Consider the following 72,089-nt stretch of genomic DNA (forward strand, 5'->3'; position numbering starts at 1 on the left):
CATGGCCACGCCCATGCCAGACACCCTGAGATCCAGGACGCACGCATGGAAGCCCTAGCAAACCCTGGGGAGAATACTCAGTCACCACTCACCTCCACTCCCAGCGACTGAACACCTAAGCCCAAGGACGCCGGCGCAGAGGTGAGTAGCAGCCGATCCCAGGCCACATCCTGACACCCTAGAGTTTTGACTATACAAATTATAAGAAAAAATGTAAAGAAAATATTATAAATATCTTTTATTTATTTATTATTCTGATCATTTTTATAGTCAAAAGTCTGGAGTAAAAAGACACTAAATTTCCAGCAATATATACTGCTGCACCTTTGTATAATGCCCACATGAACCCTCGGGTTCATATATGTATCTGTATATCTGGCTCTGATACTAGCTAGTGCCTCCCCAGCCATTTACCTCACTACATGTCACTGCTTTCACTGGCTACCTACATTTCCCCTCCAGGGACTCCGGAAGGATAGAAGATAGGGAAGGCTATATAATGGTTCACCTTCAATGGTTTCCATCAATGCCACCATTGGTACTTTCAAAGAATGGCAGGAAACCACAGACAGAAATCCAATGTTTGTTGGAACCATCAATGGGCATCACTAATGGGTATAAGTGACAGTGGAGGGCCAATCAGAAGCTAAGTACCAAGCAATAGGAGGGAAGAGCTCTGTCCCTTGTGATGAAAAAAAATAATCCATGATCATATCACTTTTGGAACTCTGCCATCGATGGTGGGGAAGAAAAAAAATTGGACCACTGCCATTGATAGCAAAACCATTAGTAGCAAGCCATCGATAGTTCCTAACCATTGACGGTCTATGGCTATCCCTAAAACCAAAGTAGATAAGTATGATGCGGACAAATCAGATTGTTACATGATAACTTACAATTTGATCTTTGGCCATTAAGTTCTTCCTGCATTCTATGAAAGTCGGCCTTTTGTAGTGCACTCAGGCTACTGTTGTCCAGTTAGGTGTATATGTATATCTATGTTATATTTTTACAAAGAACAATGTGGCAATGTTGCACCTGGTATGCATGTGACATAGGCTAATGCAGGGGGGTTTCCGTCTGTCTGGAAACCCCTTCCTCAGCACACACCACGACTACAATAGAAATAGTAATATAATACAATGTTACTAGTGCTGCATGTTCTTCTCAGTATCACAAATTAAATGATTAGCACCACCTGTGTATCTTTTAAATGTGTCAGCCAGTAATAAATATACCTGTTCACCAACTAGGAGATGTGGAAAACATGCACTGTTAGGGGTGCACTGCTATAGACCATAAATAAGGTTAATTATTAATACTGTATAATAATACACTATCCAGTACATAAGGAGACCAATACGTACATATATGTCCAGGGCAGCGCTAGGTTCTTCTGCTCCTACCCCAGACTCCCGGACTTGCTCCAATGCTCTGGAATTGTGCCCACATCTGAAAAAAAACATTCTGCTCAGACAGGATGGACCTACCGCTGTATCTAATAGAATACTGTGATCGCTGGTCCTGTATATGCTGGAATTATGCAGCACAATATACTTTGTATGGTGCATATTAAAGCTGGATAAGTGCTAATTATGCCCTCTTCATGGACAGGCCACACTTGCTCTAAAATCAAGCATTAGGAAACCCCCCTCTAGAAATTCTGCGTTTGCCACTGTGTGATTTAGCATTTCTGGAATAAAGTTACATGATCGTGTGGAGAATATAACAATAATTCAAAAGTCGCCCCAGAGACAAGAAACCCATATGTTCCTAATTTCCCTTTCATTTTTTTACATTTATAAAATGCCAGACTATTCTGATGAGCTGTGCAATTAATACTAGGCTATATTAAAGGAAAATTATACTGAAAACATGCACTACATTAATACTAAAATATTGTACTAAAGAAAAAACAGAATCCTGCATAAAAAAAAATTAATCTTTAATTTAAAAAACACAGAATTCCACCTAACTTAGTTTTATTTACAATTAAAATAGAATATATAAAAGACATTGCTTATCTTCATTAAGCCCGGAATATTTGCCAGTCACCAGAAAATTGACCTACTTTTTCGCTTTAAGATTTTGATCTGTAAACGGCTGTATTTCTTGAGACTTTTTATTTAAAAAAAGTGCTATATGAATAACGCTTAACAAATAAATTAATAGGCAATGAAACGGGTTAGCAATCCCTTAGAGCCACAAGTCTCACAGGAAAATTGAATGTTTGAAAGCTGTCCGTCTTGATAAAAGAGCTGCCAATCTATCAGGGTAAGCTGTAAGATTACTAGAGAAAGCCGCCAAACTCACACTGTCAATTCCAGAGGAGAATCTGTCATTGTCAAAGAATAGTCTGCCAGAAATACAATGCAAGCTGCTCGAGGTTCATGGTCCAGCCTTGAGGCCCGTGGAGAGTCCAGATCCAGTCCAGAAGACCATTAAGAGTATGGAATTGGTCAAGTTATTTGCAGAGTATCTTGTTCCATTTATCAGTTGCCTGCTGCAACTGTTGCTGTTAATCCAACTACATTTCTATCTCTAGAGAACAACTATGTAGATACATTGGGCCTGATTCTCAGTTGCACGCTATGTTGATGTTGGACACAGTTGAGCAAAATTTTAGCTGCAACTAAAAAAAACCCTAACCATAACCAACTTTGGTGGTGCCTTACATTAAATATTCAGTGATGACAAGACAGGTTTTGTAGATTTGTCTGTAGCAAATAATTAAGAATACACAAAGACACTAATATACTCAGACAGAGTGAATTTGGAAACAATTGTTAGGCATTTAAGCTATCGTTAGCCATTGTAGGCTTGATATCTGATGTGGTTAAGCTAAATAAACCATTGTATTTAAGTCTGAAGCTTAAACAAATTAGCCTTACCTTTGTGATCTCATCAAGCATCTTTTGATCAAATGTGTAAACACATTGCCTGTCATTGTTGTAGTCAAGACAAGAAATACCAAAATATGTCAAGTAAAGCATAGAGAAATATATATATATATATATATATATATATATATTAATTCATGATAAATACATGCATGCACATAGACAATCGCATGTGTATTCACAATGTGTGCAAATATACACACAATTACATTAAAAAGTTCCACAGTATTTTAGCTTAATATTCAGGGTTTTATTTATATCAGCAATGTTGTGAAGTGCATGTTATATGATATCTATGGTTTAGTACATGATAAGCAGACCATGTTTGGAGCCATTCTGATCCGCTGTTTATTTGCAGATCTCCGGTTCTATTGGTGGGGAGATCGCTACATGCATCTGCGAATTCTGAAATATAGAGAGATAGACATTGAAATGCTGTAATGAAATAGCTAGATTAGATTTGTTTACAGGACACAAAGAGCCGTTGGCAGGCTGAATTACTCAAGTACAAACAGAACAATGAACTATCGTAACAGAAGATTCAAGAAGAAGAACCAATGAAATTATGCCAGTTTATGTCCATTGTATTGCTTATCTCTTTTCGGGTATACAGTCAGGCTCTCTGAAACCAGCTAGGCAGTCATCTTCTTTTCTTGACGGAGGTTTCATCTTTGATGCCGGGATCTGGATCCATAGCGCCTGCGTAGGTATCGACTGTACCTATATTGAATGTAACCTTTGCACGTATTGTCTGGTACCTTTTTCTTTTATGCTGATTAATAACTTTTTGTGTGTTGGAACCACGACCAAAGTCTGAAAGTGTTTATTGCTACGTGCGACTATTCATAACGCTATTTAGCGTCATCTAAGGTTTCGAGGTTATAGGCAGGATTCTATAGAGGTTTAAATAGGATTCCATAGTTGGGGGCTCAGAGTGAAATCATGCTACCACTTACACGGTAACACACGGTTAGCTGATGAGTTATCTCTCATCAAAAGGGTGGAAAGGCACCATAAGCGGGAAAGAATGCTTTGCCTTCGAAAACCTGCTATCACTTGGTTGCTGAGAGAGCGCTACCGTCATCGTGTAAGATCAAGAAGCGCTGATTAGAACCAGGGACGAAGAAGGAAAAGTGTGTTTTCCTTTGGTGTTAAAACAGTGTGTTAGGGGGTAAGTCGCACATTAGCGTCTGCATGTTTTCTGTATTGCTGCCGCAAGTTCAAAAAGGTCATTGTGTTTTGTAGTGTGAATACCTGTTCAAACCTCTGAATTGTACTGCTATATTTTGGGAAAAGGTTTTATTTTTCTGCGCAGAATTATGGTATGTGATTGAAGTGTGTATGTGTGTGGGGGCTACTGTCTAGTTAAGCCCGAAAAGCTAAGGCTACTGTCTAGTTAAGCCTAGTGGAGGTTACTGTCTGGTCAAACCTCAAAGTGTAAACTCAGTAGGTGCCTGACGAGGCCGAGCAAACTACTGGGCCAGTGGTTTTGGGAAACAAGGTTTTCCCGGTCTGAACACCCATTAATCGCAAAGTCCATTGATAGGTTAGCTTCCTTGGGCAGAGTGATCGAACCGCATAGTTTGTGTAAACTGTGGTTGTGAAGTGAGTGTCGTGGGAGTGAAACTGTTGGCAAGGTTAAGGGTTATTGGAATTTCTAAATGCTACCAGCGGGAGTAAACTCGAAGTAGGAAGCGGTGTGGTAAAGCTTGAGGTGATTTACCACGAGGAAAAATAAATAACTCACAAAGCAAGTTGTTTTCTTTCGTCACGTTTTGGCTATACAAACGATCCCTAAAGGGGGGGAAACCGATGTATAAGCTTGCAGAAGTGAGTGGTTGAAGCTTGGTAATACAGCTGCAAGTAGGGTAAGTACAATAAGTGTTTATTCTGCTCCTCGTTGTGCAAAGCCGACTGTGAACTTTAGAAGGGTTGGCTGTGCATAACGGGAGGGAGTGCGTAGCTCTTTGAAAATCGTTCACAGGTCGACGTTTTCTGGAAATTGCATAGCATTGTTCTTAATATGGGTGCTAAGCAATCTCTAGTAACGGTCGATGAAGTGCTGCGGATAGAAGGGCCGCAAGGGTCGGCAAGGTATGTAATGTTTACAAAGTATGGTGCTTATGCTACGGCCTATTGTAACTTATTGGTCAAAATGACCAAGAAATGTAGAAAGCCTTTACCCAAGATAGGTAGCTTTGATGTGGAAGTCTTGAACAATGTTAGAGACAGTATTTGCTTGGTGAGGTCTCTAAACAAAAGTGTAAAGTTCAATGAATGTTTGAAGTTGTGGCAGCGTGAAGGGAATATGTGGCAAAGCGGAGTGCATGCGACACAAATCAGCACCGCGTGCATGGCGCAAGGGAGTGCTAGCACAATGCAAAACAGCATTGAGCAAGTGACGCCAGGGAACGAGCACGCACTGCAAAGTAGCATTGCCAAAGGTACTGTTAACGCACATGCGCCACCGCCGCCCTATGCGGATAGTGGTGTAGGGTCAGTCGATCACAAAAATCATTAAAATGTAACAAGCAATTTGTACCCTCTTCTTAGTAACTATAAGGAACATGTTTATGATGCAGATAACGAACCTATTGTAATGTCCGCTCTTTCCCATGTTGTAACTCCCGCAGCTACAGAAACTGCTAATCCCATATGTAGTAGTCAGAGGCTGAACCCTACACAAGGTAATAAAATCACAGGCAGTGGTGTATTAGGCATTCACCCCGTCCAGACAATAACTGTTCCCAATGGGAATCCGGACACACAGGGTGTAGTGGTCACAAGGGATGTAGCAATGCATTGTCCATGGACGAGGGTGAGGTACATTCCATAATGGTAGAATTCCCAGACCCTAGGAAGGATTTAACAAGTTGCCAAAAATTTGTAAAGGATTTGGGTAATACTCACGAGCCAACCAACAAGGATTGACGAGTAGTATTACGGGCATATCTTCCACACAATACCGACGTGAAAAAGTTTATCACAGCCTGTGTATTGGATGGAGATGTTCCCATAACTGTTGAAGGCAACCAAAATAATATAACTCATATTGTAGATCAACTGGCCATATTTTTCCCTGTAGTAGTTAATTGGAGTAAAAGTTTTACAATTAAACAGAAGGAGAGTGAGTCTGCAGGAGACTATTTTAACCGAGCCCTGCAGACTATTACCCAATATACAGGCATAAAAAATATTAAAGATAACACCCATTACAGGGAAATGACAGTCACAGTACTTATGGACGGTCTTAAAGACGTCCTTAAGAGCATGGTTCAGACCTCACTTTCTGGGTGGAGGGGAATTACTGTGGATAGTCTCAGGGGAGCTGCAATTAAACATTACAAAAACATCCTTAAGAAGAGAGAAATGCAGAGCGAGAAACTAATGGCCATTAGTATTCAAGCTCTAGAAGAAATACAACAACCGCCGCAACGCTTCTACCACACGGCCAAAATATACACACCCCACACAACCTCCAAACTCATATCCTCATACCCAACCTCAATCTTTTCAACCTCAATCTTTTCAACTTCAATCTTTTCATACTTCTTCCCCCAAACAACAACCTTTCAACACACGTCACATAGATGTTTTAGATGTAACAGGGAGGGTCACATAAGTAGGTTTTGTAAAGTAGGTCAGGGAATCCCTAGGTACCAACAGGAGGGACACCCACAACAGTCACCTGCTAACACCATGACCATGAATGCTGTCTTAGAAGAAGTCAGCTCTAGGGGTTAGGTCACACCTGTAGTCTACAGCCAGCCAGGTAAATTGGGGATACTAGGGAAGAACCAGTAATGGTAATTGATGTAACTGATACCCAATCTCTGTTCTGCTTTCTTCCCTGTTCCCTAACACCCTGACTGTCAGTACCTCTTTGTTTCACATAGGGGGAGGTGTACACTACACATGAACACGAGTGCCCCATGGTTTCATAGACAATCACAGTATCTTTTCCCAGGCCTTATACAACTGTTCACAATCTTTTTAACCTGCCAATATATCTGTTCTGATACAATATGTGGATGATTTATTGTTGTGCCCTGATTCATTTATGCCATGTTTAAATGATACTAAACTGTTGTGCTTCATCTCTCACACACAGGACACAAGGTTGCTAAGGACAAATTGCAGCCATGCCAAGCTAAGGTCAAGTACTTGGGATACTGTCCAAACCCAGGGGCTAAGACACTACCTAGAGGAGTAGCTATTAATAACAAGGTTTAATTGTAGAGGTTGTAATCAGATACGGTATCCCTAGAGTATAGGGATACTCATTTCACAGGTGATGTCTTTTAAAAAAAAACATGTGTAAGTTGGTGGGTATTAATAATATCAAGATCACCCCAGACCGTCTTTTTATCTGTCCCCCTTTGAGATACTGTTTGACAGGCAGCCTCATGTGAAAATATGATAATGAGGTTACTGTGCAGTGTCTCACAAAGATGAGTAAGAACAACAGAAATTGAAAGTGTTATCTAACATGTCTGATGCAAACTGTTATGATGTCAAACCTGGAGAATTTGTTATGATCAGGATTTTTTTACGCTCAGGTTGTCTGATTGATTGGTGGGAAGGTCCGTATCAGGTGTTGTTGATGAGTACCACATCCTCGAAGGTGGCCGAGAGAGATACCTGGGTCTCACTGCAGGAAGGTTAACCAACCAGTGGAGATACAGGGCGGAGTCGAGGCAGATAACGAGGACCTGTCAATCGTGAACCTGTTCCGGGAGGATTAAAAGGTGGCAGTGAGATATCTGAGCTAAAGAAATTTGTAGATCCTTGTTACAGTAATGGACTGGTCTGCTGTGTTCATTCTTGTATTCTCTTCCAGAGTTTCCATCATCCTGGTTTGTTCGGGGATTTCCAGTTTCTGTGATGGAGGACAGATAAAGGAGATGGGAGCTAATGTTGATGTTAATGGAGTGAAGTCGAGAGGAGGAGTGCTATGCCAATCAGGGGAGTGTCTGACCAATCTTAGGACAGAGACCAATCTTGTTAAGAGATTTGTGATACCTGAAACTCGGGGACAGTGTGAAGGTTTATCGTCTGAAGATTTCTGTATCAGTGAACTTTGTGGGTCCCTAGTTGATGAAAAATGTATCCAACGGTGCCAGCCTAAATATAACCTGTATTGGGGTGGGTATCCTTTAGAGGATTATCATAACATGGTAGGCAAAGTTTTAAATCAAACTGATTGTTGGGTGTGCTCACACTTGCTTCAGGGACAGCATAATGTAGGGTTGGTGCCATTTCCATTGAATGTTTCAGAAATTTTAGAATTGCAAAAAGGGAAAACACTATATGGAAAATTCCTGTCATCCAAGCCGCCTCATTTTAAACTCCATCAATTCCAAGTAGATAGATCACTTTTATGTTTGAACATAACCAACCCCAATAAACCAGGGAGTTAGGAAGTGACGGGGAATAACCAGACGATGACCTTCTCACTAAGAGCTGATAATGAGCCAATGGATTATGAACTGTTATGCACAATTAGATCAAAAAGGGAGACACTTTAGGTACTGTCATACACTTAGTGATACTAAAGAAATGGTTGGTAGGGTACCAGAAGGGTATTGTGCCAAGATTATACAACCAGAGACATGTCTTGACCAGATGGGAGAACCTGAAGTAGGGTTATATGCAAGAGAAATGTGTTTAATGACTATGATGTTTTCAATCCCTTATGTTCTCCCCGACCATGTATATTTTATATGTGGAAGAAAAGCGTATAAGTGGCTCTCCCCGAGTTCAGAAGGTTTATGTTATTTGGGAAGAATACTTCCAGAAATTATGACCCTTACACATGGTGAAATGCTTGGTATCCATAAAAACACCCCATCTCCATATCTTCATACACATTATGAACATCGTGACAATACAAACATGATACCTGGTGACATACATGCAGCTACACAGATGATTAGTGAGACAACTGGCTTCCAAGTGTTGGTAGCGCTAGATCCCACCAGGATCTCTCAGGGTACTTTAAATTTTAGATATATCCAAGATCTTGCAAAATTAATAGATAATATCACCAAGATGTATGATGACACATTTAGGTATACAGGTAAAGAGTTACAAGCCTATAAGAAAGAACTTGTGCAACATAGACTAGTGTTAAATTGCTTAACAGCTGTCACTGGAGGGTACTGTGTGACATTGGCCACTCAGTTTGGTTTAAAGTGTTGCACGTACATTACAAATAACACCAGTGATCTCAAGGAGGTGATAGACCGGAAGATGGACGAAATTCTGCAGTTAAAGTGGGAATTCCGAAAGAACCATAATGCTTCATTGACTGAAGTTGAGGAACAGGTAGAGTAGTGGTTCACGTGGTTGAACCCTGTGAAATGGTTTTCCGGTCTAGGAGAGTGGGTCCAGAAATAATCAGTGTCATCTTAGTAATTGGCTTATGTGTCAGATGTGTTCCTAATGTGTTGAAGTGCAGGAAACATACTAGGGCAAACCAAGAAATCGAGATGGTGGTGGTAAGTGATGGAGATATGGATTACACGGTTAAGGAAGAGCTGTATTACAACCCTGAATTAGAATATACCCTATGAGACTGTGATCCAGATTTTGCATGGTTGTGCATGAATATATATCGATAATGTTATTTTAAAACATTCTAGGTAATACTGTCCCAATTCCCCCTCAAAACTTCCTTTATAGGTTAGATGAATTCCCACATCCTGCCAATGATCCCATAAGGATCCACAGATGGCATATAAGGGTTGTTTTACCCTCCTTGAGACGCATTATCTAATGGTTCAAATGACCAATCTGTGTCATACCATAATAACATTAAACGGTATATTCTCATGCCTGGCTAAACAGATTCAAAATAGGTTGTCATAGCATTTGAATGGCTATCAAAGGGTGGACTGTCAAAGCCGGATGATTGGCTAAGACAGAATCTGTTAAAATCAAGATCTGCAAGATGCCATTTTGCGACTGGTCGCAAAACGCCATTTTAGCTACAACTAAAAAATACCCTTACATTAAATATTCAGTGATGACAAGACAGGTTTTGTAGATTTGTCTGTAACAAATAATTAAGAATACACAAAGACACTAATATACTCAGACAGAGTGAATTTGGAAACAATTGTTAGGCATTTAAGCTATTGTTAGCCATTGTAGGCCTGATATCTGATGTGGTTAAGCTAAATAAACCATTGTATTTAAGTCTGAGGCTTAAACAAATTAGCCTTACCTGTGTGATCTCATCAAGCATCTTTTGATCACATGTGTAAACACATTGCCTGTCATTGTTGTAGTCCAGACAAGTAATATCAAAATATGTCAAGTAAAGCTTAGAGAAATATATATATATATATATATATATATATATTAATTCATGATAAATACATGCATGCACATGGACAATCGCATGTGTATTCACAATGCGTGCAAAAGTAGAGGGACCGGCAGGTCCCTCTGACATAGGTAGCTGTGGGAAGATTAGCTTCCCGAAGGCGCCTAGTGGGCATGTCTGACTGGATGCATCAGATGCGACCATGTCAGGGAAAGCCCAGTCTGATGAGGTTGCATCTGATGCGACCATGCCAGGCAAATGGTTGACAATATATACTGGATGAGCATTCTCTTAACAGACATAGGGCTTGATTCAGAGATGTATGCTATTCCGATAGTTACGTGTTTGAGCGATTATCGGTCGACTGCGAACATGTCACAGTCACATGGTGCAGCCGCTAAGGTACCTTAGTAATGCAGTTCGCAGTGAGTATTTCTTTGCAAATTGACTGACAGTCAGGAACCATTTTCTGGAGATAACAGGAAGTGGCAACAAAAACTGCAGGTGTTTCCCAGCCATTTTCGGGGTGTGTCGTAGCCTGCGTCTACATTCCCATATGCAGATAAAGTGGTTGAGACATCTCAGTTCAGAAGGCCATGCCACATGATCATAGGGCTACTACGGTAGATGGCCGATAATCGAATGACCCGGACAGCGGCTGTGTATTTGTACACACTTACTTAGATCTGAAAAGCTGCCAGTGGGAGACTCAATACATTTTCAGGTAGTCAGTGTTTGGGGGAGCTAGGGGGGCAGTAGTTAGAAAAAGGCAGGCATGTCAGGACCCTTTTCTGGGCGTGCCCTAGTGAGCCTCTGCAAATTCATTCACAGCTGGAGAGGCCCCAGGATCATAGGAGAGCCGCTGTGTCAGAGACAGCATAGGCTTACTCAGAAGTTCGATGTGCAATTGATTTTTCCACTTTTGTAAGTAAGCAGCAGATGTGAGATGCAGGAAGTGGGTCTCTTAGCGCACAAGACATCAGCTAAGTCCCTAGCATAGTTTTAAAAGTCCGCTATGTCTGGGTTCGCAGTCACAGTGAGATTTGAGGCAGTCTCTGATTTAGACCCATAGTTAATTAACTTAGAGTGAATATAAGTTCTCCAGTCGCACAGGATATATACGTCTCCCAGGTTTTGGGGACAGTGATTACCCCTTTAAATAATGATGAAATCAAAGGGGTGCTACCATGGACATAATAATGGAACTACAGCAAAAAAGGAGAAGGAAATGAAATGTCTTAGGATGGTGCACTGAACTAGTATGTTAAAACATAACTTTTATTAGGTAAATAATAGGATTCTGATATCTTCAGATTATAACGAGAAACAGCAAAAATAAATGTAAAATACAGATAGTGTGAAAAGGTATAAGAATGTGATTTAAGATTTGCGTTCTAAGAAGAACATACAAAGCAGCGCTCCTACATAATCATACAGTTTGTTGTTGTTGTTGTTCTTGACAACAGTGGGGTGTATATATTATATTATATACATATATAGTGTTCTCACACTTTAATACACCAACACACAAATCAGAATAAAAATCCCTGCTATTGATGTTGATTTACTATATATTGCCCTGGTTAGGGGTACACCTCACGTACTTGAAAGAATTCTGTCCATCTGACAATGTCCCATATACCCTTTCATAGGGTTATTATAGAAACATTATATCGTGTCTATGACAGTTATCATCAATCAAGTCTGTTGTTATATACCTAGATATTATGCAGTACCCCTACAGTACAGTGGTTCTATGGAAGTACTTATATTATTAATAAAGTCATTTATATATTGACGAGTTCGTAGTATTCTTCCTAGGTGATTATTATAACAGGTATAAACAAGTATTACATAATTACATATAGTATATTTTCTCTAATGTTCACTCATGTGAGTTTTGCCAGAATGTTCCTGAGAGGAAAATGCTAATCAGTCAGTTATTTAATGTTACATACGATTTGCATCCTCATCGGATGTTTTATTCTGTTTTATTCTCATGTATTGTATGGCTCTCCATTCGGAGTAAAACTGGCTTATACTAATATGAGTAAAATCTCTAGGTATCAAATCTATTGTTGTACACCTGGATATTATTCAGTGTCTCTGCAGTGATTCTTTGGAAATGCTTATATTATTAAAGTCACTGAAATGTTGGTGGATTAATGGCACCTTTATTGTCCCTAGATAATCCTTGTATCATGATGGATATAACCAAATAATATAATATATTTATTTCAGTAGCCCTCTGTTACTGTGTATACTCATATGGGTTTATCCTGGTGTTTCTGGGAAAAATATGCAAATCAATCAACTGTTCAGTGTCACATGCAAACTGCACCCCCATCAGATGTTACAGCGTTTTCAACTGTTATATTATCATGTATAGTATAACCCTCCGCTTGGAGTAGAGCTGGCACACACTAGCATGAGGGTTCTGTCCAGGTTCAAAGTATAGGTAGTACAATTAGCAGGAATAGAATACATAACAACTCATTATCATAATTATTAATGGTAGGCAGTGCCGCGTGACCGACGCTGCGTTTCGCTAAGAAGCTTTATCAAGGTAAGCTGAGCTGACTTGCAGACCTCCCTATAATACCCACAAACATATTGTGTCACCAATCGGGTGTCTGATGCATCTGTGTACACCAATCATTGCGACCCACACTCTATAGTTCCGCCTCCCTCCCTAGACTGGCAATGTGCCCACGTGTCCTGGGGCTTATGACATCATGATAAGGGATCCTAATGGATCTTAGATACAGAAATATAGCCTAAGTCTGGAGTAATCAAACTTCGATTTACATTCGCTTTATAGTACTGTTAATTGATAGAGCTTTACAATGTATGACAATGTTTAAAGGGTTATAATCTGTTATATTATGGTTGTTATAAAAATACTTTTGAATAAATATTCACAAGAAATCTCTCTGCTGAGTACTAAATTGAAGAATTTTGAAAACCTGGACAGGTTTCAAAAAACATATGATAAATACAGATTGGAAGTGGAAAAAAATTGAACAAGAAATTTTTAATAGAAAGAAATCTAAATTACAGAGAGATAAAAATGACTTTCTGTCTAATACGGTCTACAGATGGAGTCCTATAAGGGAAAGGACACCAGAGAGTAGATCCAATTATACCACCTCAGACAGATTCCTCTGAGAATGAATCCACCAGTGAACGATTTACCCTACATAGACAACAGAGGTATTTTTTAGGGGTTACTCCCAGAGAAACCAGGGACAATATAGAATCAATTTCAAGAAAACCAGAAGGGGAAAGAAAAAGACGGTTTCGAGAATGGGGGGAAGAACCCCGGGACCATTGCCGATACAGGAAAAAGAAGGAGACACTTTAAGGATTATAAATCTAACAAGTAGAAACCTTACATCATCACACATCGATATCCTTAATAAAGGATTATCCTTTTCATCTACAACATCCTTTAATAGGTCTGAATTTGAAAAAGATGTAAATCTTTTTGCTAGAAAATAGTTGTTCATGACTAAAGGGAAACATATGGCACCTGACATCGAAGCCTTCTCACAAGAAGATCTGCAAACAATCTCCATTCTGGAAGAATTGGAAGAGGAATCTTTACAACAACCTACTAATCTGGATCCTACTCCAATTATACAAGAATCCTTGGATATTCCATCAAAGTCCCCTAAAGAAAAAGTTCACTTTCATGCCAGATGCCTCCATCTGTCCACCGGTGAAGGTTTTCATTGAGCAAAGATCTAGATCACTTGTATAATAAAAGAACAAAAATTAAAGATTATTATGATAATTTAAATAGAGAAGAGAGACAAGCTTTAAAATAGATGTTGGAATGGAGCGATACAATCATCAAGCCTTCAGATAAAGGGGGAAACATCGTCCTATGGCCTCGGGATAAATATTTAAAAGAACTGAACCGACAATTGGAGGACAAATCCTGCTATAAAAAGAATGGTTTTTAATCCTACTAGAGACTTTCTGGAATTATATAAAATCACTATCGAAGGAGCGAAAGGCAGTAGAGTCATAACCAAAAAGGATTATGACTTCCTTAAAAAAGAGAATCCTAAAACTCCTACTCTGTATCTATTGCCTAAGATCCATAAAGATGAGACTGACCCACCTGGTAGACTTATTGTCTCTGGGATGGGCAGCTTAACTGAGAATGCAAGTAAATTTCTGGATCATCATCTCAGAAAACATGTCCTACAATTACCATCTTATATAAGGGACACTCCTGACGTACTAAGCAAGATTCAGTATATATTCCTGAATACTGACACCTGGCTCATTACCTGTGATGTAGAAAGTCTCTACACGTGCATTAACCATGAGTATGGAATTAAGGCAGTGGAATACTCTTTAAGTATGGACTGCAATAATGAATTCAACTACTTCCTCATCTCACTTTTACGTTTTGTTCTCACTAAAAACTACTTTGTTTGTAATAACAGCTTTTATCTCCTGGTACAGGGGATTGCAATCGGCACTACATGTGCCCCAACATATGATAACCTGTACCTAGGGTGGTGAGAGAGGGAATATGTCTTTAACGATCAGAATGATTTCTACACTGACCATATTCTATTAAGGCTGAGATATATTGATGATCTCCTCATAATTTGGGAAGGTGATATACGACTCTTTGAAAAATTCCTGTCTCAAATCAACTCTAACAATCTCAATCTGAAACTTACCTTTGAAGCAAGTAAAGAGCGAATTCATTTTCTTGATGTTTCACTTACAATTGAAAAGGATGGGCACATCTCTTCAGATCTATTTCGTAAAAAAAAAAACCTCTACAATAGTATTCTACATAATAAGAGCTCATACTTCCCACCTGTATTGAGAGGACTACCGAAAGGAGAATTTTTATGCATGAAACAGAATTGTTCTGAAGAACACACTATTCAAGCACGATCACAACAATTAAGTACCAGGCTGAAAGCTTGAGGATATAGTGGGAGAATGATCAGAAAAGCATATAAGGACACCAGGATGTACACCAGAGAACAACTTCTAACTACAAAGAAGAAAGAGAAAGAAGAGGACTGTGCAAGATTCATTGGGAGTTTTTGTCACGAATGGAGAAGCATTCAAGAAATACTACATAAACATCTATATGTACTACACACTGATCAGGATCTAGCAAAGGTAATTGGGGACAAAATTCAGATGAGTTGGAGACGATCTAGAAACCTTAGAGACATCTTAGTCCGAAGCCATCTAGAACCCCCAAAAAAACAATTATTCTTGAAAAAAGGGACCAGAAAATGTGGAATCTGTAAAGCCTGCTCAATTATGGTCACCACTAATAGTTTCAGAGACAGATACAACAAAACCTGGCACATTAAGGAGCTTATCAACTGTAATTCAACAGGAATTATTTAGAACTTACAATGCCCATGTGGTAAAAACTACATAGGGAAGACCAAGAGACCCCTTTAGTAAAGACTCCTAGAACACATATTGAGCATAAGAAATGTGGAACGGGACAGATGGATATACAAATCCCTGACACCAGTGGCTAGGCATTTTTTTAAATACCATGGAAGTAACCCAATGGGCCTAACAGCCTTTGGGATGAAGAGAATCAACTTGAACATCAGAGGTGGCAATGTGGATCGTGAACTCCTGAAACAGGAGACTAAATCCATCTTTCTTATGGACACCCTGACACCAAAAGGTCTAAATGAAGAGAAGAATTATGTGTCCTTTTTGGGTTAATTACAAATGTATCTTTCTCCCCAAGGAACATTTATAGGGCAATCTACATCATCAGATTTCCTATATATAAAAACAGCTTTATTATATTTTCTTAATAACATAATTTTGTGGAACAATTTAGCCGCACCATTCATAAATAATGAATCATTTATATCTGAATTCAAATATGGTTTATATATTACTATTAGATAATGGATACACTATTATTATTATTTATTACACGTATCTATTTTATTATATTTCCAATATTTCCATGGCTCAATATTACACATATAACATACCAACACAGTCACATTTTAATGTAAACCTTATCATATTTTTTGTGTTTACACTTTTTTATTTGATTTTTTAATTTGGTATTGTCTTGCACAATTTACACGTTTTTTTATTATCTAAGAAGATTATTCACTTTACTATATATTTCAATATTTTTATTATATTATAATATATTATAATACCTTTAATATGTTTTGTTTTGTAATAATATATTTTTTCCTCATATACACACACATTAGTGTTTTTTTCACTAATTCTTGAGTATTTTAATTTAATTTTCGCTATTGAATGTACACACATATGGTATTTCACATTTGGTTTATCCCTATTTGTCCTCTAATTCACCTTATAGTGGATGAGAAAAATGAATAAATAATATTTGTATCCACTTATTATAATTTATACCAATATAACTTCAACCAATATTTAATGTGCTATACCACAATATTACTGTAGAATACTGGAATTATATAGAAATAATTTAACATATGGATTCTATTTAGTGAACTATACCACAATATTATTGTAAAACATTGAAATTACATTGCAATAATTTAACACATAGATTACTACTCATTATTGTATTTTTATCTATATATGAATTAGAATCAACCTATCACTATAATTCAATCTCTTGCCTAATGGGAAATCGATTATTATTATCATCCAGCCTAGATTCCATCGTTTTATCTGCTATCCATTATAGATCCTAAAAAGACTCTAATATCATAGCGATGATCACATGACCTATGAGATCTATACTAACTAATCTATCTTTTTGTGTACTAAGGAAGGAGGTTCTGGGTCACATCCATGTATGTTATAACCCTTTAAACATTGTCATACATTGTAAAGCTCTATCAATTAACAGTACTATAAAGCGAATGTAAATCGGAGTTTGATTACTCCAAACTTAGGCTATATCTCTGTATCTAAGATCCATTAGGATCCCTTATCATGACGTCATAAGCCCCAGGACACGTGGGCACATAGTCAGTCTAGGGAGGGAGGCGGAACTATAGAGCATGGGTCGCAATGATTGGTGTACACAGATGCATCAGACACCCGATTGGTGACACAATATGTTTGTGGGTATTATAGGGAGGTCTGCAAGTCAGCTCAGCTTACCTTGATAAAGTTTCTTAGCGAAACACTGCATCGATCACACGGCGCTGCCTACCATTAATAATTATGATAATGTGTTGTTATGAATTCTATTCCTGCTAATTGTACTACCTATACTTTGAACCTGGACAGAACCCTCATGCTAGTGTGTGCCAGCTCTACTCCAAGCGGAGGGCTATACTATACATGATAATATAACAGTTGAAAATGCTGTAACATCTGATGGGGGTGCAGTTTGCATGTGACACTGAACAGTTGATTGATTTGCATATTTTTCCCAGAAACACTCGGATAAACCCATATGAGTATACACAGTAACAGAGGGCTACTGAAATAAATATATTATATTATTTGGTTATATCCATCATGATACAAGGATTATCTAGGGACAATAAAGGTGCCATTAATCCACCAACATTTCAGTGACTTTAATAATATAAGCATTTCCAAAGAATCACTGCGGAGACACTGAATAATATCCAGGTGTACAACAATAGATTTGATACCTAGAGATTTTACTCATATTAGTATAAGCCAGTTTTACTCCGAATGGAGAGCCATACAATACATGAGAATAAAACAGATTAAAACATCTGATGAGGATGCAAATCGTATGTAACATTAAATAACTGACTGATTAGCATTTTCCTCTCAGGAACATTCTGGCAATACTCACATGAGTGAATAATAGAGAAAATATACTATATGTAATACTTGGTTATACCTGTTATAATAATCACCTAGGAAGAATACAATGACTCGTCAATATATAAATGACTTTATTAATAATATAAGTACTTCCATAGAACCACTGTACTGTAGGGTACTGCATAATATCTAGGTATATAACAACAGACTTGATTGATGATAACTGTCATAGACACAATATAATGTTTCTATAATAACCCTATGAAAGGGTATATGGGACATTGTCAGATGGACAGAATTCTTTCAAGTACGTGAGGTGTACCCCTAACCAGGGCAATATATAGTAAATCAACATCAATAGCAGGGATTTTTATTCTGATTTGTGTGGTGGTGTATTAAAGTGTGAGAACACTATATATGTATATAATATAATATATACACCCCACTATTGTCAAGAACAACAACAACAACAAGAAACTGTATGATTATGTAGGAGCGCTGCTTTGTATGTTCTTTTTAGAACACAAATCTTAACTCACATTCTTATACCTTTTCGCACTATCTATCTGTATTTTAAATTTATTTTCGCTGTTTCTCTTGTTATAATCTGAAGATATCAGAATCTTATTATTTACCTAATAAAAGTTATGTTTTAATCTAGAGTGAGTAAGAAACTTGTTATTCCACTAAATTCAACCTTACAATGAAAACCAACAAAAAAATGAACATATATTGTTGGAATTAGAAAACATATTATCTCAGGGCTTAAGATTCTGGCTACTAAATCATTTGTATAGATAATATCCATAAGTGACTCCCTCTCCAGTGTCAGAGTAAACAGATCTCTTCTGCATTCCATCCATAAGTTTCACTCTCCTTGGCTTAGTTTTGATCCTCATTGGTGACAGCCAGTACACAACCTATAATACGACAGAAAAGTATAAGGCTCACAACCTGGCTAGGTTTCACCCCTGAGGCTTAACATGACCTCCCAGTGTTCTGACCTTGGCTTAGTTGCTGACTATTATCCCTGTAGCTTATCCATGACCGTCAATGTTCCAGACCCCAGTTTTCTGACTTTGCTCATAGTTAACTACTATAAACCTATCAAGAGAACAAGGGACCATGACCTGCATACTGGGTGCAGTGATGCTGAATCTTTCTTGAGGGGGTCCCCAATGAATACCATTGGTGCATTACACTCCACACCTTTGATACTGGAAGCGCAAATACTTGCTGATAGTCTAGAGTCCAGAATTTTTCTCAGAAATGTTACAAAAACTTTTCCAGCCAATCAGTACATTAGAAGTTTTCCAGAACAAGGAGAACCTGTTGTCATTCTGAGTATTGGCCAAACAAAACTTTAAATTGGCATATAGTTGGCAACACGATACACGCTTTCATATAAAATTGCAATTTTATACCCAGCTTGTTTAATTTCTTTTTGTTGACAGCTACAATATAGCAGTCAGTGTGTGACATTCATGAATCTTAGCTGATGAAATTGGTAGCTGCTAATAGTGATTATGGTTACAAAAAGAACAAGGTTCTTAGACTCCTGTTCATTGATATGAAGCCAATATGTGGGTCAGTAGTTTAAAAAACAAAGCATAGTATCCAAGGGTTTTCCACATCCATTGTCCCTCTGAAGTGTACTGATTAGGGCATGCATTTTGTCAGAATTAAAGTAGAGATGAGCGGTTCGGTTTTGGCTCAGACCGACCCACGTCATCTGTCATGGACGTCTTGGCACAGATATCAGTGAAAGAAGATGTTTTTCCTCGTTTGAGATGCAAACTTGGCCAGAAGATCTGAGCCAAAGCGAACAGCTCACCTCTAGTTTAAAGTATACATTAGAACATATAGCATAGGAAGATGGATTTGGCATCTGTATTGTTTGAGCTCTGTTACATCTGACTGATGTGTACTAAATGCCAGAACAAGCTACAGTCAGGTGCATAAATATTGGGATGTGGAGGTGAATAGAGGCCAAAATATGAAAATTCTATCAATGTCCCAATATTTATGCACCTGACTGTATGATGTAGTAGCTCCAATAATTAATGAGATAGCAAGAGATCAAGTACATAGCCCAAGAGAATATGCTTTTTAAATACATTAGTCTAAGAGTTCATCTTGAGGTTGCTTCACATTTGAAACAAGTGATAACTAACACTGCGTTCTTCACTAATTAGTGTAATAAAAAGACAAGACCTCGCAGTTAACTTACACAGTAATATCAGCCATGTTGTGTGGGTTAAGGGCCTGATTCTAGATGTGAGCTATGTCAATGTCGGATGCAGTGGAGCATTTCTTTACTACTACACATATGCTAAAGCCGTGCTGTGCTCATACAATGATTGGTTACTGATGGTGGTCACAAAAAGGATTTATTTGCAAAGTGAGTGACAGGGAATTAGCACAGTGGCGCATCTAGGGTTGTTGATATCCAGTGTGCTGTATTCACCTTGTCACCCAAGCTATGGTCCTCTGTGCACGCCAAAAGCATGCAGGCTTTTGCGAAAGGGATGTGGCTATGTGCCAATTAAGCCACTCCCCCTGATGCGTGACATTTTGGGGATGTTGCCAAGTGTCACGCCCCGGTCTCGTCATGTTGGGGGATTGCCCAGTGCTCCGGGAGCTTCTGAGCAGTCCTGTACCTCACTCCCGACACAGTGGATGACACGTGACGTTCATCACCGCTGTTTGCTGCTTTGTGACACCATCTAAGGGGGTAACACTGTGGTACCCCAGATCTGGGTGTATTCACTCATGTAGGAACCTATATAAAATGTACATATGCACTAGGGGTGAGCAGGTTCGGATTTCTGAAAGCCGAACTCCCCCGAGCCCCCCCGATCCGAGGCCGATCCGAGTCAGGCTCGACTTTTCCCGCCTGACTCGGATCTGAAATTGAGTCAAAATGTCATCATCCCGCCTTCCGGGTCTCGCGGGTTTTGGATCATATATAAGGTACCCGCGTCGGCGCCATTTTCTCACTCGGCTGTGGACAGTGAAGAGGGAGGGCGGGAGTTAGGGCTGGCTGAGCTGTGTAGTGTAGTGTAGTGTAGTGCAGCGTAGTGTTGTGCTGTGCTGCGCTGTGCTGCTGTTGTCCATAGGAGCTGTGTCCACTCCTCCAAAGTCCATAGGGGCTGGCTGTGTTGTGCTGTGCTGCTGTTGTCCAAAGGGACTGTGTCCACTCCTCCTAAGTCCATAGGGGCTGGCTGTGTTGTGCTGTTCTGCTGTTGTCCATAGGGGCTGTGTCCACTCCTCCAAAGTCCATAGGGCTGGCTGGACTGTGTTGTGCAGTCAGTTGTCCATAGGGGCTGTGTTCACTCCAAAGTCCTGTGCAGTGTCCCAGTCATAAAGGGGTGCTGTAGTGTTGTCCAGGGGGTGCTCTGTCCATCAGGGGTGCTCCCCCCAAGTGCAAAAAAAAATAATATTTTTTCTGTGTTTGTGAATTGTGTGCGCAGTAGCCGCACGTGCATCAACAAAGTAGTGCCAAACGTGCGCCTGTGTCATAAGTAAAGGGCCGGTTGGCTTGACCGTTAAAGGATGCTGTAACCCCCAAAGTGCACTCCAAACAAAATAAAAAAATATTTTCTGTGTTTGTGAATTGTGTGCACTGTGGCTGCACGTGCATCAACAAAGGAGCAGCGCCAAGCATGCGCCTGTGCCCCATAAGTAAAGGGCCGGCTGGCTTGTCCATTAAAGGGTGCTGTAAACCCCAAAGGGCACTCCAAACAAAATAAAAAAATATTTTCTGTGTTTGTGAATTGTGTGCACTGTGGCTGCACGTGCATCAACAAAGGAGCAGCGCCAAGCGTGCGCCTGTGTCATAGGTAAAGGGCCGGCTGGCTTGACCGTTAAAGGGTGCTGTAACCCCCAAAGTGCACTCCAAAAAAAATAAAATAAAATATTTTTTTGTGTTTGTGAATTGTGTGCGCAGTAGCAGCACGTGCATCAACAAAGTAGCGCCAAGCGTGCGCCTATGTCATAGGTAAGGGGCCGGCTGGCTTGACTGTTAATGGGTGCTGTAACCCCAAAGTGCACTCCAAACAAAATAAAAAAATATTTTCTGTGTTTGTGAATTTTGTGCACTGTGGCTGCACGTGCATCAACAAAGGAGCAGCGTCAAGCGTGCGCCTGTACCCCATAAGTAAAGGGCCGGCTGGCTTGTCCATTATATGGTGCTGTAACCCCCAAAGGACACTCAAAACAAATAAAAAAATGTTTCTGTGTTTGTGAATTGTGTCCACTGTGGCTGCAAGTGCATCAACAAAGGAGCAACACCAAGCGTGCGCCTGTGTCCCATAAGTAAAGGGCTGGCTGGCTCATTTCTTAAAGGGTGGTGTAACCCACAAAGTGCACTAGTCTCCAACAAAAATAAAAAATTATTTTCAGTGTTTGTGTGCGCCTTAGCCGCACGTATATATCAATATAACATAAATGGAGGACCAAACTTTCTCCGATAAAAATAAAATAGGGAAAGATCAAGAACCACTTCCTCCTAGTGCTGTTGCTGCTGCTGGGAGTTGTTCATCATCCCAGAGAGGAAGTAGGAACACCACTACTTTTACTAAACAATTGACCCTCCAACAGTCCTTAGCGAGGAGGATGAAGTACGACAGTAGTCATCCTGAAGCAAAACGTATAACTGAGGCCTTGACTGCTATGTTGGTGTCAGACGTGCGTCCGGTATCCGCCATTAGTGCAGTGGGATTTAGACAATTGATGGAGGTAGTGTGTCCCCGGTTCCAAATCCCGTCTAGATTCCACCTGCATCCTCAAAGCAGCAGCGACAAGCGTGCGTCTGTCTGTTAAAGGGTGGTATAACCCTCAAAGTGCGCTCCACAAACAATAAAAAAATTCTTCTTTTTTTTCCTGTCTTTGTGAATTGTGTGGGCTGTAGCCGCACCTGCATCCTCAAAGCAGCAGTGCCAAGCGTGCATCTGTCTGTTAAAGGGTGGTGTAACCCTCAAAGTGCGCTCCACAAACAATAAAAAAATTCTTCTTTTTTTTCTGTCTTTGTGAATTGTGTGGGCTGTAGCCGCACCTGCATCCTCAAAGCAGCAGCGCCAAGCGTGCGTCTGTCTGTTAAAGGGTGGTGTAACCCATAAAGTGCGCTCCACAAACAATAAAAAAATTCTTTTTTTTTCTGTATTTGTGAATTGTGTGGGATGTAGCCGCACCTGCATCCTCAAAGCAGCAGTGACAAGCGTGCGTCTGTCTGTTAAAGGGTGGTGTAACCCTCAAAGTGCGCTCCACAAAAAATAAAAAATATTTTTTTTTCTGTCTTTGTGAATTGTGTGGGCTGTAGCTGCACGTGCATCAACAAAGGAGCAGCGCCAAGCGTGCGCCTGTGTCCCATAAGTCTGTTAAAGGGTGGTGTAACTCCCAAAGTGCTCCAAAAAATAAAAAACAATTTTTTTTCTGTGTTTGTGACTTGTGTGCGATGTAGCCGCACCTGCATCAACACAGTAGCAGTGCCAAGCGTGCGCCTGTGTCATAAGTCAAGGGCCGGTTTGAACATCTGGTCTGGACTGAAGGACATGCCAACAATTTCTTACAGGTCTACTGTCACTGCATATGATACTGTCCTCAAAGCAGCAGTGACAAGCGTGCGTCTGTATGTTAAAGGGTGGTGTTACCCCCAAAGTGCGCTCCAACAAAATAAAATAATCTTCTTTTTTTCTGTGTTTGTGTGTGAAATGTATGCGCAGTAGCCGCACCTGCATCCGCAAAGCAGCAGTGACAAGCGTGTGTCTGTCTGTTAAAGGGTGGTGGAACCCCCAAAGTGCGCTCCAACCAAAATAAAATAATCTTCTTTTTTTCTGTGTTTGTGTGTGAAATGTATGCGCAGTAGCCACACCTGCATCTGCAAAGCAGCAGCGCCAAGCGTGTGTCTGTCTGTTAAAGGGTGGTGTAACCCCCAAAGTGCGCTCCAACCAAAATAAAATAATCTTCTTTTTTCTGTGTTTGTGTGTGAAATGTATGCGCAGTAGCCGCACCTGCATACTCAAAGCAGCAGCGACAAGCGTGCATCTGTCTGTTAAAGGGTGGTGTAACCCTCAAAGTGCGCTGCACAAAAAATAAAAAATTCTTTTTTTTCTCTTTGTGAATTGTGTGCGCTGTAGCCGCACCTGCATCCTCAAAGCAGCAGCGACAAGCATGCATCTGTCTGTTAAAGGATTACATCGGTGACAGCATCCAAGTAGGCATGTCAGACAGTCTGTACCTTTACTGGCAGGAAACAGAGGCAATTTGGAGGCCCCTGTACAAACTGTCTCTATTTTACCTGAGTTGCCCCCCCTCCAGTGTGTACTCCAAAAGAGTGTTTAGTGCAGCCGGGAACCTTGTCAGCGAAAGGCGTAGGAGGTTGCTTCCACAAAATGTGGAGAAGATGATGTTCATAAAAATGAATTCTCAACTCTTCCAGTGAGACCAGCCTCCAGAACCTACAGAGGGACCTGTGGTTGTGGATTCCAGCGGGGACGAATTAATACTCTGTGAGGATGAGGATGTACACAACACTGAAGAGGGTGAGGAATCGGTGGATGAGGAGGATGAGGACGACATCTTGCCTCTGTAGAGCCAGTTTGTGCAGGGACAGATTAATTGCCAGCTTGTTTTGTGGGGGCCCAAACGAACCAATCATTTCAGCCACAGTCGTGTGGCAGACCCTGGCGCTGAAATGATTGGTTTGTTAAAGTGTGCATGTCCTGTTTATACAACATAAGGGTGGACGGTAGGGCCCAAGGACAATTCCATCTTGCACCTCTTTTTTTTCTTTGCATTATGTACTGTTTGAGGCCTAGTTTTTCAAACTGCCATCCTGTCTGCCACTACAGTGTCACTCCTAGAAGGACCACGTGTTTGTGCCGCCCATTCGTGTCGCTTAGCATAGTCATCCAGCTACCTCGGTGTAACCTTTTGGACATAAAAACACTATTGTGAGGTGTGAGGTGTTCAGAATAGACTGGAAATGAGTAGAAATTAAGGTTATTTAGGTTGATAATAGCATAGGAGCAGAAAAACACACGAATTATGTGATTTTAGCTGTTTTTATGCTTTTTTAAAAAAAAATACAGATCCAAAACACAAAACCCAGAACCCAAAACACGGAAAGGTGGTTTTGGCAAATCCAATCCAGATCCAAAACACGAAGAAAGATCCAGATTCAAAACCAAAACACAAAACACGAAAAGTGACCGATGCACACCCCTAATATGTACTGGTGTAGGTAATATGTGATGAGGCAGCAGCTGGTCACATGACTCAGAACCTGCAGGAACCAGCTGAAGGTGGCTGAGTTAGACAGGTAAGTCAGTTAGAGCCAGCCCTGAGGTGATGGTGAGGAAGGCAGGATCTGTTCAGAAACACTCACCGGAGTCTCTGCGAGACCGGAGTAACTGCTGGGAATTGGTGGCGCTGCCGGTTAAAATTGGCTCCTGAAGCTGCTGACGTTATCCAGCGTTGACTGACAGCATTTGAGGCAGGAGGTGGAGAATGGTAAGTGCATCCCTTCTATCTGGAGGCTGACTATGAGGCAGACTCTCCCTCCTACAAGGCAGGCAGTGAGGTGAGCTGGGAGCCAGGTGTCTGAGCGTATTTGAAGGAAAGTGGTGATCTCCCCATCGGCAGGCTCCCACTCCAGGAAATGGGATTGAGCTTCTGGAGAGGTCTGTAATCACACAGAGCATAGCCCTGCATGTACATCTTATGTCCTAGCTGTCAGGCTATAAACAGTGACAAGTATCTTCCCCAGCATTGAGTACTGCATACCCTCCCAGCATAGAGTCACCTTGTATACAGCCTAGCTACACGCATTCATCTTACCCTCCCAGCATAGAGTCACCATGTATACAGCCTAGCTACACACCTTCATCCTACCCTCCCAGCATAGAGTCACCTTGTATACAGCTTAGCTACACACCTTCATCCTAGCCTCCCAGCACAGAGTCACCTTGTATACAGCCTAGCTACACATCTTCATCCTACCCTCCCAGCATAGAGTCACCTTGTATACAGCCTGGCTACACACCTTCATCCTACCCTCCCAGCATAGAGTCACCTTGTACACAGCCTAGCTACACACCTTCATCCTACCCTCCCAGCATAGAGTCACCATGTATACAGCCTAGCTACACATCTTCATCCTACCCTCCCAGCACAGAGTCACCTTGTATACAGCCTAGCTACACATCTTCATCCAACCCTCCCAGCACAGAGTCACCTTGTATACAGCCTGGCTACACACCTTCATCCTACCCTCCCAGCACAGAGTCACTTTGTATACAGCCTAGCTACACACATTCATCCTAGCCTCCCAGCACAGAATCACCTTGTATAAAGCCTAGCTACACATCTTCATCCAACCCTCCCAGCACAGAGTCACCTTGTATACAGCCTGGCTACACACCTTCATCCTACCCTCCCAGCACAGAGTCACTTTGTATACAGCCTAGCTACACACATTCATCCTAGCCTCCCAGCACAGAATCACCTTGTATAAAACCTAGCTACACATCTTCATCCTACCCTCCCAGCATAGTCACCTTGTATACAACCTGGCTACACACCTTCATCCTACCCTCCCAGCACAGAGTCACCTTGTATACAGCCTAGCTACACACCTTCATCCTACCCTCCCAGCATAGAGTCACCTTGTATACAGCCTAGCTACACACCTTCATCTTACCCTCCCAGCATAGAGTCACCTTGTATACAGCCTAGCTACACATCTTCATCCTACCCTCGCAGCATAGAGTCACCTTGTATACAGCCTGGCTACACACCTTCATCCTACCTTCCCAACACAGAGTCACCTTGTATACAGCCTAGCTACACACCTTCATCCTAGCCTCCCAGCACAGAGTCACCTTGTATACAGCCTGGCTACACACTTTCATCCTACCCTCCCAGCATAGAGTCACCTTGTATACAGCCTAGCTACACACCTTCATCCTACCCTCCCAGCATAGAGTCACCTTGTATACAGCCTAGCTACACACCTTCATCCTACCCTCCCAGCATTGAGTCACCTTGTATATAGCATAGCTACACACCTTCATCCTACCCTCCCAGCATTGAGTCACCTTGTATACAGACTAGCTACACATCTTTATCCTACCCTCCCAGCACAGAGACACCTTGTATACAGCCTTGCTACACACCTTCATCCTACCCTCCCAGCATAGAGTCACCTTGTATACAGCCTAGCTACACATCTTCATCCTACCCTCCCAGCATAGAGTCACCTTGTATACAGCCTGGCTACACACCTTCATCCTACATTCCCAGCACAGAGTCACCTTGTATACAGCCTAGCTACACACCTTCATCCTAGCCTCCCAGCATAGAGTCACCTTGTATACAGCCTGGCTACACACCTTCATCCTACCCTCCCAGCATAGAGTCACCTTGTATACAGCCTAGCTACACACCTTCATCCTACCCTCCCAGCATAGAGTCACCATGTATATAGCCTAGCTACACACCTTCATCCTACCCTCCCAGCATTGAGTCACCTTGTATACAGACTAGCTACACATCTTTATCCTACCCTCCCAGCACAGAGACACATTGTATACAGCCTAGCTACACATCTTCATCCTACCCTCCCAGCATAGAATCACCTTGTATACTGCCTGGCTACACACCATCATCCTACCCTCCCCGCATAGAGTCACCTTGTATACAGCATGACTACATACCTTCATCCTACCCTCCCAGCATAGAGTCACCTAGTATACAGCCTGGCTACACATCTTCATCCTACCCTGCCAGTATAGAGTCACCTTGTATACAGCCTAGCTACACACCTTCATCCTACCATCCCAGCATAGAGTCACCATGTATACAGCCTAGCTACACACCTTCATCCTACCGTCCCAGCGTAGAGTCACCTTGTATACAGCCTGGCTACACACCTTCATCCTACCCTCCCAGCGTAGAGTCACCTTCTATACAGCCTGGCTACACACCTTCATCCTACCCTCCCAGCTTAGAGTCACCTTGTATACTGCCTAGCTAAACACCTTCATCCTACCCTCCCAGCAAAGAGTGACCTTGTATACAGCCTAGCTACACACCTTCATCCTACCCTCCCAGTGTAGAGTCACCTTGTATACAGCCTAACTACACACCTTCATCCTACCCTCCCAGCATAGAGTCACCTTGTATACAGCCTAGCTACACATCTTCATCCTACCCTCCCAGCATAGAGTCACCTTCTATACAGCCTAGCTTCACATCTTTATCCTACCCTCCCAACACAGAGTCACCTTGTATACAGCCTAGCTACACATCTTCATCCTACCCTCCCAGCATAGAGTCACCTTGTATACAGCCTGGCTACACACCTTCATCCTACGCTCCCAGCATAGAGTCACCTTGTATACAGCCTAGCTACACTTCTTCATCCTACCCTCCCAGCATAGAGTCACCTTGTATACAGCCTAGCTACACATCTTCTTCCTACCCTCCCAACATAGTCACACTGTATACAGTCTATAGCTACACACCTTCATCATACCCTCCCAGCACAGAATCACCTTGTATACAGCCTGGCTACACACCTTCATCATACCCTCCCGGCATAGAGTCACTTTGTATACAGCCTTGCTACACTCCTTCATCCTACCCTCCCAGCACAGAGTCACCTTGTATACAGCCTAGCTACACACCTTCATCCTACCCTCCCAGCGTAGTCACCTTGTATACAGCCTAGCTACACACCTTCATCCTACCCTCCCAGCATAGTGTCACCTTGTATACAGCCTAGCTACACACATTCATCCTTCCCTCCCAGCATAGAGTCAACTTGTATACAGCCTAGCTACACACCTTCATCCTACCCTCCCAGCATAGAGTCACCTTGTATACAGCCTAGCTACACACCTTCATCCTACCCTCCCTGCATAGAGTCACCTTGTACACAGCCTTGCTACACACCCCCAACCTACCCTCCCAGCATAGAGTTACCTTGTATACAGCCTTGCTACACACCTTCATCCTACCCTCCCAGCATACAGTTACCTTGTATACAGCCTTGCTACACACCTTCTTCATACCCTCCCAGCATAGATTCACCTTGTATACAGCCTTGCTACACACCTTCATCATACCCTCCCAGCATAGAGTCACCTTGTATACAGCCTTGCTACAAACCTTCATCCTACCCTCCCAGCATAGAGTCACATTGTATACAGTCTAGCTACACATCTTCATCGTACCCTCCCAGCATAGTTACCTTGTATACAGCCTAGCTACACACCTTCATCATACCCTCCAAGCATAGAGTTACCTTGTATACAGCCTAGCTACACACCTTCATCATACCCGCCAAGCATAGAGTCACCTTGTATACAGCCTTGCTACACACCTTCATCATACCCTCCTAGCATAGAATCAGCTTGTATACAGCCTTTCTACACACCTTCATCATACCCTCCTAGCATAGAGTCACCTTAAATACAGCCTACCTACACATCTTCATCCTACCCTCCCAGCATAGAGTCACCTTATATACAGCCTAGCTACACATCTTCACCCTACCCTCCCAGCATAGTTACCTTGTATACAGCCTAGCTACACACCTTCATCCTACCCTCCCAGCATAGTCACCTTGTATACATCCAAGCTAGACGTCTTCATCCTACCCTCCCAGCATAGAGTCACCTTGTATACAGCCTAGCTAGACGTCTTCATCCTACCATCCCAGCATAGAGTCACCTGGTATACAGCCTAGCTACACACCTTCATCCTACCCTCCCAGCATAGAGTCACCTTGTATACAGCCTTGCAACACACCTTCGTCCTACCCTCCCAGCATAGAGTCACCTTGTATACAGCCTAGCTACACACCTTCTTTCTACCCTCCCAGCATAGAGTCACCTTGTATACAGCCTAGCTACACACCTTCTTCATACCCTCCCAGAATTGAGACCTTGTATACAGCCTTCCAACACACCTTCATCATACCCTCCCAGCATAGAATCACCTTGTATACAGCCTTGCTACACACCTTCTTCCTACCCTCCCAGCATTGAGTCACCTTGTAAACAGTCTAGCTACACATCTTCATCATTCACTCCCAGCATAGTTACCTTGTATACAGCCTAGCTACACACATTCATCATACGGAGGGTATGATGAATGTGTGTAGCTAGGCTGTATACAAGGTATAGTCACTTTGTATACAGCCTTGCTACACATCTTCATCATACCCTCCCAGCGTAGAGTTACCTTGTATACAGCCTAGCTACACACCTTCATAATACCCTCCCTAGCATAGAGTCACCTTGTATACAGCCTAGCTACACACCTTCATCATACCCTCCCAGCATAGAGTCACCTTGTTTACAGCCTTGCTACACACCTTCATCTTACCCTCCTAGCATAGAATCACCTTGTATACAGCCTAGCTACACTCCTTCATCCTACCCTCCCAGCATAGAGTCACCTTGTATACAGCCTAGCTACACATCTTCATCCTACCCTCCCAGCATAGTTACCTTGTATACAGCCTAGCTACACATCTTCATCCTACCCTCCCAGCATTGTTACCTTGTATACAGCCTAGCTACACGTCTTCATCCTACCCTCCCAGCATAGAGTTACCTTGTATACAGCCTAGCTACACTTCTTCATCCTACCCTCCCAGCATACAGTCACCTTGTATACAGCCTAGCTACACATCTTCATACTACCCTCCCAGCAAAGTCACCTTGTATACAGCCTAGCTACATGTCTTCATCCTACCCTCCCAGCATAGAGTTACCTTGTATACAGCCTAGCTACACACCTTCATCCTACCATCCCAGCATAGAGTTACCTTATATACAGCCTACCTACACATCTTCATCCTACCCAACCAGCACAGAGTCACCTTATATACAGCCTAGCTACACATCTTCATCCTATCCTCCCAGCATAGTTACCTTGTATACAGCCTAGCTACACACCTTCATCCTACCCTCCCAGCATAGTCAACTTGTATAGAGCCAAGCTAGACGTCTTCATAAAAACCTCCCAGCATAGAGTCACCTTGTATACAGCCTAGCTACACACCTTCATCCTACCCTCCCAGCATTGAGTCACCTTGTATATAGCATAGCTACACACCTTCATCCTACCCTCCCAGCATTGAGTCACCTTGTATACAGACTAGCTACACATCTTTATCCTACACTCCCAGCACAGAGACACCTTGTATACAGCCTTGCTACACACCTTCATCCTACCCTCCCAGCATAGAGTCACCTTGTATACAGCCTAGCTACACATCTTCATCCTACCCTCCCAGCATAGAGTCACCTTGTATACAGCCTGGCTACACACCTTCATCCTACATTCCCAACACAGAGTCACCTTGTATACAGCCTAGCTACACACTTCATCCTAGCCTCGCAGCATAGAGTCACCTTGTATACAGCCTGGCTACACACCTTCATCCTACCCTACCAGCATAGAGTCACCTTGTATACAGCCTAGCTACACACCTTCATCCTACCCTCCCAGCATAGAGTCACCATGTATATAGCCTAGCTACACACCTTCATCCTACCCTCCCAGCATTGAGTCACCTTGTATACAGACTAGCTACACATCTTTATCCTACCCTCCCAGCACAGAGACACATTGTATACAGCCTAGCTACACATCTTCATCCTACCCTCCCAGCATAGAATCACCTTGTATACTGCCTGGCTACACACCATCATCCTACCCTCCCTGCATAGAGTCACCTTGTATACAGCATGACTACATACCTTCATCCTACCCTCCCAGCATAGAGTCACCTAGTATACAGCCTGGCTACACATCTTCATCCTACCCTCCCAGTATAGAGTCACCTTGTATACAGCCTAGCTACACACCTTCATCCTACCATCCCAGCATAGAGTCACCATGTATACAGCCTAGCTACACACCTTCATCCTACCGTCCCAGCATAGAGTCACCTTGTATACAGCCTGGCTACACACCTTCATCCTACCCTCCCAGCGTAGAGTCACCTTCTATACAGCCTGGCTACACACCTTCATCCTACCCTCCCAGCGTAGAGTCACCTTGTATACTGCCTAGCTAAACACCTTCATCCTACCCTCCCAGCATAGAGTGACCTTGTATACAGCCTAGCTACACACCTTCATCCTACCCTCCCAGTGTAGAGTCACCTTGTATACAGCCTAACTACACACCTTCATCCTACCCTCCCAGCATAGAGTCACCTTGTATACAGCCTAGCTACACATCTTCATCCTACCCTCCCAGCATAGAGTCACCTTCTATACAGCCTAGCTTCACATCTTTATCGTACCCTCCCAGCACAGAGTCACCTTGTATACAGCCTAGCTACACATCTTCATCCTACCCTCCCAGCATAGAGTCACCTTGTATACAGCCTGGCTACACACCTTCATCCTACGCTCCCAGCATAGACTCACCTTGTATACAGCCTAGCTACACTTCTTCATCCTATCCTCCCAGCATAGAGTCACATTGTATACAGCCTAGCTACACATCTTCTTCCTACCCTCCCAACATAGTCACACTGTATACAGTCTATAGCTACACACCTTCATCATACCCTCCCGGCATAGAGTCACTTTGTATACAGCCTTGCTACACACCTTCATCCTACCCTCCCAGCGTAGAGTCACCTTGTATACAGCCTAGCTACACACCTTCATCCTACCCTCCCAGCATAGTGTCACCTTGTATACAGCCTAGCTACACACATTCATCCTTCCCTCCCAGCATAGAGTCACCTTGTATACAGCCTAGCTACACACCTTCATCCTACCCTCCCAGCATAGAGTCACCTTGTATACAGCCTAGCTACACACCTTCATCCTACCCTCCCTGCATAGAGTCACCTTGTACACAGCCTTGCTACACACCCCCAACCTACCCTCCCAGCATAGAGTTACCTTGTATACAGCCTTGCTACACACCTTCTTCCTACCCTCCCAACATACAGTTACCTTGTATACAGCCTTGCTACACACCTTCTTCATACCCTCCCAGCATAGATTCACCTTGTATACAGCCTTGCTACACACCTTCATCATACCCTCCCAGCATAGAGTCACCTTGTATACAGCCTTGCTACAAACCTTCATCCTACCCTCCCAGCATAGAGTCACATTGTATACAGTCTTGCTACACATCTTCATCGTACCCTCCCAGCATAGTTACCTTGTATACAGCCTAGCTACACACCTTCATCATACCCTCCAAGCATAGAGTTACCTTGTATACAGCCTAGCTACACACCTTCATCATACCCGCCCAGCATAGAGTCACCTTGTATACAGCCTTGCTACACACCTTCATCATACCCTCCTAGCATAGAATCAGCTTGAATACAGCCTTTCTACACACCTTCATCATACCCTCCTAGCATAGAGTCACCTTAAATACAGCCTACCTACACATCTTCATCCTACCCTCCCAGCATAGAGTCACCTTATATACAGCCTAGCTACGCATCTTCATCCTACCCTCCCAGCATAGTTACCTTGAATACAGCCTAGCTACACACCTTCATCCTACCCTCCCAGCATAGTCACCTTGTATACATCCAAGCTAGACGTCTTAATCCTACCCTCCCAGCATAGAGTCACCTTGTATACAGCCTAGCTAGACGTCTTCATCCTACCATCCCAGCATAGAGTCACCTGGTATACAGCCTAGCTACACACCTTCATCCTACCCTCCCAGCATAGAGTCACCTTGTATACAGCCTTGCAACACACCTTCGTCCTACCCTCCCAGCATAGAGTCACCTTGTATACAGCCTAGCTACACACCTTCTTTCTACCCTCCCAGCATAGAGTCACCTTGTATACAGCCTAGCTACACACCTTCTTTCTACCCTCCCAGCATAGATTCACCTTGTATACAGCCTAGCTACACACCTTCTTCATACCCTCCCAGAATTGAGACCTTGTATACAGCCTTCCAACACACGTTCATCATACCCTCCCAGCATAGAATCACCTTGTATACAGCCTTGCTACACACCTTCTTCCTACCCTCCCAGCATTGAGTCACCTTGTAAACAGTCTAGCTACACATCTTCATCATTCCCTCCTAGCATAGTTACCTTGTATACAGCCTAGCTACACACATTCATCATACCCTCCCAGCATAGTCACTTTGTATACAGCCTTGCTACACATCTTCATCATACCCTCCCAGCGTAGAGTTACCTTGTATACAGCCTAGCTACACACCTTCATAATACCCTCCCTAGCATAGAGTCACCTTGTATACAGCCTAGCTACACACCTTCATCATACCCTCCCAGCATAGAGTCACCTTGTTTACAGCCTTGCTACACACCTTCATCTTACCCTCCTAGCATAGAATCACCTTGTATACAGCCTAGCTACACACCTTCATCCTACCCTCCCAGCATAGAGTCACCTTGTATACAGCCTAGCTACACATCTTCATCCTACCCTCCCTGCATAGTTACCTTGTATACAGCCTAGCTACACATCTTCATCCTACCCTCCCAGCATTGTTACCTTGTATACAGCCTAGCTACACGTCTTCATCCTACCCTCCCAGCATATAGTTACCTTGTATACAGCCTAGCTACACTTCTTCATCCTACCCTCCCAGCATACAGTCACCTTGTATACAGCCTAGCTACACATCTTCATACTACCCTCCCAGCATAGTCACCTTGTATACAGCCTTGCTACATGTCTTCATCCTACCCTCCCAGCATAGAGTTACCTTGTATACAGCCTAGCTACACACCTTCATCCTACCCTCCCAGCATAGAGTTACCTTATATACAGCCTACCTACACATCTTCATCCTACCTAACCAGCACAGAGTCACCTTATATACAGCCTAGCTACACATCTTCATCCTATCCTCCCAGCATAGTTACCTTGTATACAGCCTAGCTACACACCTTCATCCTACCCTCCCAGCATAGTCAACTTGTATACAGCCAAGCTAGACGTCTTCATCCTAACCTCCCAGCATAGAGTTACATTGTATACAGCCTAGCTACACATTCATCCTTCCCTCCCAGCATAGAGTCACCTTGTATACAGCCTAGCTACACACCTTCATCCTACCCTCCCAGCATAGAGTCACCTTGTATACAGCCTAGCTACACAACTTCATCCTACCCTCCCTGCATAGAGTCACCTTGTTTACAGCCTTGCTACACACCTTCATCTTACCCTCCTAGCATAGAATCAGCTTGTATACAGCCTAGCTACACACCTTCATCCTACCCTCCCAGCATAGAGTCACCTTGTATACAGCCTAGCTACACATCTTCATCCTACCCTCCCAGCATTGTTACCTTGTATACAGCCTAGCTACACGACTTCATCCTACCCTGCCAGCATAGAGTTACCTTGTATACAGCCTAGCTACACTTCTTCATCCTACCCTCCCAGCATACAGTCACCTTGTATACAGCCTAGCTACACATCTTCATACTACCCTCCCAGCATAGTCACCTTGTATACAGCCTAGCTACATGTCTTCATCCTACCCTCCCAGCATAGAGTTACCTTGTATACAGCCTAGCTACACACCTTCATCCTACCCTCCCAGCATAGAGTTACCTTATATACAGCCTACCTACACATCTTCATCCTACCCTCCCAGCACAGAGTCACCTTATATACAGCCTAGCTACACATCTTCATCCTATCCTCCCAGCATAGTTACCTTGTATACAGCCTAGCTACACACCTTCAACCTACCCTCCCAGCATAGTCACCTTGTATACAGCCAAGCTAGACGTCTTCATCCTAACCTCCCAGCATAGAGTTACATTGTATACAGCCTAGCTACACATTCATCCTTCCCTCCCAGCATAGAGTCACCTTGAATACAGCCTAGCTACACACCTTCATCCTACCCTCCCAGCATAGAGTCACCTTGTATACAGCCTAGCTACACAACTTCATCCTACCCTCCCTGCATAGAGTCACCTTGTATACAGCCTTGCTACACAACTTCATCCTACCCTCCCAGCATAGAATTACCTTGTATACAGCCTTGCTACACACCTTCATCCTACCCTCCCAGCATAAAGTTACCTTGTATACAGCCTTGCTACACACCTTCTTCATACCCTCCCAGCATAGAGTCAGCTTGTATACAGCCTTGCTACACACCTTCATCATACCCTCCCAGCATAGAGTCACCTTGTATACAGCCGTGCTACAAACCTTCATTCTACCCTCCCAGCATAGAGTCACCTTGTATACAGTCTAGCTACACATCTTCTTCATACCCTCCCAGCATAGTTACCTGTATACAGCCTAGCTACACACCTTCATCATACCCTCCCAGCATAGAGTTACCTTGTATACAGCCTAGCTACACACCTTCATCATACCCGCCCAGCATAGAGTCACCTTGTATACAGCCTTGCTACACACCTTCATCATACCCTCCTAAGCATAGAATCACCTTGTATACAGCCTACCTACACATCTTCATCCTACCCTCCTAGCATAGAGTCACCTTAAATACAGCCTACCTACACATCTTCATCCTACCCTCCCAGCATAGAGTCATCTTATATACAGCCTAGCTACACATCTTCATCCTAACCTCCCAGCATAGTTACCTTGTATACAGCCTAGCTACACACCTTCATCCTACCCTCCCAGCTTAGTCACCTTGTATACATCCAAGCTAGACGTCTTCATCCTACCCTCCCAGCATAGAGTCACCTTGTATACAGCCTAGCTATACGTCTTCATCCTACCATCCCAGCATAGAGTCACCTGGTATACAGCCTAGCTACACACCTTCATCCTACCCTCCCAGCATAGAGTCACCTTGTATACAGCCTTGCAACACACCTTCGTCCTACCCTCCCAGCATAGAGTCACCTTGTATACAGCCTAGCTACACACCTTCTTTCTACCCTCCCAGCATAGAGTCACCTTGTATACAGCCTAGCTACACACCTTCTTCATACCCTCCCAGAATTGAGACCTTGTATACAGCCTTCCAACACACCTTCATCATACCCTCCCAGCATAGAATCACCTTGTATACAGCCTTGCTACACACCTTCTTCCTACCCTCCCAGCATTGAGTTACCTTGTAAACAGTCTAGCTACACATCTTCATCATTCCCTCACAGCATAGTTACCTTGTATACAGCCTAGCTACACACCTTCATCATACCCTCCCAGCATAGTCACTTTGTATACAGCCTTGCTACACATCTTCATCATACCCCTCCCAGCGTAGAGTTACCTTGTATACAGCCTAGCTACACACCTTCATAATACCCTCCCTAGCATAGTGTCACCTTGTATACAGCCTAGGTACACACCTTCATCATACCCTCCCAGCATTGAGTCACCTTGTTTACAGCCTTGCTACACACCTTCATCTTACCCTCCTAGCATAGAATCACCTTGTATACAGCCTAGCTACACACCTTCATCCTACCCTCCCAGCATAGAGTCACCTTGTATACAGCCTAGCTACACATCTTCATCCTACCCTCCCAGCATAGTTACCTTGTATACAGCCTAGCTACAAATCTTCATCCTACCCTCCCAGCATTGTTACCTTGTATACAGCCTAGCTACACGTCTTCATCCTACCCTCCCAGCATAGAGTTACCTTGTATACAGCCTAGCTACACTTCTTCATCCTAACCTCCCAGCATACAGTCACCTTGTATACAGCCTAGCTACACATCTTCATACTACCCTCCCAGCATAGTCACCTTGTATACAGCCTAGCTACATGTCTTCATCCTACCCTCCCAGCATAGAGTTACCTTGTTTACAGCCTAGCTACTCACCTTCATCCTACCCTCCCAGCATAGAGTTACCTTATATACAGCCTACCTACACATCTTCATCCTACCCTCCCAGCACAGAGTCACCTTATATACAGCCTAGCTACACATCTTCATCCTATCCTCCCAGCATAGTTACCTTGTATACAGCCTAGCTACACACCTTCGTCCTACCCTCCCAGCATAGTCACCTTGTATACAGCCAAGCTAGACGTCTTCATCCTAACCTCCCAGCATAGAGTTACATTGTATATAGCCTAGCTACACATTCATCCTTCCCTCCCAGCATAGAGTCACCTTGTATACAGCCTAGCTACACACCTTCATCCTACCCTCCCAGCATAGAGTCACCTTGTATACAGCCTAGCTACACATCTTCATCCTACCCTCCCAGCATAGTTACCTTGTATACAGCCTAGCTACACATCTTCATCCTACCCTCCAGCATTGTTACCTTGTATACAGCCTAGCTACACGTCTTCATCCTACCCTCCCAGCATAGAGTTACCTTGTATACAGCCTAGCTACACTTCTTCATCCTACCCTCCCAGCATACAGTCACCTTGTATACAGCCTAGCTACACATCTTCATACTACCCTCCCAGCATAGTCACCTTGTATACAGCCTAGCTACATGTCTTCATCCTACCCTCCCAGCATAGAGTTACCTTGTATACAGCCTAGCTACACACCTTCATCCTACCCTCCCAGCATAGAGTTACCTTATATACAGCCTACCTACACATCTTCATTGTACCCTCCCAGCACAGAGTCACCTTATATACGGCCTAGCTACACATCTTCATCCAATCCTCCCAGCATAGTTACCTTGTATACAGCCTAGCTACACACCTTCATCCTACCCTCCCAGCATAGTCACCTTGTATACAGCCAAGCTAGACGTCTTCATCCTAACCTCCCTGCATAGAGTTACATTGTATACAGCCTAGCTACACATTCATCCTTCCCTCCCAGCATAGAGTCACCTTGTATACAGCCTAGCTACACACCGTCATCCTACCCTCCCAGCATAGAGTCACCTTGTATACAGCCTAGCTACACAACTTCATCCTACCCTCCCTGCATAGAGTCACCTTGTATACAGCCTTGCTACACAACTTCATCCTACCCTCCCAGCATAGAATTACCTTGTATACAGCCTTGCTACACACCTTCATCCTACCCTCCCAGCATAAAGTTACCTTGTATACAGCCTTGCTACACACCTTCTTCATACCCTCCCAGCATAGAGTCAGCTTGTATACAGCCTTGCTACACACCTTCATCATACCCTCCCAGCATAGAGTCACCTTGTATACAGCCTTGCTACAAACCTTCATCCTACCCTCCCAGCATAGAGTCACCTTGTATACAGTCTAGCTACGCATCTTCTTCATACCCTCCCAGCATAGTTACCTGTATACAGCCTAGCTACACACCTTCATCATACCCTCCCAACATAGAGTTACCTTGTATACAGCCTAGCTACACACCTTCATCATACCCGCCCAGCATATAGTCACCTTGTATACAGCCTTGCTACACACCTTCATCATACCCTCCTAGCATAGAATCACCTTGTATACAGCCTACCTACACATCTTCATCCTACCCTCCCAGCATAGAGTCACCTTAAATACAGCCTAGCTACACATCTTCATCCTACCCTCCCAGCATAGTCACCGTGTATACAGCCAAGCTAGACGTCTTCATCCTACCCTCCCAGCATAGTCACCTTGTATACAGCCTAGCTAGACGTCTTCATCCTACCCTCCCAGCATAGAGTCACCTGGTATACAGCCTATCTACACACCTTCAACCTACCTTCCCAGCATAGAGTCACCTTGTATACAGCCTTGCTACACATCTTCATCCTACCCTCCCAGCATACAGACACCTTGTAAACAGCCTAGCTACACACCTTCTTCCTACCCTCCCAGCATAGAGTCACCTTTTATACAGCCTTGCTACTCACCTTCTTCATACCCTCCCAGAATTGAGACCTTGTATACAGCCTTGTTACACACCTTCATCATACCCTCCCAGCATAGAATCACCTTGTATACAGCCTTGCTACACACCTTCTTCCTACCCTCTCAGCATTGAGTCACCTTGTATACAGTCTAGCTACACATCTTCATCATTCCCTCCCAGCATAGTTACCTTGTATACAGCCCAGCTACACACCTTCATCATACCCTCCCAGCATAGTCACTTTGTATACAGCCTAGCTACACATCTTCATCATACCCTCCCAGCGTTAATTACCTTGTATACATCCTAGCTACACACCTTCATAATACCCTCCCTAGCATAGAGTCACCTTGTATACAGCCTAGCTACACACCTCCATCATATCCTCCCAGCATAGAGTTACCTTGTATACAGCCTAGCTACACACCTTCATCATACCATCCCAGCATAGAGTCACCTTGTTTACAGCCTTGCTACACACTTTCATCTTACCCTCCCTAGCATAGATTCACCTTGTATACAGCCTAGCTACACACCTCCATCATATCCTCCCAGCATAGTTACCATGTATACAGCCCAGCTACACACCTTCATCATACCATCCCAGCATAGTCACTTTGTATACAGCCTAGCCACACATCTTTATCCTACCCTCCCAGCGTTTAGTTACCTTGTATACATCCTAGCTACCTACCTTCATAATACCCTCCCTAGCATAGAGTCACCTTGTATACAGCCTAGCTACACACCTGCATCATATCCTCCCAGCATAGAGTTACCTTGTATACAGCCTAGTAACACACCTTCATCCTATCCTCCCAGCATAGAGTCACCTTGTATACAGCCTAGCTACACATCTTCATCCTACCCTCCCAGCATAGTTACCTTGTATACAGCCAAAACACATCTTCATCCTACCCTCCCAGCATTCTTACCTTGTATACAGCCAAGCTACACGTCTTCATCCTACCCTCCCAGCATAGAGTTACCTTGTATACAGCCTAGCTACACTTCTTCATCCTACCCTCCCAGCATAGAGTCACCTTGTATACAGCCTAGCTACACATCTTCATCCTACCCTCCCAGCATAGTCACCTTGTATACAGCCTAGCTAGATGTCTTCATCCTACCCTCCCAGCGTAGAGTTATCTTGTATACAGCCTAGCTACACACCTTCATCATACCCTCCCAGCATAGAGTCACCTTGTATACAGCCTAGTTACTCACCTTCATCATACCCTCCCAGCATAGAGTCACCTTGTATACAGCCTTGCTACACACCTTCTTCCTACCCTCCCAGCATACAGTCACCTTGTATACAGCCTTGCTACAAACCTTCTTCATACCCTCCCAGCATAGATACCTTGTATACAGCCTTGCTACACACCTTCATCATACCCTCCCAGCATAGAATCACCTTGTATACAGCCTTGCTACACACCTTCATCCTACCCTCCCAGCATAGTCACTTTGTATACAGCCTAGCTACACACCTTTATCATACCCTCCCAGCGTAGAGTTACCTTGTATACAGCCTAGCTACACACCTTCATCATACCCTCCCAGCATAGAGTCACCTTGTATACAGCCTAGTTACTCACCTTCATCATACCCTCCCAGCACAGAGTCACCTTGTATACAGCCTGGCTACACACCTTCATCCTACCCTCCCGGCATAGAGTCACCTTGTATACAGCCTTGCTACACACCTTCATCCTACCCTCCCAGCATAGAGTCACCTTGTATACAACCTAGCTGCACACCTTCATCATACCCTCCCTGCATAGAGTTACCTTGTATACAGCCTAGCTACACACCTTCATCATACCCTCCCAGCATAGAGTCACCTTGTATACAGCCTAGCTACTCTTCTTCATCCTACCCTTCCAGCATAGATTCACCTTGTATACAGCCTAGCTACACATCTTCATCCTACCCTCCCAGCATAGTCACCTTGTATACAGCCTATCTACATGTCTTCATCCTACCCTCCCAGCATAGAGTTACCTTGTATACAGCCTAGCTACACACCTTCATCCTACCCTCCCAGCATAGAGTTACCTTATATACAGCCTACCTACACATCTTCATCCTACCCTCCCAGCACAGAGTCACCTTATATACAGCCTAGCTACACATCTTCATCCTATCCTCCCAGCATAGTTACCTTGTATACAGCCTAGCTACACACCTTCATCCTACCCTCCCAGCATAGTCTCCTTGTATACAGCCAAGCTAGACATCTTCATCCTACCCTCCCAGCATAGAGTTACCTTGTATACAGCCTAGCTAGACGTCTTCATCCTACCCTCCCAGCAAAGAGTCACCATGTATACAGCCTAGCTACACACCATCATCCTACCCTCCCAGCATAGAGTCACCATCTATACAGCCTTGCTACACACCTTCATCCTACCCTCCCAGCATAGAGTCACCTTGTATACAGCCTTGCTACACACCTTCTTCCTACCCTCCCGGCATACAGTCACCTTGTATACAGCCTTGCTACACACCTTCTTCATACCCTCCCAGCATAGATACCTTGTATACAGCCTTGCTACACACCTTCATCATACCCTCCCAGCATAAAATCACCTTGTATACAGCCTTGCTACACACCTTCATCCTACCCTCCCAGCATAGAGTCACCTTGTACACAGTCTAGCTACACACCTTCATCCTACCCTCCCAGCATAGAGTTACCTTATATACAGCCTACCTACACATCTTCATCCTACCCTCCCAGCACAGAGTCACCTTATATACAGCCTAGCTACACATCTTCATCCTATCCTCCCAGCATAGTTACCTTGTATACAGCCTAGCTACACACATTCAACATACCCTCCCAGCATAGTCACTTTGTATACAGCCTAGCTACACACCTTCATCATACCCTCCCAGCGTAGAGTTACCTTGTATACAGCCTAGCTACACACCTTCATCATACCCTCCCAGCATTGAGTCACCTTGTTTACAGCCTTGCTACACACCTTCATCTTACCCTCCTAGCATAGAATCACCTTGTATACAGCCTAGCTACACACCTTCATCCTACCCTCCCAGCATAGAGTCAACTTGTATACAGCCTAGCTACACATCTTCATCCTACCCTCCCAGCATAGTTACCTTGTATACAGCCTAGCTACAAATCTTCATCCTACCCTCCCAGCATTGTTACCTTGTATACAGCCTAGCTACACGTCTTCATCCTACCCTCCCAGCATAGTCACCTTGTATACAGCCAAGCTAGACGTCTTCATCCTAACCTCCCAGCATAGAGTTACATTGTATATAGCCTAGCTACACATTCATCCTTCCCTCCCAGCATAGAGTCACCTTGTATACAGCCTAGCTACACAACTTCATCCTACCCTCCCTGCATAGTCACCTTGTTTACAGCCTTGCTACAAACCTTCATCTTACCCTCCTAGCATAGAATCACCTTGTATACAGCCTAGCTACACACCTTCATCCTACCCTCCCAGCATAGAGTCACCTTGTATACAGCCTAGCTACACATCTTCATCCTACCCTCCCAGCATAGTTACCTTGTATACAGCCTAGCTACACATCTTCATCCTACCCTCCAGCATTGTTACCTTGTATACAGCCTAGCTACACGTCTTCATCCTACCCTCCCAGCATAGAGTTACCTTGTATACAGCCTAGCTACACTTCTTCATCCTACCCACCCAGCATACAGTCACCTTGTATACAGCCTAGCTACACATCTTCAAACTACCCTCCCAGCATAGTCACCTTGTATACAGCCTAGCTACATGTCTTCATCCTACCCTCCCAGCATAGAGTTACCTTGTATACAGCCTAGCTACACACCTTCATCCTACCTTCCCAGCATAGAGTTACCTTATATACAGCCTACCTACACATCTTCATCCTACCCTCCCAGCACAGAGTCACCTTATATACGGCCTAGCTACACATCTTCATCCTATCCTCCCAGCATAGTTACCTTGTATACAGCCTAGCTACACACCTTCAACCTACCCTCCCAGCATAGTCACCTTGTATACAGCCAATCTAGACGTCTTCATCCTAACCTCCCTGCATAGAGTTACATTGTATACAGCCTAGCTACACATTCATCCTTCCCTCCCAGCATAGAGTCACCTTGTATACAGCCTAGCTACACACCTTCATCCTACCCTCCCAGCATAGAGTCACCTTGTATACAGCCTAGCTACACAACTTCATCCTACCCTCCCTGCATAGAGTCACCTTGTATACAGCCTTGCTACACAACTTCATCCTACCCTCCCAGCATAGAATTACCTTGTATACAGCCTTGCTACACACCTTCATCCTACCCTCCCAGCATAAAGTTACCTTGTATACAGCCTTGCTACACACCTTCTTCATACCCTCCCAGCATAGAGTCAGCTTGTATACAGCCTTGCTACACACCTTCATCATACCCTCCCAGCATAGAGTCACCTTGTATACAGCCTTGCTACAAACCTTCATCCTACCCTCCCAGCATAGAGTCACCTTGTATACAGTCTAGCTACACATCTTCTTCATACCCTCCCAGCATAGTTACCTGTATACAGCCTAGCTACACACCTTCATCATACCCTCCCAGCATAGAGTTACCTTGTATACAGCCTAGCTACACACCTTCATCATACCCGCCCAGCATAGAGTCACCTTGTATACAGCCTTGCTACACACCTTCATCATACCCTCCTAGCATAGAATCACCTTGTATACAGCCTACCTACACATCTTCATCCTACCCTCCCAGCATAGAGTCACCTTGTATACAGCCTAGCTACACATCTTCATCCTACCCTCCCAGCATAGTCACCTTGTATACAGCCTAGCTAGACGTCTTCATCCTACCCTCCCAGCGTAGAGTTATCTTGTATACAGCCTAGCTACACACCTTCATCATACCCTCCCAGCATAGAGTCACCTTGTATACAGCCTAGTTACTCACCTTCATCATACCCTCCCAGCATAGAGTCACCTTGTATACAGCCTTGCTACACACCTTCTTCCTACCCTCCAGGCATACAGTCACCTTGTATACAGCCTTGCTACAAACCTTCTTCATACCCTCCCAGCATAGATACCTTGTATACAGCCTTGCTACACACCTTCATCATACCCTCCCAGCATAGAATCACCTTGTATACAGCCTAGCTACACACCTTCATCCTACCCTCCCAGCATAGAGTCACCTTGTACACAGTCTAGCTACACATCTTCATCATACCCTCCCAGCATAGTTACCTTGTATACAGCCTAGCTACACACATTCAGCATACACTCCCAGCATAGTCACTTTGTATACAGCCTAGCTACACACCTTTATCATACCCTCCCAGCGTAGAGTTACCTTGTATACAGCCTAGCTACACACCTTCATCATACCCTCCCAGCATAGAGTCACCTTGTTTACAGCCTAGTTACTCACCTTCATCATACCCTCCCAGCATAGAGATACCATGTATACAGCCTAGCTACACACCTTCATCCTACCCTCCCAGCATAGAGTCACCTTGTATACAGCCTAGCTACACGTCTTCTTCCTACCCTCCCAACATAGAGTCACACTGTATACAGCCTATAGCTACACACCTTCATCATACCCTCCCAGCACAGAGTCACCTTGTATACAGCCTGGCTACACACCTTCATCCTACCCTCCCGGCATAGAGTCACCTTGTATACAGCCTTGCTACACACCTTCATCCTACCCTCCCAGCATAGAGTCACCTTGTATACAGCCTAGCTGCACACCTTCATCATACCCTCCCTGCATAGAGTTACCTTGTATACAGCCTAGCTACACACCTTCATCATACCCTCCCAGCATAGAGTCACCTTGTATACAGCCTTGCTACACACCTTCATCCTACCCTCCCATCTTTGTTACCTTGTATACAGCCTAGCTACACGTCTTCATCCTACCCTCCCAGCATAGAGTTACCTTGTATACAGCCTAGCTACTCTTCTTCATCCTACCCTTCCAGCATAGATTCACCTTGTATACAGCCTAGCTACACATCTTCATCCTACCCTCCCAGCATAGTCACCTTGTATACAGCCTATCTACATGTCTTCATCCTACCCTCCCAGCATAGAGTTACCTTGTATACAGCCTAGCTACACACCTTCATCCTACCCTCCCAGCATAGAGTTACCTTATATACAGCCTACCTACACATCTTCATCCTACCCTCCCAGCACAGAGTCACCTTATATACAGCCTAGCTACACATCTTCATCCTATCCTCCCAGCATAGTTACCTTGTATACAGCCTAGCTACACACCTTCATCCTACCCTCCCAGCATAGTCTCCTTGTATACAGCCAAGCTTGACATCTTCATCCTACCCTCCCAGCATAGAGTTACCTTGTATACAGCCTAGCTAGACGTCTTCATCCTACCCTCCCAGCAAAGAGTCACCATGTATACAGCCTAGCTACACACCATCATCCTCCCCTCCCAGCATAGAGTCACCATCTATACAGCCTTGCTACACACCTTCATCATACCCTCCCAGCATAGAGTCACCTTGTATACAGCCTTGCTACACACCTTCTTCCTACCCTCCCGGCATACAGTCACCTTGTATACAGCCTTGCTACACACCTTCTTCATACCCTCCCAGCATAGATACCTTGTATACAGCTTTGCTACACACCTTCATCATACCCTCCCAGCATAAAATCACCTTGTATACAGCCTTGCTACACACCTTCATCCTACCCTCCCAGCATAGAGTCACCTTGTACACAGTCTAGCTACACACCTTCATCCTACCCTCCCAGCATAGAGTTACCTTATATACAGCCTACCTACACATCTTCATCCTACCCTCCCAGCACAGACTCACCTTATATACAGCCTAGCTACACATCTTCATCCTATCCTCCCAGCATAGTTACCTTGTATACAGCCTAGCTACACACATTCAGCATACCCTCCCAGCATAGTCACTTTGTATACAGCCTAGCTACACACCTTCATCATACCCTCCCAGCGTAGAGTCACCTTGTATACAGCCTAGCTACACACCTTCATCATACCCTCCCAGCATTGAGTCACCTTGTTTACAGCCTTGCTACACACCTTCATCTTACCCTCCTAGCATAGAATCACCTTGTATACAGCCTAGCTACACACCTTCATCCTACCCTCCCAGCATAGAGTCACCTTGTATACAGCCTAGCTACACATCTTCATCCTACCCTCCCAGCATAGTTACCTTGTATTCAGCCTAGCTACAAATCTTCATCCTACCCTCCCAGCATTGTTACCTTGTATACAGCCTAGCTACACGTCTTCATCCTACCCTCCCAGCATAGAGTTACCTTGTATACAGCCTAGCTACACTTCTTCATCCTACCCTCCCAGCATACAGTCACCTTGTATACAGCCTAGCTACACATCTTCATACTACCCTCCCAGCATAGTCACCTTGTATACAGCCTAGCTACATGTCTTCATCCTACCCTCCCAGCATAGAGTTACCTTGTTTACAGCCTAGCTACACACCTTCATCCTACCCTCCCAGCATAGAGTTACCTTATATACAGCCTACCTACACATCTTCATCCTACCCTCCCAGCACAGAGTCACCTTATATACAGCCTAGCTACACATCTTCATCCTATCCTCCCAGCATAGTTACCTTGTATACAGCCTAGCTACACACCTTCATCCTACCCTCCCAGCATAGTCACCTTGTATACAGCCAAGCTAGACGTCTTCATCCTAACCTCCCAGCATAGAGTTACATTGTATATAGCCTAGCTACACATTCATCCTTCCCTCCCAGCATAGAGTCACCTTGTATACAGCCTAGCTACACACCTTCATCCTACCCTCCCAGCATAGAGTCACCTTGTATACAGCCTAGCTACACAACTTCATCCTACCCTCCCTGCATAGTCACCTTGTTTACAGCCTTGCTACACACCTTCATCTTACCCTCCTAGCATAGAATCACCTTGTATACAGCCTAGCTACACACCTTCATCCTACCCTCCCAGCATAGAGTCACCTTGTATACAGCCTAGCTACACATCTTCATCCTACCCTCCCAGCATAGTTACCTTGTATACAGCCTAGCTACACATCTTCATCCTACCCTCCAGCATTGTTACCTTGTATACAGCCTAGCTACACGTCTTCATCCTACCCTCCCAGCATAGAGTTACCTTGTATACAGCCTAGCTACACTTCTTCATCCTACCCTCCCAGCATACAGTCACCTTGTATACAGCCTAGCTACACATCTTCATACTACCCTCCCAGCATAGTCACCTTGTATACAGCCTAGCTACATGTCTTCATCCTACCCTCCCAGCATAGAGTTACCTTGTATACAGCCTAGCTACACACCTTCATCCTACCCTCCCAGCATAGAGTTACCTTATATACAGCTTACCTACACATCTTCATCCTACCCTCCCAGCACAGAGTCACCTTATATACGGCCTAGCTACACATCTTCATCCTATCCTCCCAGCATAGTTACCTTGTATACAGCCTAGCTACACACCTTCATCCTACCCTCCCAGCATAGTCACCTTGTATACAGCCAAGCTAGACGTCTTCATCCTAACCTCCCTGCATAGAGTTACATTGTATACAGCCTAGCTACACATTCATCCTTCCCTCCCAGCATAGAGTCACCTTGTATACAGCCTAGCTACACACCTTCATCCTACCCTCCCAGCATAGAGTCACCTTGTATACAGCCTAGCTACACAACTTCATCCTACCCTCCCTGCATAGAGTCACCTTGTATACAGCCTTGCTACACAACTTCATCCTACCCTCCCAGCATAGAATTACCTTGTATACAGCCTTGCTACACACCTTCATCCTACCCTCCCAGCATAAAGTTACCTTGTATACAGCCTTGCTACACACCTTCTTCATACCCTCCCAGCATAGAGTCAGCTTGTATACAGCCTTGCTACACACCTTCATCATACCCTCCCAGCATAGAGTCACCTTGTATACAGCCTTGCTACAAACCTTCATCCTACCCTCCCAGCATAGAGTCACCTTGTATACAGTCTAGCTACACATCTTCTTCATACCCTCCCAGCATAGTTACCTGTATACAGCCTAGCTACACACCTTCAATATACCCTCCCAGCATAGAGTTACCTTGTATACAGCCTAGCTACACACCTTCATCATACCCGCCCAGCATAGAGTCACCTTGTATACAGCCTTGCTACACACCTTCATCATACCCTCCTAGCATAGAATCACCTTGTATACAGCCTACCTACACATCTTCATCCTACCCTCCCAGCATAGAGTCACCTTAAATACAGCCTAGCTACACATCTTCATCCTACCCTCCCAGCATAGTCACCGTGTATACAGCCAAGCTAGACGTCTTCATCCTACCCTCCCAGCATAGTCACCTTGTATACAGCCTAGCTAGACGTCTTCATCCTATCCTCCTAGCATAGAGTCACCTGGTATACAGCCTCTCTACACACCTTCATCCTACCTTCCCAGCATAGAGTCACCTTGTATACAGCCTTGCTACACATCTTCATCCTACCCTCCCAGCATAGAGACACCTTGTAAACAGACTAGCTACACACCTTCTTCCTACCCTCCAAGCATAGAGTCACCTTTTATACAGCCTTGCTACTCACCTTCTTCATACCCTCCCAGAATTGAGACCTTGTATACAGCCTTGCTACACACCTTCATCATACCCTCCCAGCATAGAATCACCTTGTATACAGCCTTGCTACACACCTTCTTCCTACCCTCTCAGCATTGAGTCACCTTGTATACAGTCTAGCTACACATCTTCATCATTCCCTCCCAGCATAGTTACCTTGTATACAGCCCAGCTACACACCTTCATCATACCCTCCCAGCATAGTCACTTTGTATACAGCCTAGCTACACATCTTCATCATACCCTCCCAGCGTTAATTACCTTGTATACATCCTAGCTACACACCTTCATAATACCCTCCCTAGCATAGAGTCACCTTGTATACAGCCTAGCTACACACCTCCATCATATCCTCCCAGCATAGAGTTACCTTGTATACAGCCTAGCTACACACCTTCATCATACCATCCCAGCATAGAGTCACCTTGTTTACAGCCTTGCTACACACTTTCATCTTACCCTCCCTAGCATAGAGTCACCTTGTATACAGCCTAACTACACACCTCCATCATATCCTCCCAGCATAGTTACCTTGTATACAGCCCAGCTACACACCTTCATCATACCATCCCAGCATAGTCACTTTGTATACAGCCTAGCCACACATCTTTATCCTACCCTCCCAGCGTTTAGTTACCTTGTATACATCCTAGCTACCTACCTTCATAATACCCTCCCTAGCATAGAGTCACCTTGTATACAGCCTAGCTACACACCTGCATCATATCCTCCCAGCATAGAGTTACCTTGTATAGAGCCTAGTAACACACCTTCATCCTATCCTCCCAGCATAGAGTCACCTTGTATACAGCCTAGCTACACATCTTCATCCTACCCTCCCAGCATAGTTACCTTGTATACAGCCAAAACACATCTTCATCCTACCCTCCCAGCATTCTTACCTTGTATACAGCCAAGCTACGAGTCTTCATCCTACCCTCCCAGCATAGAGTTACCTTGTATACAGCCTAGCTACACTTCTTCATCCTACCCTCCCAGCTTAGAGTCACCTTGTATACAGCCTAGCTACACATCTTCATCCTACCCTCCCAGCATAGTCACCTTGTATACAGCCTAGCTAGACGTCTTCATCCTACCCTCCCAGCGTAGAGTTATCTTGTATACAGCCTAGCTACACACCTTCATCATACCCTCCCAGCATAGAGTCACCTTGTATACAGCCTAGTTACTCACCTTCATCATACCCTCCCAGCATAGAGTCACCTTGTATACAGCCTTGCTACACACCTTCTTCCTACCCTCCCGGCATACAGTCACCTTGTATACAGCCTTGCTACAAACCTTCTTCATACCCTCCCAGCATAGATACCTTGTATACAGCCTTGCTACACACCTTCATCATACCCTCCCAGCATAGAATCACCTTGTATACAGCCTAGCTACACATCTTCATCATACCCTCCCAGCATAGAGTCACCTTGTATACAGCCTTGCTACACACCTTCATCCTACCCTCCCATCTTTGTTACCTTGTATACAGCCTAGCTACACGTCTTCATCCTACCCTCCCAGCATAGAGTTACCTTGTATACAGCCTAGCTACTCTTCTTCATCCTACCCTTCCAGCATAGATTCACCTTGTATACAGCCTAGCTACACACCTTCATCCTACCCTCCCAGCATAGAGTTACCTTATATACAGCCTACCTACACATCTTCATCCTACCCTCCCAGCACAGAGTCACCTTATATACAGCCTAGCTACACATCTTCATCCTATCCTCCCAGCATAGTTACCTTGTATACAGCCTAGCTACACACCTTCATCCTTCCCTCCCAGCATAGTCTCCTTGTATACAGCCAAGCTAGACATCTTCATCCTACCCTCCCAGCATAGAGTTACCTTGTATACAGCCTAGCTAGACGTCTTCATCCTACCCTCCCAGCAAAGAGTCACCATGTATACAGCCAAGCTACACACCATCATCCTACCCTCCCAGCATAGAGTCACCATCTATACAGCCTTGCTACACACCTTCATCCTACCCTCCCAGCATAGAGTCACCTTGTATACAGCCTTGCTACACACCTTCTTCCTACCCTCCCGGCATACAGTCACCTTGTATACAGCCTTGCTACACACCTTCTTCATACCCTCCCAGCATAGATACCTTGTATACAGCCTTGCTACACACCTTCATCATACCCTCCCAGCATAAAATCACCTTGTATACAGCCTTGCTACACACCTTCATCCTACCCTCCCAGCATAGAGTCACCTTGTACACAGTCTAGCTACACATCTTCATCCTACCCTCCCAGCATAGTTACCTTGTATACAGCCTAGCTACACACATTCAGCATACCCTCCCAGCATAGTCACTTTGTATACAGCCTAGCTACACACCTTCATCATACCCTCCCAGCGTAGAGTTACCTTGTATACAGCCTAGCTACACACCTTCATCATACCCTCCCAGCATAGTCACCTTGTATACAGCCAAGCTAGACATCTTCATCCTACCCTCCCAGCATAGAGTTACCTTGTATACAGCCTAGCTAGACGTCTTCATCCTACCCTCCCAGCATAGAGTCACCATGTATACAGCCTAGCTACACACCATCATCCTACCCTCCCAGCATAGAGTCACCTTCTATACAGCCTTGCTACACACCTTCATCCTACCCTCCCAGCATAGAGTCACCTTGTATACAGCCTAGCTAGACGTCTTCATCCTACCCTCCCAGCATAGAGTCACCATGTATACAGCCTAGCTACACACCATCATCCTACCCTCCCAGCATAGAGTCACCTTCTATACAGCCTTGCTACACACCTTCATCCTACCCTCCCAGCATAGAGTCACCTTGTATACAGCCTTGCTACACACCTTCTTCCTACCCTCCCGGCATACAGTCACCTTGTATACAGCCTTGCTACACACCTTCTTCATACCCTCCCAGCATAGATACCTTGTATACAGCCTTGCTACACACCTTCATCATACCCTCCCAGCATAGAATCACCTTGTATACAGCCTTGCTACACACCTTCATCCTACCCTCCCAGCATAGAGTCACCTTGTACACAGTCTAGCTACACATCTTCATCATACCCTCCCAGCATAGTTACCTTGTATACAGCCTAGCTACACACATTCATCATACCCTCCCAGCGTAGCGTTACCTTGTATACAGCTTAGCTACACACCTTCATCATACCCTCCCAGCATAGAGTCACCTTGTATACAGCTTAGTTACTCACCTTCATCATACCCTCCCAGCATAGAGTTACCTTGTATACAGCCTAGCTACACACCTTCATCCTACCGTCCCAGCATAGAGTCACCTTGTATACAGCCTTGCTACACATCTTCTTCCTACCCTCCCAACCTAGAGTCACACTGTATACAGCCTATAGCTACACACCTTCATCATACCCTCCCAGCACAGAGTCACCTTGTATACAGCCTGGCTACACACCTTCATCATACCCTCCCGGCATAGAGTCACCTTGTATACAGCCTTGCTACACACCTTCATCCTACCCTCCCAGCATAGAGTCACCTTGTATACAGCCTAGCTACACACCTTCATCATACCCTCCCAGCATAGAGTTACCTTGTATACAGCCTAGCTACACACCTTCATCATACCCTCCCAGCATAGAATCACCTTGTATACAGCCTTGCTACACACCTTCATCATACCCTCTTAGCATAGAATCACCTTGTATACAGCCTAGCTACACATCTTCATCCTACCCTCCCAGCTTTGTTACCTTGTATACAGCCTAGCTACACATCTTCATCCTACCCTCCCAGCATAGGGTTACCTTGTATACAGCCTAGCTACACATCTTCATCCTACCCTCCCAGCATAGAGTCACCTTGTATACAGCCTAGCTACACATCTTCATCCTACCCTCCCAGCATAGTCACCTTGTATACAGCCTAGCTACACATCTTCATCCTACCCTCCCAGCATTGAGTCACCTTGTATACAGCCTAGCTACACATCTTCATCCTACCCTCCCAGCATAGTTACCTTGTATACAGCCTAGCTACACGTCTTCATCCTACCCTCCCATCATAGTCACCTTGTATACAGCCTAGCTACACATCTTCATCCTACCCTCCCAGCATTGAGTCACCTTGTATACAGCCTAGCTACACATCTTCATCCTACCCTCCCAGCATAGTTACCTTGTATACAGCCTAGCTACACGTCTTCATCCTACCCTCCCAGCATAGAGTCACCTTGTATACAGCCTTGCTACACACCTTCATCATACCCACCCAGCATAGATTTACCTTGTATACAGCCTAGCTACACACCTTCATCCTACCCTCCCAGCATAGAGTCACCTTGTATACAGCCTAGCTACACATCTTCATAAGGAAGCGACAGTAATTCATTAGTGCATGACTCCAGCCAGCTGCAACCTTTTCACTGCAACTGTTGCAAAAGAATAGAAACATAATAACTACCCTTGGAATATGTTCACCTTCATTCACAGCACAGAGAGATATCAATTTGCACAGAAAGTGTAGCTCTGTATTCGGGAACAGTTCATCTTTAGTTAATACAGGCTTAAAAAGGGAAAGGAGTCCGCGTCAGGGTACAGAAGGACAGCGTAAGGCAAGTGCAATCTGACTGACCCAGTTTAAACTCCATGGTGGTGGGAGCAGTATACCTGTAAAGACTTTTGATGTTAGTGTCAGTCATTAGTGTTAGCCTATAGGGATCCTTGGGGGCTTGGCCTTGCTGGTATAATATGTCTGTTAGCCAAAGACTCCTCTTTGTTTCTGGAAATTTCCAGCTGAAGGAGTCAGGGAAGTGTTTGTACAATTATTAGTATAAGTTGTGCATAGTCTGTTTTCTTCTCTTTCTTTCTTATTTCTTTTTCTAACCTTTGTCATCGCCCTTCTTTCCTTTCTTGTCTCCCAGTATTTTATTTTATTCTCTCTTTGCTTTTCTTATAACTCTAACTTATACTTGTCTTCTCTTGTCTCATTCCCTGTGTTTTCTGGGTATTTCCCTCCCACCCCCTGTTGCGCTATTCTGCCTTATCCCTCCTCAGTTCATTTTACAATGCCCCGCTGTCCGATTCCACGTGCTGCCCGCTCGGCTTCTGCTGCGGCAGTGGGGCCTGCTGAGACCCGAGAGGCTGGCAGTCACGTGGCTCACAGCGCGGGCCACCGCTAGTGATGGCTGCGCCAGGGACGGAGGCTGCTTCACCAGCCCCGGCTCCTGGTAGTGTGATGCAGCGGCAACGGGCTTCGTCGCGCCGCATATTAATGACAATCGCGGCCCGTGTGGCTGCATCGAGTGCGCCCAGAAGTGGGCCTTTACATGGCGCCGGCAGGGTCAACAGTGCCTCAGCTTGTCCCCGCTGCTGGTGCCGGACATGTTGGGGAATCTTGTTGCTGCGGACCCCGGCCGGGGTCGGCGGCACTTCGGGCAGGGGGTGGGGCTTGCAGCCGTGTCTGTACCATTGCTTGGGGGGTCTAGGTCTGGGAGGAGGCGTAGTTTGGCATTACAGGTCCCTGCAGGCCGGCTTAGCCCTGTAGATCAGGTGTAGAGTGCTGCTGCTGTTTAGGGATAGGTGATGAAAAGCCCAATACAATAGAATATAGTAATAATAGAAGATTGCTAATGTCGCATGTTCTTCTCAGTGTCACGGATTAGATAGCACCACCTTTTGATATGTGTCAGCCAGTGACGGGTGACCTGTGCACCAACTGGGAGATCTAGAAACCATGCACTGTTGGCAGGGCCGCTTCTAGACATTGTGGAGCTCAGGGCGAAAGTTCCCAGTTGCGCCCCCCCCCCCCCCAAAAAAAAAAAAAAATATATATAATTTTTTTGAGATAAGATAACATTATGCCACACGCAGTAATGCCCTTTATAACACATTATGCCACATGCAGTAATGCCCTTTATAACACACTATGCCACACGCAGTAATGCCCTGTATAACACATTATGCCACATGCAGTAATGCCCTGTATAACACATTATGCCACATGCAGTAATGCCCTGTATAATACATTGTGCCACACACAGTAATTACCTTTATAATACATTATCCCCAATTCAAATTACGACACACAGTAGTCCCTTATGTTATGACACACAGTGGTGCCCTTTTTACATAGTGCCAAAATTAGTGTCCCTTACAAACAAGGGCCCTCATTCAGAGCCGGACGCTATTTGCGGTCGTTCGTTTAAAAACAAGGGGTGGCTATTCAAATGATCCGTACGCACATTGCAGTCTGTTCACACCTCTAAGTCTGAACGAACGAGCAAAACATACGCTCGTTTATTTGTTAAAAACGCCCCCTGGCCGCACGCATCCTACGTCATGTCCGCTATTTATTAGATTAATCGAGTACATCGACCAGCGTATGAACTGCTCGCTATTCTTGTGGTTGGTGTTTGCTACCACAAATTTGCGAGCAGTTCTGGCTATAAAATAACCCAGTGACGTGGTCATTGACGCTGCTGTTTTAAATATACACACCCATAAAACGCCCGTTTTGACCTTTAAGCACGCCTGCGTTCGGATCTCCACTCCCCATTTTCAAGCACCTTCCCCTGTTACCACCCACATACGCCTCATTCTGTCACTCAAAATAGCAGGCACTCGCTATATAGCGTACAAACGATTTTCGGCCGCACTGACTGGTTCGCGCATGCGTACTAAAAAGCGTACGCATGCGCAGATGTGCAAACATCGCTCGGAACGAGCGTACTGCCGCTAACGAGCGGCTCTGAATGAGGGCCAAGGTCCACAGTAGTAGTGCCCCTAATACAATGCCCACAACAGTGGTGCCCCTTACACAATGGCCCCAGTAGTGGTGCCCCCAATGCAGTGCCCGCATTAGTAGTACCCCCAGTGGTAATGCCCCCTATAGTAGTTCCCCCAGTAGTAAAGCTCCACAGTAGTAATCCCCCAATTAGTAATGCCCCCTATAGTATTGCCCCCATTAGTAATGCTCCCCAGTAGTAATGCCCCCATTAGTTGTGCCCACAGTAGTAATGCCCACAGTAGTAATGTCCCTTATAGTAGTTCCCCCAGTAGTAATGCTCCCCAGTAGTAATAACCCCATCAGTAGTGCCCACAGTAGTAATGTCCCTTATAGTAGTAATGCCCCCCCATTAGTAATGCCCCCATTAGTAATGCCCCCCATTAATAATGCTCCCCAGTAGTAATCCCCCCATTAGTAGTGCCATTAGTAGAGCCCTCATTAGTAATGCTCCCCAGTAGTAATCCCCCCATTAGTAGTGCCCCCTACAGTAGTGCCATTAGTAGAGCCCCCATTAGTAATGCTCCAAAGTAGTAATCCCCCCTATTGTAGTACACCCATTAGTAATGCTCCCCAGTAGTAGTGCCCCCATTAGTAATGCCCCCTATAGTACCGCCCCCATTAGTAGAGCCCCCATTAGTAATGCTCCCCAGTAGTAATCTCCCCTATTGTAGTGCCCCCATTAGTAATGCTCTCCAGTAGTACTGCCCCCATTAGTAGTGCCCACAGTAGTAATGTCCCTTATAGTAGTAATGCCCCCCAATTAGTAATGCCCCCATTAGTAATGCTCCCCAGTAGTAATCTCCCCATTAGTAGTGCCTCCTATAGTAGTGCCATTAGTAGAGCCCCCATTAGTAATGCTCCCCAGTAGTAATCCCCCCTATTGTAGTGCCCCCAGTAGTAATGCCCCTATTAGTAGTGCCCACAGTAGTAATGTTCCTTATAGTAGTTCCCCCAGTAGTAATGCCCCCCATTAGTAATGCTCCCCAGTAGTAATGACCCCATTAGTAGTGCCCATAGTAGTAATGTCCCTTATAGTAGTAATGCCCCCCATTAGTAATGTCCCCCATTAATAATGCTCCCCAGTAGTAATCCCCCCATTAGTAGTGCCCCCTATAGTAGTGCCATTAGTAGAGCCCCCATTAGTAATGCTCCCCAGTAGTAATCCCCCCTATTGTAGTGCCCCCATTAGTAATGCTCCCCAGTAGTACTGCCCCCATTAGTAATGCCCCTTATAGTAGCGCCCCCATTAGTAGAGTACATTCAACACAGCTCAGGCTCTTATGGGGGGGTATCCACTAGACGATAAAGTTGAATGATTGAACGATAACGATAAAGTCGTTCGATAATCGTTCGATAATCGTTCGAACATCGTTTGAAAATTTGGTCTTTTAGACATCTTTTAGACATCTATCATCGTGCAAACATGCTGGTCAACCTGACGATATCGTCAGGCTCTTCATGTTTCCAGATGATAGATGACCCTGCATTGAACGTCTGCTCGTTCAGTGTAGGCTCATCACACGACTGACAAACGACTACACGACTGACAAACGACTGCACGATTACAATGTCGTAATCGTGCAGTCGTTTTCAGATCTTGTAGTGGATGCCCCCCATTAGTGTTCCTTTATATTTTACTTATTATACATATTATATTTTATACTTCTTTTTTAAAACCAGAAAACGGACAATAGAAGGTATATTTGTTCTAAAGTGCAGGTTTTTAGAAATGGAGTTGTTGCCCATAGCAACCAATTAGATTTTAGCTATTATCTTCTAGAAGGTGCTAGATAAAGGGTACTGTAAGTAGAAGCTGATTTGTTGCTATGGCCAACAACTCCAGCTCTAAAAACCGGCACTTTAGTACATATACCTCTAGCTGTGACTCCAGCATCAAAAGTTAGCAGCTATCTTCATCATGCCTATTAACGAGTCACACATTTTGTCCAGTCACAATTTAGGGCTTAGATTTGAAGTCACATTGATACACGTCAATCCCTTTTTCTTTTTTTTCAATCAGCCTCAAGGACTTTGTCTGCTTGTTTTTGCTCTTTAACTCTTGGCCAAGTTTTCAAACCATTCTTCCTGCCAGCTGCAGCATTAAGTCTTAAACCCCTTAACCTTCCCAGCTATGACCAAATTACATCTCATTACCTGATCTCATCTTTTTCATGATAAGAAATGATGGGAACGTTGCTGCTAAAAAAACCAAGTAGTTTCAAATGGTCACACAATCCTCTCCAAATATTGGCCCTCATTCAGAGCCGCTCGCTAGCAGCAGTACGCTCGTTCTGAGCGATGTTCGCACATCTGCGCATGCGTACCGTTTTTAGTACGCATGCGCAAACCAGTCAGTGCGGTCGAAAATCGTTTGTACGCTATATAGCGAGTGCCTGCTATTTTGAGTGACAGAATGAGGCGTATGTGGGTGGTAACAGGGGAAGGTGCTTGAAAACGGGGAGTGGAATTCAGAACGCAGGCGTGCTTAAAGGTCAAAACGGACGTTTTAAGGGTGTGCATAATTAATACAGCAGCGTCATTGCCCACGTCACTTGGTTATTTTATAGTCAGAACTGCTCGCAAGATTGCGGTAGGAAAAACCAACCACAAGAATAGCGAGCAGTTCATACGCTGGTCGATGTACTCGATTAATCTAATAAATAGCGGACATGACGCAGGATGCGAGCGGCCAGGGGGCATATTTTTCAAAAAAACGACCGCATGTTTTGTTCGCTCGTTCAGACCTAGAGGCGTGAACAGACCGCAAAGAGCAAACGTTTCATTTGAATAGCCACCCCTTTTTTCTGAACGAGCGAGCGCAAATAGCGTCCGGCTCTGAATCAGGCCCCTAATTCCCCAATACACTCTTTGTGATATATTTACTAAAGTGCGGGTTTTTAGAATTTGAGATGTTGCCCTTAGCAACTATTCAGATTCTAGCTATTATCTTCTAGAAGGTGGTAAATAAATGATAAGTAGAATCTGGTTACTATGGGCAACAACTCCACTTCTAAAAATCCACACTTTAGTTAATACACCTATATACACCCATTTACACAAAACAGGTCAAAGTCTAAGACAACTGGGTGAGTCATTTTTCATATGCACATCCTGTCTGTAAATGTATTATTATTATTATTATTATTAATAAACTTTATTTATAGGGCACCACAAGTGGTCTGCAGCGCTGAACAGAGGGCAAAACAATAAGACAGTACATGGTAAAACAGTAAAGTACAATACAGTAGACAAGTAACAAATAGCATTAATAATCTCAACACAGCCACTTATGCAAGGGGTGCAATGGAAATATTCAGTTTAAGCTGAAACCTCTGGGCACATATAACTGGCCTAGATCGTCTGAAAAAACTAAAACAACTAAGAAATGGAGTCAAGTAGCAGAGAGGAGGTGTAGACTGTAGCTGGTGTGCAAGAGAAATAGATAATGAGAACAAGAGGGAGGAGGGTCCTGCTAATGGAGCTTACAGTCTAAAGGGAAAGTCAAGACAAACAGAAGACCTAAGGAGTGAGCCAGTGTAATGGGAGCTAAGGACAAGAAGCAGGAGTGAGAGAATTGAAAAGTGCAAGAGAGTAAGGTAGACTATGTGGTAAAATGGATAAGTGGTGGACAGATATGCTTTTATGAACAGCTGAGTTTTCAGCAATGCAGACTGGGGGTAGTCTGATGGAATGAAGCAGATCATTCCAATAGTGGGGGGCAGCACGGAAGAAATCTTAGATTCTGGAGCGAGATGTAACCAGAGGGGAGGAAAGGTGATGGTCATTGGCCGACCAGAGAGTGTGGGAGGGTGTGTAAGGAGATTAGATCGGAAATAAAAGGAGCAGTGGAGTTGAAGAGGGCTTTATACGTTTCAGATTTTTTATGGGAAGGGTAGCCAGTGAAGGGCTTGGTAGAGAGGGAAGACAGATGAGGAGCAGCAGGAGAAGACAAGTCTACCTACAGCATTGAGTACAGATTGAAGAGGAGCAAGATGGGAGCAGGGCACTCCAGTGAGTAGAAGGTTGCAGTATTCGAGGCAAATGATGACCAGTTTGTGCACAATGGGTTTGGTGGCATCCTGTGAGAGGAAGGTTCTCATGCAAGCAATGTTACAGTTGGGGAACAGGGGAGATAGTGGTGTTGACAGTGAGAGAGAGGTGAGGAGAGATTCTACATGGAGGGAAGACAATGAGTTTAGTTTTGGTGATGTTGAGTTTGAGAAAGCACTTGGACATCCAGGTGGAGAGTTAACTGGACACATGAGAGAGGAGGGATCAGGAGAGGTAGAGTTGAGTGCCGTTGGCATAGATGTGATACTGGATTCCAAAGGAACCAATGAGTTCACTCTGAGAAAAGAGAAGAGAGCCAAGGACAGAACCCTGGGGGATTCCCACAGGAAGGATGGATGGGGGTAGAGGTAGAGACAGAGAAGGAGTGGTTGGTGAGGTAGGTGAACCAAGAACGTACAGTCTCAAAGCGGCTCATAATCTAAAGGTTGCATAGTAGGAGAGGGTGATCCATGAAGTCAAAGGCTGCAGAGAAGTCCAGGAGGATGAAAAGGGAGAAGTGGTCCCTGGATTTGGCCAAGAGAAGATCATTGGTGACTTTGGCCAAGGCAGTTTCAGTTGAGTAGACGGGATGGATGCCATTTTGGAGTGGATCAAGGATAGAGTTATCGTAGAGGTAGCAGGCGAGACGATTGTAGACAAGCCGCTTGAGTACTTTAGAGGCAAACAGAATAAGAGAAATAGGGCAGCAATTAAGAGAGTAAGGACGGGTCAGTGTTGTTGTTTTTTTTAGAATGGGTGAGACGAACAAGTTTGAAGGTTGAGGGGAAGATGCCGTTGGAGCGGGATAGATTCAAGAGATAAGCTAAGTGGGAACAGGCAGTGGAGGAGAGGGAACAAAGGAGGCAGGAGGAGGGGGGAGAGGATGAAATAAGAGAATTAACTTTGTCTAATGTGGTATGGTGGAAGGAGCAAAAGGATGGGTGGCTATAGAGAGGTATGGTAGGGATGGCAGAAGAGTGATGGAAGGAGACTTCCTGATGGGTGGCCTCAATTTTGGAGGTGAAAAAGGAGGCAAAGTCAGTTTCAGTGAGTGAGGATGGGAGGGAGGCAAAGGAGTGTGTTTAATGTGGCAAAAAGGTGGTAGAATGGGAGGACTGAAAAAAGACTTGGAGGATTGCTTGGCAAGGGAGAGGGAAGAGCAGAAGGGAGAGAGGATTAATTTTTAAGTGTAAGAAGTCTGCCATGGATTGAGAGTTCCTCCAGTGGTGTTCGGCGGTGTGTGAGCATTTTTGAAGAAACCAGGTAAATTTGGTGTGCCAAGGTTGGGGCTTGGAGCAGTAAAGTGGGACAGAAGTGGGGCAGCAGATTCGAGAGTGGAGTTGAAGGTGAGGAGACAATAGCAGGTTCAAGAACATTGAGATTACATATGCTGATGGTAGATTTGGGCATAGGAAGGGGTACAGGAGATAAAGAGAGTAAAGGAGAAAAAATGGTGCTCAGAGAGTGGGAAGGAAGAGTTGGAGAAGTCAGAATGCAGAGATGGGAGAAGACAAGGTCAAGTGAATGGCTGACACAGTGGGTTGGTGAGGAGTTTCACTGAGAAAGGCCAAAAGAGGTGGAGAGGGCAAGAAGTTTGGCGAAAGCTGGGTCAGTGGGGATGGTAAAGTCACCTTGGATAAGGGAAGAAAGGTCAGAGGAGAGGTAGTGGGGTAGCAATGCAGAATAGTTGTGAAGGAATTGGGAAGTGGATAGATGACTGGGACATGAAGATAGATGGGGTAGAAAGAGATGGATAGAGTAGAGTTCAAAGGAAGAGAAGGAAAGGGAGGGCTCAGAAGGGATGACACGAAAGGAACAGATGAGGGATAGGAAGATGCCCATTGCACTGCCTGGGCAGTCATCAGGTCTGGCAAAGTGGATGAAGGAGAAGCCCCCATATGAGAGAATCGGGGGATGCAGTGTCAGTGGAGGAAACTTGAGATTCAATGATAGCAAGAAGGTTAAGAGAGTTGGAGATGAAGAGGTTATGGATAATGAGTAGTTTATTACGGATGGACCTGGATTTCCAGAGGGCACAGGAGAAAGGGAGAGAGGGCAATAGGGAGATATGGATGAATTTGGCAGGGTTGCTGGTGTGTGGTGGTGTGCTGGGTTGGGGAGGGAGATGAGGGCAGGTGGTGAGGATGGGTATTGGAAGGGAGCGAGCACACACTGTAACAGTAAATAAAAGTGGCCAAAGTGACAAGTTGAATGGAGAAAATACAGTAAAAAGTAATACAAGTCGAGCACAATCAAAGTTGATATTCAAGGAGAAGCTATTGAGAGAGTTGTAGTGTGTACAGAGGCCCTGATTCAGAGCCGGACGCTCTGACAGAGCGCTCGCTCTGAATCAGGGCCGTCCCTGCTCCTTTTTGGAGCGGCCTCCTGGCCGCTCGCATAGCTGTGGGTGACCACCCACAGCTATAGCGAGCGCCCAAAATGATGGTCGCGATGGTCAAGACCATCATGACCATCGGGCTGGCGACGAGACTCTGCGGTAGGCTTGCTGCTGCAAGCCCTGGAGTGCTTTTGGCTCTATCAGAGCCAAAAGCACTCCCACTGACATCACTAGTGATGTCAGTGGGGCCGGCCCCAGACAGAAGCGTTCGCATGGGAACGCCTCCGTCTGGGCAGCCATGCCCCCGGCACGCCCACCGAAGGGGGCGTGCTGTCAATCACCATCGACAGCACGCCCCCTTTGGTGCGAGACCCATAATGACGGCTTGGCTGTCGTTATTCGGGTCTCGCGCATGCGCACGACGGAGCCGATATCGTCAGGTTGGCCTGCATGTTCAGGCGATGAAAGATCATTAAAGATCCGCGGGAGTGCGCATCGTTAATGATACCTTGCATACACACTGGATGATATTGTGAATGATTGAACGAAAACGATACCGTTATCGTTCAGTCATTCACAATATCGGCCAGTGTGTACTCGGCATAAGATTGTAAGTACAACCACAATAGTGTATTGTTAAGGGGAATAATCAGGAGATGTTAAGGGTCTATTCATCATCACTTCATTTCTACGAAAGTAGATAAAAATTAAGATTTTTTACCTATTTTTGTAGAAATTAAGTACCAGGGTAATTCATCATTCATGTAAGGCAGGAGATGTCTCCTGATTACAATTGTCCTACCGATCCACATCCCCATACTAACCAATCATCTGTATTTTGGAGGGGGGCGGGTCCCGCTGGAAGGAGGAGTGTTGCACTCCCCTCTGCGCGGCTGCCGCCCTAAGTGTATTGGCAAGGCCAGATTATAGGGAGGGCGACAGGGGCGGTCGTCCTGGGGCCACCACACATATGGGGCCCCCTCATCCTGTCCCCAGCCGGGCCTGCCCCTTCCCCAAGATGAACTTTTAGTTTTTCTTTTATCGGAGCTGCCTGTCGCGGCCTGCAATTAAGCTCCGCCCCTCCCGGTATTTGGTCGGCCCCTTCTGCTGCTGCCTCTGAATATCGACCAGAATATCTGATCGTGTGTATGCACCATAACTCTGATATCAATATACCAATCTCTTTTTGTTGGAGCAATACCTATACAACTCATATGTTACAAATGTCTGTAGCAACAAGTAACAAGTGTGATAGAAGCATTGGAGAAGTGTGGAATGGCTGCTATATATGTCCCAGATTCCTGTCTTATGTCTTTTAAAACCCCCAGGAGTAGGTTGTTGGATAAGCAGACTACTAATGTCGCATTCTGTGAAAAGCCAGAATGGGTCCAGGGGGTATGGATGTGAGGAGAGGGAGGGCTCCATCCACAGGCCACTCCAGGTGTTAGGCCTTTTAGCCTGGTAGCAGACTCATTAGGGCTTGCACCTGAAAGTGGCTCAGATAAGCTGGGTTTTTTCATAGCTGAGTGTCTCATACCTGGGAGAGCATGCCGCAGGTTAGCTTGCTCTGAGACACTGTTGGCTGTAAACCAGAAGGTACTGTGGACGGGGATTTTGTTTAGTGTTCTGTTAGATAGGGAACTTAGGGCCTGATTCAGAGCCAGACGCAACTAGCGCTCGCTCGTCCAGAAAATAGGGGTGGCTATTCAAATGAACTGTTCGCTGTTTGCGGTCTGTTCACGCCTCTAGGTCTGAACGAGCGAACAAAACTTGCGGTCGTTTTTTGGGAAACTACGCCCCCTGGCCGTTCGCATCCTACGTCATGTCCGCTATTTATTAGATTAATCGAGTACATCGACCAGGGTATGAGCTGCTCGCTATTCTTGTGGTTGGTTTTTGCTACCACAATTTTGCGAGCAGTTCTGGCTATAAAATAACCCAGTGACGTGGTCAATGACGCTGCTGTTTTAATTATGCACACCCATAAAACGCCCGTTTTGACCTTTAAGCACGCCTGCGATCGGATCTCCACTCCCCATTTTCAAGCACCTTCCCCTGTTACCACCCATATACGCCTCTTTCTGTCACTCAAATTATCAGGCATTCACTTCGCTATTTTGCGAGCACATGAATTTCGACCGCACTGACTGGTTCGCGCATGCGTATAACGATCCGTGCGCATGCGCAGTTGGGCAAACATCGCTCGGAGCGAACGAGCGGCCGCTTACGAGCGGCTCTGAATCAGGTCCTTACTGTCTAGTTAGTGCCCAGCCGGACTAGGGTTTATTTTATGTTTTCTTTATTTGATTGTTGAAATTGCACAATAAAAACTGGAACCATCCAGTTTGCACGAAAATCCATGACTGGAGTGCTGTTTCCTGGCTGCTGTGTGTAAGGTGGTGTCCATCTACCCCAGGAGAGAGACCCACTACTCCGATCTTATCACACAAGATACAGTTACAATGTTTACCACTTCATAGAAGTGTATCTTTTAACAATTAGTTACTAGAAATCAGTGACTACTAGTATCTTTCCTAAATTAAATTGCTATTTTTTAAGAAGATATCATTAAAGAACAATAAAGATTTGTAAAAACACTAATGGACCGAGTATTGTCCCGTCCCCTCTGGAATTAGCCAGTTAGGAAATATTATACAGATAAAAAAAAGCCAATACCAGGTAGGTGGGACTTCCTTGATAAAGTCACTCATGTTGATGAGACAATGAACAAATTAAAGAAACCATTTCCAAATGATTTGCGCTGAAATAGCCGTAACATACAACTACTACCAGCTGGTGCCAGCCGGATTAGCCGCCCCCCACTTTCTACTCCTGGCTCTCTACGGACTGTACCTGTTATCTTAACAGCACTTAACTTATGATGCTTCTTCAGTTGTTGCAATACATTGGGAAGGTAACACATAAAATTACAAAACTTTACAATATGTTACAGCAGTATATAATAGTATCACTGAACAATATATTTCATTCATGCATATTTGGATTTTTTATTTTTATGTTTGGTGTAGCTATCCTTTCATTTGATGACCTTTGTGGTCCTAAGTTTGTATCTGAATCCTCAGCATAGTGTAGTACTTAGTTATTGCAGCATGATAAAAATGAAACACACAAAGGCATACGTAAGGACAAGAATGTGAAAGAACACACACAAAAAAGCAATTGAGGTCACAGTTTTCTAGAGTGAGAACACCGAAGTTTTGGCACAGCCTCCTGTTCTTTCCCCAATCAATAAAATAATATAATGCATGGCTGATCTCTTCACACTGCTAAGAGCACATCAGGATTTCCATGTACATAAGAGCCATACTCCAATATCCAGACTGCCTCAGCTATTGACAGTGTTATTGCTTAATTACTTAGTGCATAGGAAAAATGAATTGTCTTGTGATTACTGATAGAGGACCTTGGTGGTTCTGAGCTTTAGTACATTAATTGACTTTAATACAGGATGGAGATGTGACAGCAGGTGCTGAGAGCCTGCTGCTGAACCATCAGTTTTTATCACTAACAAAAACTTCCTCAGGAGGATTACTCAGGGCGGAAATGCTGTACTTTTATTTATGTGACAGTCACTACAGTCACAAGAAAACACAAAGTATGGACAGCTCCTGTATCTTATACTCCGTAGTTTATAAGGAAAACACAAATATAGAATTTTTTTTGCTTTTGTTTGATGAAAAAAAATACTTAGGGGCCAATTTATCAAACCTATTTACTCTGGTAATTATGCAGAAACAACAGTTTTTCACATGATTACTACTAAATTAAGTAGCAAACCCATTTATTAAGCCTCTAACGAGAGTGATGTCTACAGTGGAGGCTTAATAAATAGGTGGAGAACATTGCAGTCTCCATAAACTGTATTCACTTTTGGTGTATTTCACTCTTCCCTATAGGCAGAAAGTCTACAGAGTGATGAGTAGTCCATTTGGATTCCTTTGCCTGCTCCGGCCTGGGCTGTGCATATAGCGAACAAGCGGATTTGCGTCCACATGGGCATAACTGCACATGATATTGCGCCAGCAAACCCGTGGATTTCCCTTGTATATGTATATGTAATGTTATTTGTGTATAGGAAAGGACAAACCTTTGAAGATGGACAGAAAGGTTGTGAGAGAGGCTTAGGAGGTTCTGCTTTCCTGCTTCGGCCATAATTATGTCAAATTGTATATAGCATGTAAGAAAGATGTCCAGGGAAAGAACATGACTTCTGGCCAGACCCTTGATAGCCAATCCTTAAGAGCCCTGTGTTCTATTTAGGGTCAGAGATCAAGGAAGGATTACTTATACCAGACACACAATCTTGACAGATGTGCATTCCCCCACCAAAGTCCATGGGTATGTTTATTGACACAAGTCTGTGATCCCAAACACAGCTTCACAAAGAGCGGAAGGTATAATAAAAGAACCCCTGCCCAAAGAGACCCTGGAGCTCCAGCTAGAGGGACAATACACTCTGAGCTGACAAGGGTTAAAATCACCCCAGGGAGGGGAGTCGGGGGGCACCTGGGGAAGCAGGTATAAAAATGTAACACTCTGGTAGTTCAGTGTTCATTCTGAGATAGGCTATCGAAAGGTACAGATGATCCAGAGTCGTCATTGGGACTGCCTCATCCCACAACCACTTAAGTGACGTGGTTTGTTTATTCCATTTTATTGTATTTCTGAATTTGTGAGTAATTGTGTTAATCTTTTTTTTACCATTATTATATTATTGTAACTTTTTGTAACTAAGCTTTGAATATATTCTTGAATTAAAACATTAATTCTAGTTCTGGAACTGTGTTTTTATGACCCAATGCCTCATATGACTCATGTTACCTATTTTTCTAAGTATTGATAATTGTGTGTGCAGGTGGGAGCAGAAGCCCACCTTATGCTTTAGCATTACAGATTCCTTCTGCTGATGGCAGTTACCTGGTTTATTTAACCACACGTGCTGAGGTGACCTGCAAAGTTACAGGTGGCGATTCTCAGATTGGTGTATCTGAAGGGTCGGCCGGCAGGACAGTACGCATGTGCAGTAACTGTCGAGGTGGAGATGGAACCCAGCATTGCAAACTTTGGTGCTGAAAGTGTTGAAATTAGACTTTGCTGGGACAGCTGCGCAATAAATGAGAGTGCTGATGCCTCTAATGTAAGTGAGTGCATAATGTATGGAGATAATACCTAATTGCCATACGAATGTGCATGCAAAGACATACACAACACATTCAAATAATGCTATAGATTTCTATATACACAACACATACAAACATTGCTATAGCTCTTCTACATACACAACACATACAAACAATGCTATAGATCTTCTATATACACAACACATACAATGATATAGCTCTTCTACATACACAACACTTACAAACAATGCTATAGCTCTTCTACATACACAACACATACAAACAATGCTATAGATCTTCTATATACACAACACATGCAATTAAATGCTATAGCTCTTCTACATACACATCACATACAAACAATGCTATATAGCTATTCTACATACACAACACATAGAAACAAACAATACTATATAGCTCTTCTACATACAAAACACATACAAACAATGCTATATAGCTCTTCTACATACACAAAACATACAAACAATGATATAGCTCTTCTACATGCTCAACACTTACAAACAATGCTATATAGCTCTTCTAAATGCACAACACATACAAACAATGCTATAGATCTTCTATATACACAACACATACAATGATATAGCTCTTCTACATACACAACACTTACAAACAATGCTATAGCTCTTCTACATACACAATACATACAAACAATGTTATAGATCTTCTATATACACAACACATACAAATAAATGCTATAGCTATTCTACATACACAACACATACAAACAATGCTATAGATCTTCTACATATACAACACATACAAACAATGCTATAGCTCTTCTACAGACACAACACATACAAACAATGTTATATAGCTCTTCTACATACACAGCACATACAAACAATTCTATAGCTCTTCTACATATACAAACAATGCTATAGATATTCTACATACACAACACATACAAACAATGCTATAGCTCTTCTAAATATACAAACAATGCTATAGATCTTCTACATACACAACACATACAAACAATGCTATAGATCTTTTACATACACAACACATACTGTACAAACAATGCTATAGCTCTTCTACATGCATAACACATACAAACAATTCTATAGCTCTTCTACATACACAACACATACAAACAATGCTATAGTTCTTCTACATACACAACACTTACAAACAATGCTATATAGCTCCTCTACATACCCAACACATAGAAACAAACAATACTATATAGCTCTTCTACATACACAACACATACAAACAATGTTATAAAGCTCTTCTACATACACAGCACATACAAACAATTATATAGCTCTTCTACATATACAAACAATGCTATAGCTCTTCTACATACACAACACATACAAACAATGCTATAGCTCTTCTACATACACAACACATACTGTACAAACAATGCTATAGCTCTTCTACATGCATAACACATACAAACAATTCTATAGCTCTTCTACATACACAACACATACAAACAATGCCATAGCTCTTCTACATACACAACACATACAAACAATGCCATAGCTCTTCTACATACACAACACATACAAACAATGCTATAGCTCTTCTACATACACAACACTTACAAACAATGCTATATGGCTCCTCTACATACCTAACACAAACAAACAATGCTATATAGCTCTTCTACATACATAACACATACAAACAATGCTATAGCTGTTTTGGTGAATAATTGATAGAAGTGACCAGTCGCTATAGAATGGTAGAATGGATCCTGTCCCTGTTTTAGTCTATAAAGATCTTGAGCTGTATGTAATACTTGCCATCCTGTGCATTGTTCTGAAAAATCCCTGGTCCTTCAGCACCTGATGGTAAAACTCCTGCATAAAAATTAGTACAAACTACACATATTTGGTATCACTATCAGAGGATTCAGCTAACCTTTGTTGTATACAGTATGTGTAGGAGTAATTGTATAAATGTGACTTTGTGAAGAGTGTTCTGCTTTTTACTTTTTCACGGGAGGGTCATGATTTTTCTGGTTGCCCCCCGCACCCCCAGAAGAGTAGGCAGATCTCCAGCATCCTGCCCACTTCCTAGTGAAGTGGGCAAAAATAAAAATTTCTTTGGACTTGATGGCACAGTCCTTAGCTGGTTCAAATCATTAGCAGGTCACAGAGAGTTTCTTCTGGAGTAAACTCTTCATCACCAGTGCCACATCCATGCGCTGTCCCACAGGGTTCTATACTATCTCCCATGCTTTTTGCAGTATACATGCTGCCATTGGGTGAAATAATCAGATGTCATGGCCTGGTCTACCACTGCTATGCAGAGTATACACAACTGTACCTGTCCATTGCTCCAGATACTAAGAACCCCATAACAATCCTAAATGGCTGCCTAGCTGTGCTCCAGGAGTGGATGAGTGCTAGTTGGCTGCGACTGAACCCTGATAAAACAGAGGTCCTTATGATAGATCACAGGACAAGGCTACAGCATAGCCAACCAACAGGACTTACACTTGGGGGCTCAGAGTTACAAAACACTGAACATGGGCGGAATCTTGGGATTGTCCTGGATAGTGGCTTGACACTTAAACATCAGGTATCAGCCACAATCAAATCCTCAATCTTTCATCTGAGCAACATCGCCAAAATCAAGCACTTAATTCCCTCAGAAGATCTGCCTAAAGTCATACATGCATTTATATCAACACGCCTAGATTACTGCAACGCCCTCTACCTTGGTCTCATTGAATTGCAATGCTTGCAGATGGTATAAAATGCAGCTGCCAGACTATTAACTAACTAGCCCTGTTCCAGCCACAGAACACCCATTCTCTATGCCTTTCAATGGCTGCCTGTCAGATGGTGAATTGTTTTCAAGATTGGCTTACTAACTTTCAAAGCCCTACATGCCCAAGGTACCTGAAGAAGCTTCTGATCCCTTACTGTCCCACTCGATTACTGCAATCCACTGATGAAGGACTATTAACAGTACCTAGAATCTCCCGGAATTCATCTGGGGGTTGACCTGTCAGCTTTGTGGCTCCGACTCTATGGAACTCACTTCCACACACTGGGCCTGATTCAGAGCCGGACGCTCTGACAAGAGCGCTCGCTCTGAATCAGGGCCGTCCTACCTATTATTGGAATGGCCTCCTGGCCGATCGCATAGCTGTGGGTGACCACTCACAGCTTATGCGAGCGGCCAAAAAGATGGTCGCGATGGTCAAGACCATCGCGACCATCGGGCTTGCGACGGGACCCTGTGGTAGGGTCTCGCTGCCGCAAGCCCAAGAGTGCTTTTGGCTCTATTAGAGCCAAAAGCACTCCCACTGACATCACTAGTGATGTCAGTGGGGCCGGACCCAGACGGTAGGCATTCCCATGGGAACACCTCCGTCTGGGCAGCCACGCCCCTGGCATGCCCACCAAAGGGGGTGTGCTGTCAATCACCATCGAAAGCACGCCACCTTTGGTGCGAGACCCATAGTGACGGCTTGGCAGTCGCTATTCGGGTCTCGTGCATGCGCACGACGGAGCTCCCTCCGTCGTGCGCATGCGCACTAGGGCAACATCGACCGGCTTGCGAGCGGGTCTGAATCAGGCCCACAGTTCGAGATGCCTCCACTCTACAGTCCTTCAAAAGTAGACTCAAGACTCACCTATTCACCCAAGCACTTCACTAATGTCCATTGTTAAGCTTGTGTTGTATTTTGTGCTGTAAAGGCAAATGTAAAGCACTTTGAGTCCTTTTAGGAGAAAAGCGCTATATAAATAACATTATTATTATTTCAGTTTTACTCACCGATTCCCATTGACGGCAGCTGAAATTCTGCCTCTCAAAGCTCCCGGCATCCATGTTCAGCTCTGTCCATCCTTAGAAGGCGTGCAAGCGCATCCTAGCGAATGGGTCTGAATCAGGCCCCAAGTACAAACAACCTCCGCCATAAAGAAGATCCTAACACTCTCCCTGCTGAAGTCTCCGACAACAACATCCACTTACTCTTTCTTCTTTTTTTTCTGTTGGTTAAATAGATAAAGCATGTTATTCATCTGATGGAAGTATCTGAAACCTTCACAGCAGCTATCAGCATCCTGTGGTTTTGAGTCCCCATGTCTGTGCTTAGCTGGTCAAAGTTGGAAAGTAACTGACAAATTAGTCCTTTGGTACCTGTGTTCTGTTCTTGTACAGACAGCAGCTATTGTAGTGTTTTCTGGGAGAGGAAAGTGAATGTCAGCCTCTCTATGTTACTTACTGAGTTGTGGAGATAGACGAGTGTATTTACTAAGCCTTGGATGGAGATAAAGTGAACGGAGA

The sequence above is a fragment of the Taudactylus pleione genome, unplaced genomic scaffold (assembly GCF_031769625.1).
Source record: "Taudactylus pleione unplaced genomic scaffold, aTauple2 ptg000518l, whole genome shotgun sequence".
NCBI lineage: Eukaryota > Metazoa > Chordata > Amphibia > Anura > Myobatrachidae > Taudactylus > Taudactylus pleione.